Below are 68852 nucleotides of genomic sequence, written 5' to 3' on the forward strand. Positions count from 1 at the left end.
CACCTGCTCCAGAGGCAGGCCTGAGACTCCCAACATTATCCATTCTGCAGACGAAGCAACCGAGGCACAGAAGAGTCTGGAAGCACAGGCCTGAGCCAGATCGGTGGACTGCGGAGCCCACGCTCCCAAATGCTGCCCCTGCCACCTCGGTGGCAGGCTGCGCCAACCTCCCCGTTTGGCAGCCACGGTGGCAGGTTAAAGGAGAGAACAGACGCAGAGCAGGAGGTTAGTAAACCACAGCTACTCCAGGCCTTGGCGCCCCTCTCCCGTCACTCCTCTCCGTGCGCCCCCGATCTCTCCAGCCTTGGGTCAGCCTTAGACCCCAGGCCCGAGTGTCCTAGGAGGGCCGTCTCAGGAAGGCTGCGGAGGACAGACTGCCCCAGCTCTGCCCAGCATTTTAGGGTCTGAGACTTGAACTGAGGGGCCGGCCCCCGAGTAGAAGGGGCTTCGCAGTCCCACAGTGTGCCCCCCTCATCCTCAAATTCCTTCTGCCTCCTGAGTCTTTACTCCCACCACTCTTGGCCTGGGGTAGCCCCTCCCCCAGGGAAGCCGCGTCCCCCTTCAAGAGTCGCTTTTGCCAGAGACCCCCCCTCCTCACTCCCCGTGCTGGGTGTGGAGGCGCCCCTCCCTCCTGCTGGAGGGCCCCTGGCCTATCTTCGGTCACATTACTTTTCCTGTCCGGTTGAAACAAGCGGGTTCAAGTGTTCCTCCGCTCCAGACCACAGCAGACCGTGAGCGACGGAGGGCAGGGTTTGTGGCTTTCCCATCTCCATGTCCCTGCCCCTGGGGCCTGGCCCTCGACAGCCCTTGAATGAACAGCTTCGAACTCAAACTCCATCATGTGAGGCTGAAAACATCTCTATGGCCATGGCAGCTCGGTCTGGCCACCGAGGGTGTCTCGCTCAGTGTCTGCGTGGCCCCAGCGACGGCCCGCAGCCCCCATCTGGGACGCAATGGTGAGGGGCAGGGCCCGGGCGAGCAGGGCTGTGCCTGGGCACAGGTTCCAGAAGACTCCCTGGGCTCCTGGGACCCATCACAGCCTGAGGAGCCTGAGCCCATCCCCCCCCCCCCGCCGGAACCTGAAGAGGCCGTAGATCGAGGTCCGTTTTTGGTCACTTTAATTGTAAAAACCAAGACATTATATAAATAAGACCGCTGTGTAAAATAGGATTCACCCTTCTACTAAAACCCTTCTCCCCATGCTCAAAAAAGAATATAGAAAACCCAGCAGAGATAAGAAGTACAAATCAGCATGTGGTCCCTGATGAGAAGTAGCCGACAGGCAGGACTCCCTGCCGAAACAGGCCTCGTGGGGAGTGCACTCCTGGCCCGGGGGGCCTCGCGAGGCTCAGCGACGCCCACACTCTCTGCCTCGGTTACCAAGTGCGGGGGTGGAGGCCGTACTAAAGGTCCCGGCCTGGCGGCTGGGGAGGGAGGGAGGACAGGGGAAGGCTGCTCGGTCCTCATGCCAAAGCCGGGGACTAGGGAGCTATTGGCCCAACGAGATGCAGTGGTTTGTTCGGCCTGGGGTCAGACTGGGGAAGGGGCTTCTGGGGAGTCACCACTTCTCCAGAGGACAAGGGGAGACGCTGCCAGTGTCCCTTGAGAGGACAGGCTCCTCCTGGGGCCATCTGCCTCCAGCCAATAAAGACCAGGACAGTGGGCAGCTGCCGGCAGTGCTGGGGGTGGACAGGCGGGGGTCCCGGGAGGCAAGGGGAGAGCAGCCCCCAAGAGAGGTGGGGCTGGCATGTCCTGGTGAGAAAAATTCCACCTCCCCGCCCTCCTACCCTGTCCCGCTTCCCACCACTCCCCTGCCTCGAGACCACAGCCTGCTCTCCCCTTCACACACCAGGAGCCTGGGGAAAGAGAGGTCCACACGTGCACACACTGGGCGTGACTCAGAAACTTGCATGAAGGGGCGAAAGGAAAGACCCCAGACTCTCCTCTGAAAAACCAGGAGCTGCCTGGGGCTGCTCCCCATCCCGAGGGGCGAGGGACGGCAGGAAGAGGCCCCGCAGGGGACGGGGACTGGGGGGGGCAGCGTCAGGAGCACTTCCAGACGCACACAGCCAGGGTCCCCCCGAAGTACAGGTAGAGGAGATTCTTCACCTCGTGTGTGATCTCAAACCCAAAGCCCTCGCCGATGACCACGTGCCAGGAGGAGCCGAACTTCTTGTCCATCGTCTCCTTGATCATCTTGGCAGCGCTCTGGAATGAAGAGGACGCTCGTCAGCGGGGGAGACGGGGGGCACGAGTCAATCCCCTCTCTGGGAATCTTGGCAAGGAAGAGCCTGTCGCCCTACTGCTGTTCTCCTTCTCCTGGAACCTTCAGGAAGGGTTTCCACACTGGCCCGCCCTGCCGGGGGCTCTTACACAGGGATGGAAGAACAGACATGACCCCACCTGTCGAGAAGACACTGGGGAGGGAGGGAAGCAGACACCAGTCTGCAGACAGAGCCGGGGGTCCGAGTTCCGGCTCTGCCACTGAGCACTTGTCCCTGGCGTCCACAGCGCCAGGCTGTGCTCAGGACCCCACGCGGGAACGCGCCCGGCAGCACCCCGCAGACTGTACGGGGATCGTCCTCACTGCCAGCTGACAGCTTTTTCAGGGAACAGAGAGGCTTTTCCCTAATGGGCTTGGGGGCTCCTGGAAGGGAAGCTGGGCTGCTTCCCTCCGTTACGGCAACAGCCCCCACGCCTTCCTGCGCTGGCTCTTTCAGAAGCTTCTTTTGAGAAGAAGTCTAGGGAGGGGCAGAGGACCCAGCCTCAGAGGGGGAGCCCCACGTTCAGGTGTGCGCTGAGCACCACGGCGAGCCGGGCGCCTGGCCCCGCCACCTCAGTGCACACGTCCTCACGAGCGCCCAGCGGGGACGGGCATCTGACTCCCCTTACAGACTAGGACACCGGGGCTCAGAGATGAGAAATGGGCATCCAAGGTCAAAGAGCTAGGAAGGGCTGCAGACAGCACTGGGACTGGGGCCTGGTTGGCCCAAAGCACAGCCTCTCATCGGCCAAGGTCTGCCTCCCCATCGGCCACCACGATACTGACTTTCTCACTCATCATCACCCTGATGAATGATGTTCCCACGACAATGCTTATTGGCCGCGTCCCCAGCACCTAGAACAGCGACTGGCAAGGAGATGGCATTTCACATCTTTTCTCAATGGATGAATGGATACATGAATGAATGACTGGCCAGGCCCTGTTCTCCACTGGGGTGGAGCCAAGGGGCAAGCCTATTGGGCGGGCTGCCTGAGGCAGGGCACACAGGCAGGGGCGGCACGGAGAGCCCTCTAGGGCTGGGCGTGACCAGCAGACCAGCACACAGAGACAGCACCAGCCCCTTCCCTTCCTGGCCTTCCTTAGGCTTTGAACGCTTCCAAGGAAGGTGCTAGCCAGCTCCCAGAAGGAGTCTCTGGAGCTGGACTGGGGCCGGGGGCCACTTGATTCACCCATGGGGTCACCAAAGGCACAAGAGGCCACCTGTACCGATGGCAATACCTCGTTGTTGTTGGAGAATTTCTCACAGGCCGTGACACACAGCTCCATGGTCTCCACTCGCATCTCCTCTGGCATGTCCGAGTGCTAGAGACAGGGCAGGGGGACAAACAGAGAGAGGCTTAGCCCGCCACCTGGCCTTCTGGGCTGGCCTCTCTGTCCAAACCTTAAGGCATGGACACTGGGGAGCTGCCCTGGCACAGCCCAGAGAGGGGACCCATCTCCGGACTCGGGGTGTGCAGCTGGGGGTGGGCAGAGGGCATGGAATCCAGTGGAACCAAGCGGGCTCTAACAGCCGGGCCCCCCTGCAAGGGCATGAAGCTTCATCGGCATCGCGTTCCAGCCAGCAGCCACGGGGAAGCAGGCTGGCCCCGGGCAGGAGAGGATGCGACTTACGGAAACAGTTTAGAAGTGGCCCCAGAACACAGCTGGATCTCACCCCAAAATCCTGAAGAGACAGCTTGGCTGCTCTCGATGTCTCCCGCTTTTTCCTGCCTCTGGCTGCTCCTTCTCATCCACTTTGTTGGGTCCCCCCTCCTCCTCCTGATTGCGGGACGGTCCTGGGCTCCATCTCCACTCTCTCTCTTCTCTAGCAGTCTCCTCTCTAGCAGATGCCACCCTGTCCTGTGGACTTGTCTCTCGTCTACATGGGGAGGGTTCCCACATTGTCATTCCCAGCTACAACCTCTTTTTGGGGCTCCAGACTCCTATGTGCAACCGTCTACTTGACAAGCTCACTGAGAAGTCTAAAAGATAACTCGACTACTCTTCCTCCATCTTCCCTCTCTTGGTAATTGACACCATCTTCTCTCCTAAGTTCTGGAAAAAACCAACCCTGGGAGCTATCTTGACTATCGTGTGCCCTTGTACCTGGCACCCAAGGCGTCAGTGAGTTCTACTGCCCTGACCTTCAAGATCTGTCCTGAGTGTGACCACACCCATCTCCACACCACAACCTGGACCCAGCCACCCCCTCATCTCTCTGGGTCCCTGCAGTAGCGTCCTCACTGGTCTCCCCAGTTCCACTCTGGTCCCCGAAAATCCATTCTCCTTACAACAGCTGGAGTGAGGTTTTAAAAACATCAAACAGGTCACATTACTCCTCTGTTTAAAACACCCACTGTTCGCCTTTGCACTCAGGATAGAATTCACATTTGTCACCGCGTCTGTCTGGGTGGCTGGCCTGCCTGTGAGGTCTGGCCTGCTGTCACTCTGGCCCTCACATCCCGCCACCCATCTCGGCACTCCGATCCTTCTGTTCCTCCAAGATGCGGAGCTCAAGCCTACCTTGGGTTTTCTGTGCTCGCCGTTTCCCCTGCTACGAATGTTCTTTCCCAGATATCCTCAAGGCTATCTCCCCAACTTCATTCAAGTCAGAGATCAGAGAACTCTTTCCAGAAGCTAACCTCTCCTCTCTAGCCCCATACACCTGCTTTATTTTTCCTTAGAGCACTAATTACCTGAGTTATGTCCCTTAAGCCTCCCTTTATGTGGCCCAGGCCTCTGTCTTGCTCACTGCTACATCCACAGTGCCTAGAACAGTGCCCAACACGTAGCAGGTGGACTAAGGAAAGACTTGTTGGATGAATGAATGGATGACGAATGAAGCGCTGTCCACTTCCGGACCTCAAGATCTGAGTCTGCCGAGCCCTTCACTTCCTCCCCCTGCAGTCCTGCAGGGAACGAGCTCCTTGCCTCACTCCGAGGCTGGTGAGCCCAGCCAGCCGCCCTGCCTCGCTCCCCTGAGGCTTACCCTGACCAGAGGGAAGGTCTGCAGTCGCTTATAATCAGCCTCCTCTTTCCTCCCTTCCGTTTCTCCCATGATCCTTCCACTGTGACCACTGGAGGGAGAGAGCGGGGCTTTCGGGAGGTGCTGGCCCTGGCAGTAAGACACGCCCGGCAGATTCGGGAAGCAGGTCCTGCCAAATGGGTGGGAGCAGAAAATGTCTTTCCTCTAGGGGTGCTGTAGAAAACAGGAAAAACCAGGAGAAAGAGTTGGCTTTAAACCCATACATCACAAATTAGAAATGTCTCACTGACAATGTGACACCTCCCCGTCTTAACTCCTCCACATCCTTTTCCAAATGGCCAGCAAGTCTGCAGACGGGAGGATGAGTCAACGCGCGCTGCTGGGACCGGTAAGAACACACTGGTATGCTGCTAGAAGCCCACACTGTCATTACCAAGACAAATACTGACTGCGGGCCAGGCCGAGGATGGAGCTGGAGCTCGCAATTAACAGATGCAGCACTCTGCAGGGACACGAGTGCGCGCGGTCCCTACTGCCCCGCACACGTGGTTAGAAAGCTAAATGTCAAGGTCGACAATCCTGGGCTTATGCAAGCAAGTACCTCCTTCCGCAGATCCCTGATGTGCAGAAGGACCGGGAGCAGTGATGCTCCGTGTCCTCCTGGGCGTGCCTGGCTCCCAGCTCAGGCCTCCCTGTCCCGTCTGGCTGGTCCAGAAGGTATAAGGCCTGGGCATTAGTGCTGGTTCTACTGTTCACCAGCAGCATGAACTGGGGCCTCAGATGCCTCACCAGTAACACGGGGGTAGTCACATTTCTCTCTTGGGGGCTGTAAGAGACCAGGTGAGACAATGTGTGCAAAGCAGTTAACACAGGGCCCGGCACGTGGCCACACATATGAGAGAATGTGTGTGCATATGAACACAGAGGTATAAAGCCTAATACGTATGTTTGGATTTTTTTTTTTCTTTCCCAATCTAGTTATGTAATAACAGATGGGACTTTTCCTAAAGAGAGGAGCCTGGATCCTAAATGTCTGGGAGCATTGCTAGAAATCCTGGTGTTTCTCTTCATTTTACAATTCCATTTTTCCTGTAGCTCAAAGCACTTTTCATCTCAGAAGAAGTACTGATCTAGGGCGCCTGGGTGGCTCAGCTGGTGAAGCGTCTGCCTTCGGCTCAGGTCACGATCGCAGGGTCCTGGGATCGGGCCGTGCATCGGGCTCCTGGCTCAGCGCGGCGTCTGCTTCTGCCTCTGCCCCTCCCCCCAGCTCATACTAGCTCTCTCTCAAAAATAAAACAACAACAAGAAGTACTGATCTAGATGTATACAAACCACCGTGCTGTGAACCCTGTTTAACCATCCGCGCTGGACAAACAGCCCGATCATGTTACACCAGCACGTCTCACGGTTCTGAACAGGCTTGTTTTCACGGCACAGCCACCGAAGCCGGAAGATGCCCAGCAGAGTAACTATGGATGACATCTGCTAGATTTCTGGTCCCCAGCACCCCACTGCTGCAGCGACCCCGTGGGGGAGGCCAGCACGAACGGAGGCCTGAAGCCGTTACTCCGTTGGCCCGAGGCCTCAGCGAGAGAGCAGCAGGGCTGGGGTCTGACTCCGGCCCGGTCCCCGATGTGGGCCGTCACAGCGCCGACACCCGGGAGGCGCCCACGAAACCGGCCTCCAGCCAGCCGCCACCACCGGTGCGGCTCCTGTGACCCCAGCCGTGAAGCACACGCTTGCCGTCTGGCCTGTCGGCGACCACTGTTCTGACGCGAATTCAACCCTCGTGCGGCCGGGAGCTGAGCTTTCTGTGTACTTTCCCTGAGCCGTGCCCTCAATTTTCTCCCTCTCTCTGCGGCCTCAGAAGCCGTCCACGCCACCCCATTTGGTGGGCTCCCTCGCACCAGGCTGGACCAACCCCACCACCTGATTTCCCGGGGGACAGACGGCTCCTCTGAGGTCATCAGGCCCGGGCATTTGGAGCACTCGGATATTAGCAATTTTTGGCTCTCCGTGGAAGCCGGCAAACGACCAGGGGCCCCCTCCTTGTACTTTCTGCTCCTGCTTCTTTTTTTTTTAAAGATTTTATTTATTTATTTATTTATTTGACAGAGAGAGAGACAACCAGCGAGAGAGGGAACACAAGCAGGGGGAGTGGGAGAGGAAGAAGCAGGCTCCTAGCGGAGGAGCCTGACGTGGGGCTCGATCCCATAACGCCGGGATCACGCCCTGAGCCGAAGGCAGACGCTTAACCGCTGTGCCACCCAGGCGCCCCTGCTCCTGCTTATTTCACAAAATCCAGTGACTCGTTTGGTCTTTGCTCATTAATGTTAAGGCCCATCTCCAATTGCATCCTGTCCTCCCGGCTTTCACCAAGGCCACGTGCTTGCCACCCCCTCCACGCCATCAAGGTGTGACAGGGGTGGCGGCCGCAGCGATGATCAGAGGCTAAGGGCTTTAAGGTTTGTTCACTTCCCAAGATTTTCAGCTGAAAACGCTGAACCGGGCCTCTTCCACCTCAATATTTCAATTCGATCCAATTCCTCCTCGGGGCTCACCAGTGTTGGCCCGGAGTGGCCTGGAAGCGAATCCAGAGGCGAGCGCGCACACGCTGCTCAGATTCCGTGGATCGAGAACGTGGAATCCTGATGAAACAGGACTCAGGTATTACCAAAGTCTCTTCTTCAGGAACAAAGGGGGAAAAGCCACTGGGGCAGGTATTTTTTGGAGGTGGGGGAGGCAAGGGAACCATGAGGCAGAGAATTTAGGCTTGAATGCCCGTTCTATAACCAAAATGAATTCTGCTCTCTCCCTTGCTTTGTAGCCTTGGGCAAGTAACTGAATCTGAGCCTTGGTTTCCTCCTCTGTGAAATGGGAGAAACCCATCTCCTCCTTCTTAGAGATCCATCGCGAGCACTGATTAGAGGCCCGGGAGCATCTGGAAACGGCAAAGGTCTGCACACTCTTCTCGCCGCGCGGCTCTTACGGCTGCCCTGCCATTAGCCAGGACTTCATCCACATTAGTCAAGCATGTTTATTAAGGACCACAATTGCAAATGGCTTTTCTTAACCACTGCCTGTACTTCTGGGGATCCAAAAGGGATGAGACTTACAGAATAAAAAGGAACAGTTATAGATGATGTGCTTCCAAATACAGAAAGGTAGGAGAATCTTTTATGATGCTGTATCATTATAGTACAGCTAGAGTCATTCAGCCGCGATTTAAGGCCCGGCTGGAAGAACGCTACCAAAAATAGCAGACCCAGAAGCTCTAATAACCGTATCAATCTTCAATGCAAATAAGCGTGTGCCTGACAGCTCCAGGCCAGAAAGAAGTCCCATCAGGCCTAAAAGAGAGCCCTTTAATAATGCAAGTGTGCCCATGGCTAGGGTCCTTGGATCTGCTGGGTACCAGTCCCAGGACGTCCTGGTACACCAGGCCGGTGAGAGCCGTGCCCTCTCTCCGGCCCCCTGTTCTCCTCCCGGACCAAGGGCGCCTCTGCACGCTTTGCCCAGCCTCGCCCATGTCTGCTGCGAGGCTTCTCCCAGGCAACAGGGGGCATGGACAGGGCTCTTCCTGTCATCGCCTTGAGACAGCCAGTGCCCCTGTCCTGCTGTCTGTGCCTTGCTCTTTGGTGACACTGACCTCAGTCGCTGTATATTATTTTGTGTCTGAAGCATTTCGGAAGAATCCTGAAGAGGGCTAGGGGATTTGGGCAGGATGGGGGAGAAATAAAGGATTCTGGGAAATAAGGCCCAAAGTGTCTGCCCGCCCTCTGGGGGTACCCCCAGCCACTCAATGCCCAGAACACTTCTGGCCTGTGGACCTTGGGGTGCCCCCGGTCACCACCACCGGGATCTGAGAGATGGGAGGACACACTCAGAGCAGGACAGGGCGGTGGCTGGGTGTGGGCTCCACAGGCAGGTCCGGATCAACATATCACGTCTCAGACAAGTGTTTCTCTCTCTAAGCCTTAGTTTTCTCACCTGGAAATTGGGATGAAGCACAGACTACCTCACAGTAAATGTCAGCTCTTGTTACTGGTGCACTCGGAGGGGGACCTGCAATGTCTTTCTTCATACGCCAGCTCACGAAACATCTAGACATTCAGCCAAACAAACAAACACTTGCCGAGTTGTCACTCTGCAAACCATGGTACTAGCACGGACGGACGAAAGTCACAAGGCAATTCTGTAGCACAAGCTGGGGCCAGCGCTAGTGGTGTGGGTACACTGGGTTTTCACATTCATTGTCTCGTTTCACCCCACAACAACCTGTGGGGGCAGCATCCACGCCCGTTCTCAGATGAGGCACTTGGGGCTCAGAGAGGTCTGGGGCTGGCCCCAGGGTACACAGCCTGCAATGACGGAGCCCGGATCCAAACCCACACCTCCTCTTCTGATTCCACCTTCTATGCCTTTTCCCCAGTCACAAGCAAGTAGGAGACAGACAGAAACGCAAATAGCTTCAATTCTCAGCATCTCCCAGTCCCGCCACCTGTCCAGGCACACCTCGTGCTTCCAGCCATATCCAGGACACACACTGGTGCACCTCGGTCACCCTCCCGCCTTTCCCGGCCACGTCTACCCTCTGCCTTCTGGCAAACACAGAGCAAAGCTGGCGGGGGGAGGAGAGAGAGCAACCTAAGGGCCCGGGGCCATTCATCCAAGATGGTGGTGAGGTCAGGAAACAACACGGACGATCTGGATTTCACAGACCAGTTTAGAAAGGGGGAAGCAAACACAGGATTGCATTTTTAAATCATGCTAAGCAAGAGCATTAAACGCATCTACTATAAAGGAAGGTTTTAATAGTTACAAGGAGATGGTTGCAGAATAAAGGACAGTCCTCAGAAAAGACAATTACCTTTCACACACGCGCATGTGCACGCGCGCACAAACACACACACACACAAGGGAAGTTGTTGCTGTTGCTCTTGTTTTTAACACTACCCTTATTTTTTCTCATTTTATTGTAGTCCAGTGAGCACTTTTGCTGTGCCTTAGACTAAGGGGAGGGAGGGAAGACAAACGAGGGAGGGGGGAGAGAAAGACATGGAGAGATGAAGACATTTTCTTTATGTGTGACCCGATATAATAAACAATATTGACTCGCATGGTACCCTCTCACCAACATACCCAAATGTGGATGAAATCCCAAACATTTTTGTCAAGATACAAAGTACAGCAAAAAGTCATAACCATCACAGCTATTAGCTCTACACGAGAACAGATGCTTCCCACAGACAGTGGATTACGCAGTTTCCCACCCCCCTTCCCACTCAAGAGAACAGATTTCAACGTAAGAGACTAAGAATGACATTATTACAGAAATAAATTGGAGTTAGCGCTGATTTATTATGTTTTTTATCATTCACGATTGCTAATTACCGGTGCCATCTCACAACCAGTCACGACTTAGCAGTGTGTCGTGAGTCCGATCAATCACCCGAAGCTGAAAGGACCTTATCTACTCTTCTCTAGATGTCCCAGAGTGCAAAGACCAGTGTCTGGCACATGGCAGAAGCCCATCAGATATCTACAGTGTGATTAAATTATATTTCATTTACCCCCTGGGAAGGGAGAGGACGTATCCAATCCGTTCAATATTTATTGAACAATGACCTTGAGCAAGGCCACAGGATGGGTGTCCTACATTCGGGATCTTATTTACTACCCCCCTCCCCGCCAATAACTCTGTTAGACAGACGCTATTATGCCTACTTTTCTGGTGACCATGATGGCTGAGAAAAGGAGTGACTTTCTAACCAGCTAACAAATGGAGGAGCTAGGATTCCCTCAGGTATATAGGACTTCAAGACTATGCTTTTTCAACGACTCCACTATAAGCAAGAGAGTCTCTGCTTCCAAGGAGCTTACAATCTGAAAGACCAACACACATACACAAGGAACCAACTATGGTTCATGGCAGAAAGCAGTACGTGCCACAAGGCAGATGCAGGGCAGAGGGAGGAGAATTCTCGAAGGGGCAGGGTAGGGGACAGCAAGAAAAGCTCGGTGGAAGGGGCAGCATTTGAGTGGGAATCCTGGCAAGTGGACAAGGTGAGGAAGACCCCTCTGCAGAGAGATGAGCAAACACAGTGATCCAAGCAGAAAGCTCAAAGCATTTCCAACGGTCCAGTTTGGCTAGAGGACAGAACCTGGCACAGGAGAAGGGAAAAAGAAGCCTGGGAAAAAATGCTGGGGTTGGGCTGGGAAAGTACAGAAGGGCTCTAACACCTAGGCTTGAGAAGTGGATATTTTTAGTGGGGAACGAGAAGCCCTTTGGAGGTCTCTTGCGAGTTGGTGACATTGCATTGTTTTCAGGCGATTATTCTGGTGGGCTGGGTAAACAGGAAAGACTGGAGGAAGGGACACCAGCTAGGAAGCTAGAGCACTGGCTCAGGGGACAGGCATTAAAGACTTAAAGACTTGAGTCAGGATGGTAGCTCCAAGAATGGAGAAGATGTGAGGTCCTCGAGGAGGCAGAATCAAAGGAACTTGACAACCGCCTGAGTGTGAGGGGCATGGCAGAGGGAGGGAGGATGGCCACGCCACTGAGAAACACAGGGCAAGTCAGGTGGAATGGATGGTCAGGTAAAGAGTTAGGCCAGTTTGATTTTGGAACTACTTTAAGTGGCTGGTGAGACATGCGAATGGAGGTGTCTTGTCAGGAGGAGGTAATCACCAAATCAAGGATCATCGGGTGCAGAAGGGAAGCTATCAGTCCAACCACCACAGCGATACAACTCACGCTACCCTCAGCCCCACCCCAAAGCACCCCTAACCCCTAAAGAAGCCCAGGAGAAAGATCAGAGCAGGAGCTCTGGATCTGAGGGTCACATGAAGAAATGACGGCTGACACTAAGGGTGCTGGTGACACTTCGCAGAGGGGGAGAACGTGGGGAAGTAAGAGACAGAGGAAGTGAAGTAACACATACTAAATCCACACCGGACTGGACTCTTCATACTTCAGTTCCTATTTATCCTCAGAATTCCCCAAGGAGATGCCCTATGGTATCCTGATTTCATATATACTCAGCCGGGAGCCCAGGAGGTTAGATAACTTGCTAAGGTCCTGTAACTGGGAATCCAAACTAGGTTTGCCAAGTTCTTTTCACTACACCCGGCAAGTCCCATGGGTAGCACATCCACAAGGAAGCCTACAGCTGGGTCAAAGAATCACGTCCTAGAACGTCAGAGTCGAAGAGGCCTTAGAGATTATTCAATCCAACTTCTATTTACAGATGGGGGAAACTGAGGCCCAAAGAAGGAACTGACCAGCCTGGAGTCTTAGCACGTCACCGACTGTCCAAGTCAAATAAATGGTCTGGGCCAAGGCGATAGCGACCACCCGTCCAGCCGCGGGAGTGGGAAATTACTCCGCGAAATGTCGGGGGGAATCAAGGTCTTTTGGGGGGGGGGAGGCGTTCGGGTTCGGAAGGATGGGGGACCGCGCAGCAGGGCGGGGCATCAGGTGTCGGGGGGGAAGGAGCAGCCCGCAGAGTCGCCACCGCTAATCTGTCACGGCCGAGTTCGCAGGTCCCCGAAGTGTGGGGTGGGGGTGTGGAGGACCTGGGGCTGGGGACCAGAAGGCAGGAGACTGAGGTGGGGCCTCCGCGGTGGGCGAGGCCCCACCCACCCCGCGACGCCTCTCGGCCCCGCTTCGGGCCGGCCCTCCCCGCCCGGCTGCCCGCCGCGCCCCGGGGCCTCACCTGCTCCCGCGGGGGCCGGAGCCGGGGCCGCAGCTAGTGCACCCCCGCCAGGGTTGTCAAGGAGCGAAACAAGAGTGTCTTAGCAACAACAAGGAAGTCCTGCCCCCTCACCGGACGTTGACGGAAATTTCACTTTTTATTGGTGAATAGAAGTGTCGATCAATATTAAAGGCCCCCTACAACGAAAGGCTTGTACGGAAAGGGGCGTGGCTAGAGGCTAGGGAGGCGGAGCTTCAGTTATAGTCGTCTTAAGTGGGCCTGAGGAGCCGGCGGAGATACAGAAGTTCGCATTTTAGAGGAACAAACTTTGAAGGGCGGTATTACTTTGGGCGCTTCTTTTAGACTTTTGAAATTACAAATGCAATTTGTTGGCGTCCTGACACTAAAATACTACTTCATTAGGCTCTCAGAAGCCTAATAACAACTAGCATTACAAAAACTAGGCTTTGCAAGGAGCATTTCGCCAGATTCTCACAATTTTTCAAGGTAGTGGTATTCGTAACCCCATCTGCACTAAGGTTCAGAGAGGTTAAGAAACGTGTTAAAGAAAAAATCAAGCTAAAACTCCGTGAGATGGAACCAGGGCCTCTTTCCACTGTAGCGCACCGGCCTATGACTTCGTAGTCCATAGGAGACGTTGTACCATCTAATTTAAAGACACAGTTGTCCAGAGCATGCCTTTTCTTACATTTAGGAGGGGAAATTAATCCGAAAGCATTAGTACAACCTGGGAGAAGGGAAAGGCAGGGGGCGGGAGGGGGGGAGAAGAACCTGCAGATTCAATTACTTGATTGGTGGATCAAAGGGTCAGTGGGGTGACTTCATAATTTAAACATTTACTTTATCATGATGGGTATTTCAGGTGAAACCCTACTTGACATTCACCGGCACTTACTGGGAATTCAGCCCTGGCGGGATGCTGGTCATTCAGAGAAGAGTAAGATGAGGACCTTGGTTCCAGAGAAGACACAGTCCAGTGAGGGGACAGCTGTGTCCACAAATAGATAAGAAGACTTTATTCTACCCGTACTCTGGTACAGGGGTGGGCAAGGTGCTGGTTCTCTCCGAGGAAGGAGTAACTAACTCTCAGAGGAAGTGGTACTTGAGTTTGCTGTGGCTAAGATGACTAGTAGGCTAATGAGGGCGGGAGAGCACAGTTCGCTGGGGAACTGCCAGTGACTCCATGAAGCCTGGGTTCAAGGTGAATGTGGTACAGTGGGAGGTGACGGTGAAGAGGGTGGGGTTAAGATGCAGAGGGAAGTAGGGATCACCAGAGTCAGAATGGTTTTGAATGCCAAGTTTAGGGACTTGGGTATTCTCTGGGAGTGTTCCCTGGTGTTCTCTTGGGTGAGAGTGGGGAAAGTAGCTGTTGGAAGTTTCAAGTAGGGCAGAAAGATAGTCAGATCTGAGTCATGGGAAGATCAGTTGGGCGGTGAATATGGTGGAACGCGCTTGGAGTAGGTAGACAGAAGGAGGGCACAGTGGGTTTGGTTTTGAGATTTGGCAGCTTGAGGTGTGCTCGGCCCTTGCCGATTCCCAGATTGCCTTCCTGGTGCATTCTGAAGGTCCACGGAGTGTCTGACTCAGCCTCCAGATTTCCCCAATCCTGTTTGCCAAGTTTCTCCAGGAGATGGAAGTTGGCCTTTGAGGGGGATGAAGCTCTCGCCTCCGCCTCTCATCCAAACTTCTAAAAGGGGTCTACGTTTGCTGTCTTCTATTTCTCACCTCCTATTCAGTCTTCAGCCCACTGCAATCTGGCGTCTACACCCACGCTGCCACCACCGAAATTACCTCTTCCATGGTTACCGGTGACCTCCTGAAGAGCGGAATCCAACAGATCTCTATCTTGCTGGACCGATCCCCTCTGCTGGTGTAAGCCTGTCGACCACACCTGTCTTCGTGAAATTCTCTACTCCAGAAATAGTGCCTGCAGAACTCTTTACAATGGAGATTCTAGGGCCCCGTGGCATCAGAATAGTGAAGGGCAGGAATCTGTATTTGTCACAAGTGCCCCTGGTGCACATTCACAGTTGAGAGTCACTGCTCTATCATCCAGGGCACCTCATTCTCCTGGATCTCCTCAAACCTCTCCTCCTTTCTGGCTCCTTTTTCCTTTGCTCTCTGTGCCCACCTTGACTCTATTTTCTTCTTACCAAGGGTCTCAAATTTCTTCTTACCCTAGGTCACATCCTCACCGGCAAGAGTTTCCCTTGGTCACACTTCCTAGGGTATTTACTGAAATTGAGGGTTGGTGCTTTGGGAATGCCCCTCTGGTGATTCCAAACCCTCCCAGGGAGTTAGGCCACCCCATGCTTATCTTGTTGAGAGTTGCTGCCGTAAGTCTTGTCCTTTGGGGATCTCATCTACTCCCATGGTTCCATTGTCAATGTCCTAGATTCTCATGGCTCTGTGTTTCTCTCTCCAGATTAGGCTTCTCACTGGAGCTCCAGACCTAAATATCCAACTGCTCCTGGCCATCTCCACCAGAATGTCCCCCAAGCCCTTCAAAGTCAATGTGCCCCAAACTGAATCGATCATCTCCCTCACCTTACTCTCCCTGTATCCCCCATCTCAATAAATAGCACCACCTAGTTGCTTCCATCAGAAATCAGAGAATCATGTCCTTCATATCTACTTCCCCCTGCCATCACCCACCTCAAGTCAATCAAAAGCTTCCTGATTCTGACTCCTATGTCTTGATTAGAGCCCCTCTTGGCTATCTTCATGGCACTCCCCATGTGCACAGCACTATGATCCCATCTGTATTATTGCAACAACTTCCTAAAGGGACTCCCTGACTGCAATCTTGCCCTTCTCCAATGCATCCTCCATGTTACAGTCAATGGGATGCTTCTAAACCCCAAATTTCATCACTGCATTGCTCTCTTTAACAACTCCTTCCCTTTCTCCACAGTTCCCCATAACCTGCCAGGTGACATCCAGATGCCATGACCTGCCATTTGAAGCTCCCCTGTGGTGTGGCCCATGAGGCCTCTATCTCTTCTTGCTGCTCCTTCCCTTGTGCTCTGCACCCTACCTACACCAGCTCTCATGGCTCTCCACACCCTCCAAGCTGTTTCTCACCTTGCCTTTGCTCACACATCCTCTTGGCCACATTCTCTCTCTCTGACCGCCCTCCTTTTGACTATATGAGCCCATACACGTTTGGTCTAAGTTGTACACACTGGGATTCCATCACTGGCAACCAGAAGAAACCTCTGTGCTCCCATCTCCTCTGGTTCCTACTCCTGGCATTGCTCTTCTCCATGGTTTAATTCTCTGTCTTCTACTATGAGCTCCTGGAGAGCAAGAACCTTATCCTAGTCATCTCTACAGCCCTGTGTTACACACAGGATCTAGCAGAGAGTAGGTGCTTAGTAAACGTATCATGAATGGATGTATGAGCAAACGAATGAAGTGGATAGGATCTTACCCTACTTCTTCAGACTCAGCTCTTGTCAATCCTCAAGATTCAGCCAGTATTCCAGCTACACCCTTTCGTGTACTGCTCCTGCTGTTTAACATGGCTGGATGCAGACACCCTGGAATCAGTTAGCAATTGGATCAGCTGCAAGTAACAGAGATTGGAAAAATAGTGACTTAAAACAACATGAATTTATTATCTTTTTTTTTTTTAAGTAGGGCGTGAACTCACAACCCTGAAGTCAAGACCTGAGCTGAGATCAAGAGTCATATGCTTAACTGACTGAGCCACCCAGACCCTCCATTAATTTATTACCTGAAGTCTGACATGATGGGTCTCACTGGGCTAAAAGCAAAGTTTTCCCAAAGCTGTGTTCTTCTTGAGGCTATAGATCAGACTGTTCCTTTCCCTTTTCCAACTTCTAGAGACTTTCTGTATTCCTCTGAACCTGGCTCTTCAGCCTCCCTTTCACATCTAAGGAATCTTGTGATTACATTGGGTCCATCCAGATAATCCAGCTTAATCTCCTTATCTTCTGGTTATATGATTAGCAGTCTTAATTCCATCTGCAATCTTATTTCCCCTTGACATGTGATATAACATATTCACAGGTTCTGGGGATCAGGATACAGACATCTTTGGGGGACCATTATTCTACCTCCTGTAGTCAGTTTGGGTAAATTTTCCCCACGTAATTGAAAAGAATATCTACTCTGTAGTTGCTCTGTCAGGTCAAGTTCGTTAATCATTTTGTTCAAATTTTCTATACTCATACTGAATTTTTTGTCTGCTAGCTTTATAAATTATTGAGAGAGGTGTGTGAAACTATCCCACTGCAATTGTGGGTTTGTCAAATTTACCTTCTGGTTTTGTCAGTTTTTACTTTATATATTATGAAGCTGTGTTAATACATGCATCCAAATTTGTAATTATTATATCTTTCTAAGAGATTGACTCTTTATCATCATGAAATGTCCCTTTTATCTCTGGCAATACTTCTTGTCTTAAAGTCTAGTTTGAACTAAGTATAGCTACACCAACTTTCTTTGAATAAGTGTTCACATGGTATATATTTTTCTATCTTTTAAATTCCAACCTGTCGTATAACCAGTTTGACGAGATTAATATTTTTGCTGTAATATTTCCCTTTTAATATTTAAGGTGATTACCCACTTACATTACGTTGAGGTTTAAATCAATCAACTCAGTATTCATTTTCTATTTATTCTACCCTTTTTGTGTTCCTTTTTCTTTCCCTTTTAAGCCTTCTTTTGAATTGTTTTTGTCATTCTATTTCTTCTTCTGTTGAACTTGTAAGTTACATATTCTTTCACAATCCTTTCAGCAGTTACTCCCAGGAAAATGAAATGTCGACCCTAGATGTTTTAAAGTCTAATATAAAATTAATGCTTTTACTATGTTCAGGACACTGCAAGGAAATTAGAACATTTTAACTGCATTTACCTCTTCCCACCTTTTATTCTGTTGTTATCATGAATTTTAAACCTCACAGGAGATCATTGTTATTTTTTTTTTTCCCTTGGCATTCGCTTCGATTTATCCACATGCTTACCCTTTCTGTTGTGAATTTCCATGTTTCTTCCTCTCAGGACCGTTTACCCTTTCCATGATCAATTTCCTTTAGTCTGTCCTCCAGAGAAGCTATGTTGGTAACAAAACCCATTGGTGATGAATACGCTCTGTTTTCTTTGTCTGAAAACATCTTTATGCCATCTTTCTTTTTGAAGAGTTTTCAACGAATAGGGAATTCTGGAATGGTGGTTATTTCAACACATTGAAGCCACCATCACTTTATTGTCCTCCTTTCTCCATTCCTTCTGTTGAGAAGGTAGCTGCTCCTTGGAAGGTAATGCTTCTTTTTTCCTGTGGGACCTTGGAAGATTTTTCTCTTCATCTTTGATTTTGTATCTGTTTCACCATCAAAGTCCTAGTGGTGGTTTTCTTTGCATTTTTCATGCTTGGTGTTCCCTGAGATTCTTAAACCTGTGGCTTCATGTCTTTCAACAGTTTTACTCTCTGCCTTATTTACTCTCTCCCTTTCTGGGGCTCCTTACTTTTTAGACCTTTTCACCATGTCCCTTGTTAATCTTATGTTTTTCCCCTGGTACTTTCTATTCTTTAACCCTCAGTTTTTACTCTCACTCATTTCTTTTGAGATCTCTATTAATAGAGTTCACGATTCCTTCTTCAGGTGTGTCTAACTGCTGTTAGACTTATTTATTGAGCTCAAGAATTCAGTTCATGTATTTTTCAGCTCTGGGATCTTCATTTCATTATTTTTCGTAGTTTATAGTTCTCTGTTGAAATTCTGTTTGTCATCTAAATTCTTAAATATATTAACCGTAATTATTTTCAGGTCTATGTTTCACAACTCCACCATATGGATCTCCTAAAGAGATCTTTTCAAAATTAGACTTTTAATTTTGAGACAATTATAGATTCACATTCTGTTGTAAGAAGTAATACAGAGAGCTCTTATGCATCCTTTCTCCACTTACCACCAATGGTAGCATCCTGCAAAACTATAGGAGAATATCACAATCAGGATATTGACATTGACGCAATCGTATTCAGATTTCCCGTTTTACTTGTACTCGAGTGTGTATGTGTGTATTTAGTTCCGTGCAATTTTATCATATGCGTAGGTCTATTGGCCTTTACGGTTTTTTTCTCTCTTGATTTTTAGTCATTCAGTTTTGTTTCCAGATATGTCTGATGATGCCAAACCTTGTGTAACAAAAATATAATATGAGTTTGGATGATGTTGTTATCCTTCCTCCAGAGAGAATTTACTTTTGCTTTTGGCAAGATGTTGGTGAAAGTGCAGATACCTTAATTCAATCAGTGAATGAGAGGATCGGAAGCTGGGATTCCGTCTTTGGAGGGCTGGAATATTTCCAATTTACCCTACTCTCGGAGTGTAACCATTTGGGGTCTCACTGAAAGTCTGTGTCATTTACCTAGAGCCCCTTATCTTACACTCCAATTTTTAGCTGGAATCCTTACCTCTATTTGTCATACAATTTCTCGAACCTATTAACCAGCTGCTCAGCTACTGCTCTCTGCTCCACTTAGGTATTTGTCGTAAGTGGGCAGGTGCCTCAAGAGGAAAACTGTAGCCCCCAAAGTCAGGCTCACCTCTCTGAACTTCTGTGAATCTCCATGGGATCTGGTTAACTTAACCCTCACCTCTCTTGATGCCTCTCTGGTGCCTGGATGTTTCATACGTGTTTGGTTTTTCGAGCTTTTCTCGGGGAGAATTGATCTGCAACAGAAATCTCTTACATCAGCCTGTTTCTCAAACCAGTGTTTGATATCCCTGAGGGGCTAAGGAGACTCCCAAATCACAGGTCATATAGTGCAGCCTTTGAGTGATTGTTCTGGAGTTAGGTGGGATTAATATCCCAATGTTGCCACTTCCCGGCCGGGGGACCTCGGACAAGCACTTCATCTTTCTGTGCCTGTTTTCTAGCAGTACTTCCCTCCCAGGGTTAAATAAACTAGTATGTGTCAAGTGATCAGAGCAGCAAATGTCTGGCGCATCGTAAGCACTTAATATAGGCCAGTTATTAGTGTTTGGTGAATACATAGTAAGCCCTACTCAGCCAGATGCTGGATACACACTGTGGTGGGAAAGACAAATACAGTCCCTTCTCTCACGGGGCTGACACCCGGGGTGATCCACAATTAAAAGCAAGTAAACAAGATCATTATCAAAGAGAGGTACATGCTGCGGAAAGAATTAAAGAGGACAATAGAGCAGGCGACCCCGATAGGTTTGGGTCCAGGACGAGTCGGTAGGGCTCAATTGCCAATTTCGGGATTGTGGAGGAGAGGACCGAGCGAGTGGCAGAGATTGACCAGGCAGCGACTTAAGGCTGAGGGGCCAGCAAAACATCTGCGATTGTTGCATGACAAGCTGAGACCTGAATGACAGGAAGGAGCATGTCCCATGAGAACTAGGGAAAGGTGACTTCCCGGCTGAGGGAACATATGCAATCTCCCTGGATCTGTCAGGCTTGGGGAACAGAGGGAGGCCTGTGTGTCCAGGAGCATAATGGGAGAAAGGAAGAGAGGTAATCCATGAGACCCGAGAGGCGGGAAGGGGTCAGATCACACAGGGCTTTTTATTTATTTATTTATTTTTTTTAAGATTTTATTTATTTATTCGACAGAGATAGAGACAGCCAGCGAGAGAGGGAACACAAGCAGGGGGAGTGGGAGAGGAAGAAGCAGGCTCATAGTGGAGGAGCCTGATGTGGGGCTCGATCCCGTAACGCCAGGATCACGCCCTGAGCCGAAGGCAGACGCTTAACCGCTGTGCCACCCAGGCGCCCCACACACAGGGCTTTTTAAACCAGGGTGAGGGTGTGGATTGCATTCCAAGTGTACCGGCCCGCTTTGGAGAGTTTTGTGAAGGGGAATGACTTGTGTTGATTGCAACACGTCACTCGGGGGGTTGTATAGGGAATGGATTTTGAGAGAGGCCGTTGCAGGAGTACAACTGAGAGACAGTGGTGGTTTGGACAGAGCGGTAGCAGACGTGGAGAGGAGTGAGCGGGCTGGAGATCGTGTTAGTGGTAGAGTCAGAAGACGGACATGCAAGAGAAAGAGGGAAGTCAATGATAATTCCTGCATTTCTGATTTGAACAACTGGTGGCTCATGAGCCTCTTTATTAAGTGGAAGGCTGGGGTAGAAGTCGAGGGGCATCAGGAGTTTTGGATATATTGATTTTGAGACTCCTATCAGGCAGGGAGTCCTTGGTTGGAATGTCATCAGACGATAGCTAAAGCCAGGCACCTGAATGAGATTTCCTCGGGAGAGTGTCTAATAGAAAGAATAAAGAGACACCGGGGTGTGGCCTGGGCTTCTACAGATTTAGAGGTTGGGGAAATAAGGAGGAATTGCAAAAAATCAGAAAGGAAGGAATTCTGAGAAGGAGCAGCCAGTGAAGTCAAGCAGTGGTTCTCAAAGTACGGTCCAGGGACCAGCGGCCACAGCATCACCTAGCACTTGTTAGAAATGCTGAATGTCAGGCCGCGCCCTGGCCCTGTTGCCTCAGACACGCTCGGGGGTGAGGCCCAGACATCAGTGCTTTGATTGCTCTACAGGCCAAACCAGTGAAATGGGAGGAAAACCAGGGAAAGCTGTGTTTCGAAGGGCAAGAGAAGGAAATCTTAAGAGAAGGAAGGAGTGGTTAACTATGTGTCAGTGCAGCTGGGAGCTCAACTCAGATGAGTACAGAGGCCTGGCCATGAAGTTTCATCATGTGGAAGTCACTGTTGGCCTTGACAAGAGTGATCTCAGTGAGCTGTGGGAACAGTGGCAGAGAGGGAGCTGGAGAAGGAGTGAATGGGAGAGGGAGGACGTGGCAAAGACTGTGGACCCCGTGTGCAGTAAAGGGTTAACTCAGCCAGCTTAGGGTCCTCAAACCCTGCACATTCCAAAGAAAGGACTGGGCCTTGACCAGTGGTTGGTAGATAACTTCTGAGCCCTTCAAATATCCTGCTTGATAAGGGCGTCTTTGTATATCTTGGGCCACATCAGAGAATTTATGTCCACAAAGTGATTTATGGAAAATGCCTGCTTTTTTTTTTCCCCATGCTGTGTCAGTTTGACCTCTGGGTGTGGGGGCTGGAGCCTGAGTAGTTGAGGCTCATGTAGGTGCTGCGTGCCTGCAAGACTGACCCTGAGTACAAACCCTGGACACCGAGGCTCAGGTACGCTTCCCAGGATGATTTTCTGCACAAGTGTTGCACATCCCTGCTGGGAGAATGACCCATGTCCATGACTCCCCCCCGCCCCCGGAAGGGACACCTGGAAGCTCACTCCTGGTCTCTCCTGGACCTTGCCCTAGTGCCTTTTCCCTCTGTATCTGTTTGCCATAACAAACCATAACCATGAGAAGAACAACTTTCTGCAGTCCTTCTAGTGACTCATCAAAGCTGAGCATGGTCCTGGGGACCCTGGCACACCTGCTTTTTCAAGAAGCCTTTTGCAGGGATAGGAGCAGAGAAAGAGAGAGGCTTGGAGGTGTGTAGTGGCTTGGGGTGGGGGGATTTGGTTTGAGGAAATACGAGGGCATCATCGCAAGGCTGTTGGAATGATAAAGGGACAAGGAGAAGTTGGTAACTCGGGAGAGACGTTCTTGAGGAGGGGAGGGGGTTGGGGTCCAGGACACAAGGGCCTCAGGTAGGAGCAGGGACGGTTCTCTCTGTGGAGCAGGAGGGCAGCCGGAGAACGTGCAGGTTTGTAGACAGACGTGGTGAGGCAATGATCATTTTGTGTCCTCATTGGACTGTGGGGTAAGGTTACCCTTGAGGGTGCAGGAAGGGGCTGGAGGCTCTAGGAGGTCTGAGGAGAGGGTCTGATTATTAGTTATTTTAGACATATAGCACACATACAAGGAAAGTGCTAAGATTGCAGGGCAGGCAGAAACGCCTTTGGAGATCTCTGGCCATGAATTTAAAATGAGGGTCAACCCACATCAGAGCCCTGTGCTTTCCTGCATCAGTGTTCTGCTGGGCAGGTGCTGGCACGAAGCAGGTGGATGGCGGAGATTAAACCAGGGCTGGACTTTGCCAGCTGAGTGGGACAGAGGAAGAGAGGGTGTTTGTAAGTAAATCAGTGTGAGAGAAAATAAACGAAGTGTATCTGCCTGCGACTTAATTTTGCTCCGTGGTGAGTAATCAAAAGCAATATTTTAAAACAAGTCTGGATTCATTTTGGAGAAGAAAGCACATGAAGTTTCCGGATAACTCGGTAGACTTCAGATATGGTTTTCCTTTTTTTTAAGTGCTGCTTGCAGCTAGCTATACCCCCTGGTCTTCATGGGGTGAGTTCACTTAGGTGGGAAGTTTGGGAAGCTTTGGCAAGTTCTGGAAGACCTGTCCTACCGGCACGACCCCCTGACCTGCTGGGCCCCCTGGCATTTTCACAGGGGCTGTCTGAGGACACGGTCCAACTATGAGCAGTAAGAGTATTAATGGAGCGGGAGGGTGGAGGCTGTGTCCCTAAGATGGTGTGGACAGGGAGGGCTGGGGACCAGAGCAAGACTTCCCAGGGGTAGTGTGGGTGCTGCAGGGGTGGGGTGGAGGTAGCAGACCCTGACATTGTCAAAGAGTCCAGCCTAGAGGCCAAACACATCAGAGAGGTCCAGGTGGACTGTGGAGCAGGGACAGATTGAAATATAGCAGAGTCCCTCCCTCTCTCCTACCCCGTCTCTCCAGGGCCCAAGGGAGGTGACACTCTGGGGGTCCAGGCAAGTGACTCAGGCAGATTGGGTCTCAGGGAACAATTCAGGGACCTGGTTCCCAGAACTGGGGCACGAGGTGGAGATGGGGTGTTGGGAATGAGGCCAAAACCCAGTTATCAGAACTGGGACACTTTCCATGTGGGACTTGTGTTCTTTACATCCTTCCTGCATAAATTCTGGGGAACGGAGTATGTCTGCGCCTGGGAGCTGGCAGAACGATCAGTCTGAGAAAGTAGTGAGGCTATGGGGCACCAAGGCGGCGCCTCCTCTGTCTTTGCCCTCTGCCCTGGCCCAAGTAGCCATCCCCTTCCTGCCCCACACCCCCAAGCTAGCTCCACCCCTGCAAGAAGAGCCTCAGAGTAAACAGTGTTTATTTTGAACATTCGAATTTACAAAAACAAAAAAAGTAACAAAAACCAGGACACATCTCATACACATACACACATACGCACACATGTTGCATCTCATGTCACTTTATGTACAAAATTGGGCGGGGGGGCAGGTGCACTGATTTCACAGTGTCGACAGCTGGACGTGCTCACTCACTGCTCAGCCTGGGCCCATGAGAGCCCCTTCCCCACCTAGTAGGGGTGAGGTAGGGTTTGGGGTGGCAGGCAGCAGGGACAGAGGGGAAGAGAATGATCCCATCTTTGGAAGGGGATTCCGTCTCCAATCTGCTCAGGGCAAGGTGCTGGGAAATGGAGAGGAACCAGGACCCAGTTCTCGGTGAGGGGTAGGGACCACTGCATTGTGGACAGACAGAAAGCTGAGATCAGGTCTCCGGGTGTCCCGGCTAGGTGGCCCCAAGGGCCACTCACCCTCTCTGGGCCCCAGCATCCTCCTTTATAAATTGAGGCTTGGGCCTCTTGAAGAAACCTTCCTGCCCAAAGCAGTGGTCCTAGGTCATGCGTGATTGTGGCAAGGTAACCTGTCCCCTCGGGATGTTCATTGGGCGTACAACATGCCACAAAGGGGGGGCGAAATCTGGCAGCTAAGAGCTGTGAAGCACCTGGCACAGGGCTTGACCTGAAGCAGAAGTTTGAGAAAGATCATCTACGCCCTCCCTGCCTGGGACTCTTGGGAGACCGTCCAGCTTCCTCTTCCCTTTGAGTTCTACTGAAAACTTTAGCCAGCCGGAGAAGGGCTGAGGTGGTGGGCACACTGCAGAGAACCCTCCCACAGCCTCATCCAAGGGGACCCTGGCCCTGGGGCCAGCCCATCCCGGGCCTCTTCCTCCATCACCAATCCTGCGATTGTAGTGAATGGGGTCAAGACCCCCTTAGGGCAAAACCCATGCTCAAGACCCACTCCACAGAGAGCGGGCATGCCCGTCCCTTTGGTCCTGGCTGTAACCTGCCTTGGTTTGAAGTCTGGACTCCAGCATCTGCCAGCTGGTGGACACTGGGCAGGTTACTTAACCTCTCTGTGCCCCATTCCCTCCCTTGTATCATGGGGCTAAGAACAGTCCCCGCTTACAACTGTGTTGTCAGGATAAATGAGATGATGCCTATGTGGTGCTCAGCACAGTGCCTGATGCTTAAAGATGTAAAAAACAGGCTTCAGAATCATCGTCAGCCAGAGTAGCCCAGGGACACAAGCGAGCGCCATCCTAGCTCCTCTTTCCCCGTCTTCTCGGCTGTGCCCAGGAGCAGCTGGGCAACACCAAAGCTGGAGTCCAAACAGCAGGCGTTCGGCAAAGGTGAGGAACGATCAACAGATGAAGGAGGGGTGGGGACATTGGGGCTTTCACATTCCTGGAATGGAAATGGGCACCCAGGCCACCCACCAATGGCCCAGACTCACAGCCAGAACCTCAATGCCTCTCATTTGTTCCTCTGCTCTCTGGAGGGCTGACCAGGGGGACTCAGCACAGGACCAAGGTCAGATGTCTCATCATCACCACGACAAAGCATAAAGGACTTGGGATGATGCCTCTGGGTGGGCTCGGGTTCTGTCACTTTCCCCCTAGACCCTTTCTTTCCCCCAAAGCCTCCACAAAAACTGCTTCCTTAACACCAGTAACGGAAACCCAATAAAGCCCAGTGTCCCTGGAATCTGGGTTCTGAATTCCACTGTCACCCCAGCAACAACAGATGGCATTAAGAGACGCTTGACCCAGCACTTGGGCTGATGTCATTGGCTGTTACCGGGGCAACCTTGGTGTCAGCAGCTTCTGGCTGAAGCTGCTTCTTCTAGGGGGAGTTGGGCCTGTGGTGCTGAACGGTCTGTCTGAGCTCTTGAAATGGCAACAAGTGTCTGGGGGCTGGAGGCAACAAGTCTTGGAGAAGCCTGCTTGGCAATGGGTCCCACAGCCTGCAGCTCTTGCCTCATGCCTCAGGGTAAGCGGTGGTGGGGAGCAGAGACAGGGATCAGAAATCGAGGAAAAAGGCACCACTACCTGCTCGAGCCAGGTAGTCTGCGGCTGCCCCAACACCTCGTCGGTGACTGGCAGAGGGGACACCTGCTAGTGTGCCTGGGGACCACCCCTCTTCTCCCCCTGCTTCCTGGAGGGCGCTGGATGCCAAGATGTTTGTGTGTTTCATGAAGGAAGATGTTCATGTTGGAAAGCATTCTGACCTCTTTTCAAATGTCCATCCTCCCAGGTGAAGGCCTCATAGGCGGCTGGATGGTGTAGGGGGGAAGAGCACTGAAGAGGGGGTCAGAAGCCCTGGGTTCTAGTCCTGGTTCTGCCACATTGTATTGGTGATCCTGTGTAAGTCACTTGACCTCTCGGAGCTCTTCCTCGTCTATACAAGCAAGAGGTCAGACTGGGCGGCTTTTCTCAGCTTTTACATTCTTCCAATCTCTGGGGGGAGCTGGTGAGGACTTGGTGGTGGGGGGGGAGTTAGAAGCCACCAGCCCTCTCGGATGGGCAAAGGTGCCAGGCTGGGTGGGAATCCAGAAAAGCTGGTTTTTACAATCTGGGCATGAGGTTGGCCTGCCTTGCCCTTTGCCCTTGCCCCGGCTCTCTGGAGGCAGCTGCTGACTGTGACCCAAGCCTAGCCAGGTCCCATCTGCTGCCTACTCTCAGGATCTGCCCCTGGTTCCTAGGCAGCTTCAGGCTTGCCCCAACCTATCCACTTGGAATCGCAGACCACCTCACGTTTGATCTGGAGAGCTCTCCGAAATGACCAAAGCAAGGGCCTCAGCTCACAGATGAGGAAGGCCAAGCCAGAGAGGGCAGGGCCTTACAGAAGGCCACACAGCAGGTGAGCAGCCGGGCTGGCTAGGAACCATGTGCTCCTCCTCATCCAGTGCTCTGCACGCCACTCCATGCTTCTCCCCTCTTTGCCCACTCTGTTTCTTCCTTCTTTCCGCAGAGGCTGCAGGGCCATGCACAGGGTTAGGTAATGTGGCTCTGCTGGAACCTGGGTCCCCTAGGCACATGATTCTGACACAAGCTGCTCCTAGCCCAGGCTGAAGTGGCCCAGGCCCTGTCCTGAGCACAGAGGAGGAGAGGTGACCTGCCAGTTAGCACACATGTGGGGGGGCACAAGGGGTGACTATGGCCTTTTGGCCTCCCAGGGTCTTGGTCCCTCAGGCTGGATCCGGGAAGGGGATGTCCTGGAAATTGAGGTGGGGGTGGGCCAGGCATGGAACCAACATTCAAACCACTGCACACAAAGAAACGAGGAAAGAGGAGGACGAGAGAGGGTGCAGGAGGCTCCATCAAGATCCCATTGTCCTTCACTGGCAACGGGTGGAAAGATGGAGGAGGGGTGAGTCTGAGTCTCCTAGGTCTCTGTCATCCCGTCTCAGCTGGGGGGACAGCTCTAGAGCTTGTTGTGGCCCTGAAGGGGAAGGGGCCAGGCCTGTTAATGGGGGACAGGAGGGCAGACAGCCACGCCTACCACTGAGATTGTGGGCTCTTCCTCCATACACAACCCCGTGGGACATGCTGTTGAGACCAGTGGAATCAGACGTGGTTGATGGGCCAGAGTGGGTGGGGGTAAGAGACAGCTCCAGTATAATGCCCAGAGAGTGGGCAGTGCTGTGGGCATGGCTCCCACCCCCCGCCAGGCTCTGGACTCACCCCAGGCTTGACGTGTTGGCTTGAGCTGCTTATCCCCATCCAAGTGGGGTTAGGGGACAGCCACTGCAGGGCAGGGCATTCTGGAGGTGTGGGTATAGGTGGGGGAAACAGGAGGCATGGCCAGGAGCAGGGCAGGAGGGGAGGCCAGTGTGTGGGTAGGTTGAGGAGGGAATGTGTGCCCCCACCGTAAGGTCCCCAAAATGGCAGGCAAGGGAGGGACCCTGGATGAGGTGGCCCCTCATGCTTTGGCCCTCCCCTTGCAGACATCAAAGGTGGCCTTTTTTGCACCCCCGAAGGCCTCCACCAGCTTGTCTTCCCAGGGGAGGACATTGCCCAGCAGCGGCCCAGTACAGTTGGCAATGCCCAGGACTTGAGCCGGTGTCAGGGCGTGGTCCCACAGGTTAAACTGGGCGATGTCACCCACGAAGGCCTGGGTGGCATCAAACCGGCCACCCAAGGTATCCTGGGCCAAGAGAGGAGCAGAGAAAGGAGAGAGAGAGAGAGAGAGAGAGAGAGAGAGAGAGACATGAAGTGAGCCAGCGGAAAAGACAGGCGGACAGGCTCAATCGGGCCCCAGGTCCTGCTGAAGCCCCGCCCCTAAAGTTCTAGCCCCGCCCCCAAGCTCTAGCCCCGCCCCAAGCTTCCAGCTCAGTCCCCAAAGTCCCAGCCCCTCCGGCAGATCACTGCTCATTCTGAGCTTCAGTTTGCCCATCTGCAGAATGGCTGGGTCACACTGAGTGATCACTGCTGTGCTTCTAGGGTCCCTCTACCTGACCCTTCCTTCTCAGGGGCCCTGGGTGAGTGCGGTATCTACTCAGGCCTCAAGCCCCCATACCACCTTGAGCCTTACCTGCTCCTGGCCCAGGATAAGGATCCCATGAGGCTTGATGGGGTGCCAGGCAGCCAGGTTCTCCCCAGAGCCCTGCAGCTCCCCGTCCTGGTAGGCAGACCACAGGCCATCCCTCGTGGTCCAGGCGATGCAGATGTGATGCCAGCCATCGTCCTTCAGGCTCAGAGGCAGCTGGGCCACCTGGACATAGGTCCCGCAACCCCAGATCAGAGGTGCCCCAAGTCCCAAGGCTGGACCAGTGGGGTGGGGACCAGGAGACCCGTGTTCTTTCCAGGGACCGAGGCAAGGCTTGACCCTCCCCTTCCTCCCAGCCCAGTGTCTTTCTTATCACTTTTTCCTCTTTCCCCACAACTTAACCAGGCAGCTTCTCTCAGATCACAAGGGACTATCCAGAATTGGTTTTCGGGTGTTTCCAGGTCCCTTATTCACCCTCTCACAGGCCTGTAGGGTCATGTGGGGCGGGAGCCACATCTCATGACCTCTGAACACCTCGCATAGTGCCTGGCACACGGCTGGGCTCAAGGAGTACTGGCAGCACTGGACCAAGCCTTGGACTCAGAGGCTGGGCACTGGCGTCCAGCCCTGGCTCTGCCAACCAACCTCTTATGGGACCTCGGGGAGGCTGCTCCTTCCTCCCTGGGGCTCGGGCCTCAGTTCCTCATCAGTCAGGCAAAGGACAGCAAATATGTGGCCACCTCTGCCTCATCTACCCAAGGCGGATATGGCTAATCAATCGTGAACCCAGGCTCAGCCCTGGGATCTTCCCTAAAACAGTGCTCTGGGAAGCCGCTGGTGATTGATTAGCACTGGCCTGTGAGACGAAAGGTACTTGCTGCCTGTGGATTTGGGATGCCCGAAGGGCTCTTTCATCTCCTAAGTTTTGTGAGATCACACTTAAATACAACATTCTCTGAGGCCCACTTAGTGCCAGGCTTGTTCTGGACACTGGGGCTGTGGATCTGGTCCTAGCTATAAATGAGCTGAGTCTGCAGGGGAGGGAAGAACTGCAGGGAGATTATTACAAGGCAAAGTAACAGGGGCCATTTGGGAGGTTCAGAGGAAGAGGCGGGTGTGGGACAGCAGACATGGAATTCAAACACATCTGGAAGGACAATGGATCTGACTGTTCCATTGCAAGTCAAAACAAGGTGGGGGCACAGCAGCAGCAAAGGCTAAGAGGCTGGAATAAAAGGGGAACTGAGTAACCTGTGAAGCTGGAGTTTTCCTGGAATAGGGCTGGTCTGTGCCCTGTCCAGGGTGCTGAATCCTTTCCCCTGAGAGCACAGGGCTGAGCTTGGGCAAGGCCAAGGGTGGCAGCCAGGGGGTGTATGAAGGGAACATGGCAGCAGGATCTAGATATAGTCCAGCTACCCTACTCTTCTTAGGACCCACTGGGCTACAAGAGAAACTCACTGTCCCCTGGGCCCCTCTCCTTCCTCATCCTCCAGGACACCCATGAAAGACGCCACCTGCTGAGCTGGCTTGTGATGGGTGACAGCCACTTCCTACCAGCTCTACGTGGCTGTGGGCTGGTCATGAGTGGGTGTGATATGTGGTGTCTGCATTTCCAGGGGGTCTCAAAAGACCACCATGCTGGCAAATCCCAAAGCAATACGGCAGAGAGAGGAGGATATTGGAGGAAATGAGGATGATAAGACACTCCCTCTTCTCCTGCTCAATCACCATGCCCCTCCCACATTGCTCCCCCATATCCTTGTCCTGACCTGCAGACAGGCCAAGGGAGGGCTGTGGGGCCGGGCGGCCCAGGCATGGGGAAGATGGGTGGTCCAAGGGCAGAACAGTGGAGGGGTTAAGAGAAGGTTCCTGCAGCCCAAGGCCATGAACCACATCACCGCCCCTTCACCAGCTGTGTGACCTGGCCGTATTATTTGCTCTCTCTGAGCCTCAGTTTCTCCATGTGCAAAACAGTGACAATAAGGGTGCCGTGCTTTTGGGAGGGTCAAGGATGATAATGTGAGTGAAGTGCTTATTGGCAGGGGCCTGGAATAATACCAGCTCACATGGATCAAGGCTTGCTAAATGCCAGGCTTGCTCAAAGCCCTTTACATGTATTTAAGTCACTTCTCACCACAACCCCATGAGGTAGAGACTATTATCGTTCCTTCTTAACAGGGAACTGAGGCACAGGAGGGTAAATGACCAGTCTAAGGTCACACAGTGGGTAAGCAGCAGAACCAGGACTTGAATCCAGCATTCAGGCCCGACTGTGGCACCATTCTTCTCTCCAGGTGAGGGGAGGGGCAGAGGGTCTGGCCACAGGGGAGGAGGGGGGAGGAGGAGTCCCCCAGTGCTCCCTCCCTAGGTAGGTCCCTAGACCTCATTTGTTTCTCTTCTTGTCCAGGAGAATGAGCAGGGTCCTGGGACACACACTTCCAGCCCTGCTCCCACAGCTGGGTCACTGGGGAAGCTCCATGGGCCTCCTCTGTAAATGAAAACGCCATCACCGATAGCCTCTCTTGGATACAAGCCTCTCTTCAGCCAGCCCCAGGTCTGGCTTGTCTTTGTATCCCCAGAACCCAGCCTGGCACACGGTAGGCATTTCCCGGGTGGTAAAGCTGCCGAGCAGGGGAATGGAAAGGGCCCACATGCTTGGGACCCAGCCCAGTGCAGGGGCTTCGGGGAGAGTAACCCCACCCCCACTCTCCTCCCACTCTGCCCAGCCCCCACTCACCTTGTCATTGATCAGCAGTTCCATGGGGTCGTGGCCTGCCTCCAGCAGCACAATCTCATTGGCCTGCCCGGGCACCGAGTAGGAGAAGGGCGTGCCCTGGCCACTGCCGCCTGACCTGGAGCGCAGCCACATGCAGACGGTGAAGGCGTAGAGCTCGGGCAGGGCCTTCCGCACACGGGCGTACATGTAGTTGTTGCGGATGGGGATGCTGATCTTGAAGGCGTCTGGGGGGCTGTAGGCCGAGGACCCTGAGGGGGGTGGGCAAGGCAGACATGGTGGGGGTCAGTGGACACTGATGGGGGGAAGGGCAGGCTCTAGGAGGAGGGGTCCTAGTCCGTGGGCATCTGCCACGTGCCAGGTGCCTTCACGGCCCTCTCTACCCTGCCTCTGTGTTGACGGGTGTGGTTAAAGCACAGGGGCTCTGGACCTGAGACGTCCTGAGTTCAAATCCTGCCTCCACACTTTCCGGCCACGTGACTTTCCACAAGTTCAACATCATCTCTCCGCTCCCGGTTTGCTCAGTCAAATGACATAAGTAAGATTTCCTCCCTCCCAGGCTGGTGTGAGGGCCACGGGACACACTACGTAAAGGGCCTGGCCCGTAGTAAAGGCTCAACAAATGTGAGCTGTGGCAATGATCATTTTCCTGAGTTCTTTGCCCATCTATTTAGCAAGCACTATGCAGAGCCCTGTTCTAAGAGCGTTTACACCTGTGATCTCCTTCATTCTTGTGACGACCCTACGAGGTAGCCACTACTATAATCCTCATTTCACAGATGAGGAAGCCTTGGCACAGAGATTAAGTCATCTTCTTAAGGCCACACAGCTGGTCAGTGGCAGAGCTGGCGTATGAACAAGATCCTCTTGGGACACCTTCGTATCCAGGGTGTCTATGGGTGCAGAGTTTCAGGGATTCTATGTCTTGCATATCAGAGGGCTTTCTGCAGGGGTAGACTGGGGATTCACCGCCTCCAAGGGCAGAGGGTAACACCTACGACACCCACCTCTAGGGTAGAAGGTCCCCTTCTCTAGCTGGTTGTTGAGGGCTGGGGTTAAGGGGCTGGGGCTGGGAATGGTGGACTCGGATTCCCAGGTCTTGTTGGGGCAAGGGGTGAAGGCTGATGTGCTCATGTAACATGGTAAGAGAGGAAGGGACTCAGTGCCCTTGAAACCCATTTCATAGATGAGGAAGTTGAGTCCCAAGTAGGGACACATAGCCTAGTTGTCTGCCTCCTCTCTGCTCTGTAGCCTCTGGAGGGGGCATGTCCCCCAATCCCTTAGAAGATGCAGCCCCACTGAGGGGCCGGGGGCAGGACTGAGGAGGGATGAGTTTCACCTTTCTTGTCTCTGTGCTCCAGCCAGGATGCTGGCCCTGAAACCCACCGGGCTGTGCCCCTGCTCTGGCCCCTCCACTCCAAAACTGACTCTCTCCCTCTGCCTTCAACGACTAGCTTGGGATTCACCTCCTTCAGGAAGCCTTTTGGATTTCCTTCTCCTGAACTCAAATCCCACATCTAAGCCAGTGCCCGATAATTGCTCATGATTTCCTCTGGTGTCCCTAACTTGTCTGTAAGCCTCTTGAGGGCGGTCCTCACAAGGTTTCAAAGATGAAAGTTCCCTGAGAGCTCAGGAGTCCAAGATCCCCATATTTCAGGTGAGAAAAACGAGGCCTGGGGAAAGGAAACAAAATTCCAAGCTCACGGAGCAATCCAGTGACAGCTGTGGAGCCAGGAGCCAGGTGTCCTGATGCTCAGACCTGAGCGCTGTCCGTGACAGCACGTTTCTCTGACCCCTGGCAGTGCCAGGCCCAGGTGCTAAGCAAGTAACACAATTCTGATTCACTGAAGGTGTGATTTTGTGGGGTGGTTAAATGCATGGACTTTGGAAAAGTCCAAACCTCAGACCTGGTTTGAGGTCCAGATCCACTACTCACTAGCTGCGTGATGCTGGGCAAGTCACTTGACCTCTCTGAGCCTCATCTGTGAAATGGGGATAATAACAGTACCACCCTCATGTGGTTTGTGAAGCTTAAACCAGCTGATGTGTCAAGTACTTAGGCCACTCCCAGAATGTAAGGGCCAGAAAATGCTAATTGCTAAGAGAAATAATGATATTCCTCAATTATTCTCTCCCTCTTGGGTTTCGCAGCCTCTTCCCCACCCTCCCATCGAGCTTTCGCCTCTGGAGAGCATCAAAACGTTTTCGAGTGAATCCGCCTCCTTGAGGACCCATCTGGGACCCAAGGCCCCGCCTGCCGTGCCCTCTGCAGGGCCCTGGACCCACCATGTTCCAGCTCGGCTACGCGGTCCTGCAGCGCATCCAGCTCCTTCTCCACTTCCTGCCGCTGCCGGTGGCTGCTGTGACTGAGAGCCACGCGCTCCTTCTCCAGGGCCAGCACCTTGGCCAGCAGCTGCCCCTCTAATTCGTCCATCTTGGAGTGCAGGGCGGTGGGCACCGCGGGCGCAGGGGCTGGGGCAGCTGAGAAGTTCACACGGGTTGGGAGCTCCTGCTGCTTACGGGGCAGAGAAAAAGGCATGTGAGGTCACTTGGAGGGCAGAAGGAAAGAGACACAGGGCTCAGAGATGCCTACCACCCCTGTCGAGTGACCCCAGGTGAGCCTCAGTTTCCCCAAAGGCAAAATGGGGATGGCGATACCAAATTCAGGCAACACACGTTCAACAAAAGAGCAGGTCCCTTCCACTGCCAGTGCCTGATGGTAAGCTGAAAGCAGGCTGGTTCTGCCCTCAAGAACATCTCAGCCTATGGTGGGGTGGAGGTGGGGGGCTGGCAGTGGAGAGCCATAGAAGGTCCCCTGGGTGGTTCTCACGTTGCAGCTGGGGTTAAGAGCCACTGAGTCTTTCATAACTGAAAACCTGTCTGCTGATGGGCCCTTGAAGGGGTGGACTGTCTTAGTCTTCACTCCTTCACTCGCCAGGCTTCTCTGAGATGGTGCCAGGCTCTGTGTGGGCACTGGGCAGATGCAGGGGCACAAACCAGGAGCTTCTGGAATAGGGCTTTCATGGTGTGCCTTAGTCAGACAACCCAGGGTTCAAATCCAGCTCCAGAATCAATCTGCTGTGTGACCCTGGGCAAATGCCTCGACCTCTCTGAACCTCTGTTTCCTCACATGCAACGGGACAACTGTACATTTTCAGAAGGGTTGGGGGATGGTCAAGTAGTAAATGCCAAGGAACAGAGCCTGGTTATTGCAATTACTGCCTAGGGCAGAGCAATCCAAGCTGGTCTCTGTCATCTTCATCCTGCCCAAGGTGAGGACGAAGTGTTTAGAGTCCCCTTTTTGCTGTCTTACGACCCCAGTGGGCAGGAGAATTGGGGCAGGGGCACAGGGGGAGGGCCCTCCCCCTCTCCTGCTTGAGGAAGCCTCTTCTGGGATGGAAGAAGGCAGGCGAGGCCACAGGTCCAGATCCTGGGAAGGGGTTGTCTCTGGCAGACATTAATAATTCAGTGAGCTTCTCGGAGCCAGATTAGACCTTGCCCGTCCCCTTGGCTTCCTCCACACTCCCCAAGGGCCCAGGCAGCTCCCGGTCAGTCAGCCCTGGGCCTTGCCTGAAGGCTTAGCCCCGGACCCCAGCTCACTGAATTCTCACGAGCCTTCACTGAGCAAGGAATCGGGGAGCACCTGCTATGGGTTGGGCCCTGCACCAGGTGCCGAAGAGACAGCCGAAGGCAAAACAGAAAACCCAGAGCACAACCTAACATTGCCTGAGTGCCCTGTGCCTCGCAGGGATGGCCCCTTGGCTTGGGGCGAGTACAGGAGACCCCTCCCTAGCCTCACTGGCCCAGCCCTGGCCCTGCTGGTCATTTGCTGAGTGAAACCGGGCAGATTCCTTCGCCTCGAGGTGCTTGTCTTCTAGCCATGTGATGAGGGGATAAGTGGGTGTCCTGCCTCAAAGTGCTGGAGGGAGGGGCAGGGAAGCCAGTGCCTGAGAGAAGCTGTCATGACCTCAGGCGGGGGAGTTGGAGGGACTAACACCCCACCTCGAGAGTGGGAGCAGGGGCGCCAACTTCTCTGCTGTCATTTTGCCTCATTTATAGAATAAGGGCTTGGCACACCCAGCTGGCAGAGCTGTGGTCAGGATTAAATGGTGGTGTGCAGGAGAGGAGCCCAGACCAAACCTGGACCGCGGTGGGCCACATTTAAAAAAAAAAATTTTACTAATTTATTTATTTTGAGAGAGAGAGAGAGAATGAGAGAGAGGGCATGAGTGGGAGGGACAGAGGGAAAGGAAGAGAGAATCTCAAGCAGACTCCCTGCCGAGCATGGAGCCTGACATGGGGCTGGATCCCATGACCCTGAGATGATGACCTGAGCTGAAGCCAAGAGTTGGATGCTTAACCGACTGAGCCACCCAGGTGCCCCCACAGCGGATCACCTTTATCCCCCACCACATAAGAGGGCATAGCTGCCCATCCATGCTTGGACCCCAGGCTGGGGCGCAGGCCAAGTGCGGTGGGTGGGGCATGGACCAATGAGCAGCTCTGTACACCTGGCCCCATCCCTGTTACACTAACCTCTGATACCCTACCTGGAGGCTCCTCCTAACTCCTTGGGTGCTTACGAATCCTAACTCTGGGGCTGCCTAAACACAAAGCCTCAGTTTCCTCTTCTGTGAAATAGGGACAACAGCCCCCCCCCTGCCCGTCCATCCCCAGGACAGATGTAAGGATCAAAGAGTGAAAGTAACAAACCCTCCTGGACTATAAAAGCAGAATGCAAACTGCGAGCCTTGACTACATCAGCCAACGAAGAGCTGGCTACCTCCAGAACCTTCCCTTGGCCACGAAAGCCCATGGAGTGTCAGGGCCAGCCACCCACTGCATTTAAAGCGGCTGAACTTCCAGGAAATCTTGGGTGAGGCAATTAGCTCATAGAGGGCATCCCGTCTCAATGCCAGCGGGGCCATGGCTGGGTCTCCTGGGCTCCAGCACCCTCTCTCCTCAGTTTCCCTCTTTCCATGGTGCCAAGCTTGGCATGAGGGCCACACATCTGAATAAGACAGGGTGCCAGGCCCGTCCTTGGCACTCTACGTGTATTTACTCACCAATCCTCACAGCCGCTCGTTTGGGTTGGTACTCTTAGTGCCCCCATTTCACAGATGGGGGAACTGAGGCAGAAGTCCTTCTGGATTTCCTACAACAATGGGCTGGGGCAAAGCTGACACCTCTGGAACTCTCTAGCAAGGCGGTGTCCTCCGTCAGAGGAGGAACAGGACGTCTAGTGCTATTTACACAGACGCCGTGGCGAGGAGGAGCCGTGCAGGCGGAGGAGGGAGGGCGTGCAAGCTGTTCTTTTGTCGGAGCCACCAGCCCTGCCGGCGGCAGGAAGGCCAGGGAGGAGGTGGGCTCTCCAGATCGTGTGCGGCCCCCTCCCCACCCCGATGTCTGAATCAGAAGAACATGACTCCCCCCACTTTCCCATCTGCTACGGGCGCAGGCTGTGCCGCGTGGGCTCCTGGCTGATGCCAACTGGGCCCCTCGCCCAAGATGGGGGGAGGGACGATGATGCCATCACCCCCACTCAGGTCCCGATGTGGCAGGGAGAGGGGGCTCTGCACCCACAGACTGTTATGCTGGGAGTCTGGGTGGGGTTTGGTGTAAGCATACAGGCCCTGAGCCAGAGCCCGGGGTTCCAGCCCAGCTCAGCGCGAGTGTGCTGGGCTCATTAGCACTCAGTAATAAGAATGCGACAGCGGCAGCTGTCCTCATCCTCACATACCGCCTGCCAGGTCCTGCACCGGGGAAGCCTGTGCGCACATTTCCCAACCCCTCTCAACAATCTGGGCAAGTGAGGAGGCCCACTTTACAGACGAGGGAACTGAGACGGTGAGCTGAAGTTTCAGGAACCCCAGCCCAGGCCCTTCTGGTTCCAGAAGCTGCTCTCATTCTTCCGTCCTTCCCCCACAGTGCGGGTCTCAGTCTGGGCGCAGTGCTGGCTGCCCTGCCCGCCTGGCAGAGCAGCAGAAGAGGCTCCGGTGGTCAGGAAAAGGCTGGGAGGGTGTGGCAGGCTGTCAGACCGTGGTGGGGGGCAGCCTTATAGAGGGACCTGGAGAGGAGGGGACCTGTCTAGGGAGGGTGGCTCGGAGGCTGGGAGGATGTGGGGAGGACCCAACCAGCTCGTCCCCAGGCGGGGTCTGCTCCTGTCCTTTGGGAAGCAGAGGGAAGGTGCTGGACCTCAGCGCACAGCTCACCCCCACCCGGGACAGCACGGGGCCCAGCTCCGAGGGCAGCGGGCAGGGTGGAGAAGAGGCTTCACAGACGCCCTGTGGGTGCGGTCTCCTCACCTCCCCATCTGACCACCCCCAAGTCCAGAGTGAATCTGCTGGGCTCACAGCTGGGTTCCACCTGCCTGGGGACCTTCTGTGCAGCCGTGGTGCCTCAGTTTTCCCAGCACAAAGGGTAGATCAATAATATCTCATCGCATTGTAGTGAGAATTAAGTGAGTTACATAATGCCCTGAGGGTAGAGGGGCCCATGGCGCTCTGTGTCAGTTATTATTACTACTACTTAAATAGCTCCTGAAGACGCCCATCCTTCTCCAACTCCAACCATAAATCTTTTTGTTTAATCATCATATTGAGAGAAAAAGCAAGTTACAGAAGTACAGTTAGATACCATTTGTATAGTCCCCAACTGCCCCCGGCTCCCTTCTCACCCCAAGGCATCCGTACACGCTGTTCCTTCTGCTAAGAACACACTTCCTGCTCCCACTGCATGTCCCCTGGCCAATGTCGGCTCCCCCTCCAGATGGCAGCTTTCCCGACCCCTGATCTAAGATGCTCCAAGGGGAGAGGAAAGAGGGCTTCTGTGGGGGCCTGCAAAATCTTCCTTGCCTCGGTCCCTCCCTCCCGCATCCATCCGAGTGCCCACACAGGCTGTGACCACCGATGTCGTGAGTTCAGGCACAACTCGCCCATCAGACAGGCCAGCGTCATCTCCAGGCTCCCCGGTTCCTAGGTCTGTGGCCCTGGGCAAGCTGTCCAACTCCTGGGACCGTCGGTTTCCTCAACTGTAAAATGGGGATGATAATCGTCTCTGCGTTTTGGAATATAATTAATGACCAAACGAAGGAACATGTGTGAGGACTGGCACACGGTATGTGGCTGATAAATGGGTATAAGCAGGATTCGTGTTCGTGTCTACTGAGGGGCGGGAGGGTACGGAGAGTGGTCATGCTGCGGGGCTGGGCCCTGGAGCCAGCTGCCCAGAGGGAAAGCCCAGCTGCAGGCCCCGGGGCCAGGTTAACCCCTCCTGGCCTCTGTTTCCTCACCTGTGAAATGGGGACAGTAACAGTCCCATGGTTCTTGGGACTCAACAGTAAGGCCCCTAGAACAGGCTGGCACAGAGGGTGCCCTCAGCCCTGCTGCCTCTTCCCGAGCCCCGGGGGCTGTGGCTCCAGGGGTGAGTCAGGCGGGCACTTGCCCCAGGCGGTGCTCTCAGCGGCCAGCTGGGAAGGTGGACTGGGTGCCGGGACAGCATGAGCGCCCTCAGGGAGGCAAGGGCTCTGTGGGGCAGCAGGGGTCAGGGTGAGTCAGGCGGGCCTCTCAGAGGGGCCTTTTCTCTCTGGGAGCCAGCCTAGCAGGCCCCGTGTGTCCATCCACCACCGACTGGGAGCTGTAACCGAAAGCAGACAAATGGGTCTCTGCGCAGTGCGGGGTGTGTGGGGGGGGTTGCCGGGTCAGGGCGCTCAGTGTGTGGTGAGGCGAGGAGAAGGCTCCGAGAGCATCTGTCCATTCACCCTCCCGTGCTTGGAGACCCCAGAGGAAGTGACAAGACTCCCCCAACCCCAGGCCCTCTTGCCTCTCCCTTCAAGTATTCCCTGGTGAGCTGTGGCATTGAGGTGCCACGGAATTCTCTCCGGTCCAGCGTGCCCACAGACTTCTGGGCCCTGGCCAAAAATCTGCAGCAAAGACTGAGGATCCCCCTGCTCCCAGCCCGTTTTTATAGAAAATCCTGGCTGTGAGCTTAGCTCAGCTTCTGCTGTGCTGCGTGACCTCGGGCGAGTTACTCAGCCACACTGAGCCTCAGCTTCCCCTGGAGTCAAATGAGGGGTATGCGGGGGCACATAAGTGCTTCCACTTTGGGTTGGTTGTCTCAGTCCCTGTCCCCAGAGCTCTATGGGGACCATGGGCCCACAATTGTCCTCGGGAAACCTCACCACATTTTCTCTTGGTGAGGAGCTCCTCCCCCTGACCTCTTTTCACCTCCCACAGGCAAGGACTTCACAAAATGGCCAATAAATAGAAGAAAAGGTGCTCCGTATCATGAGTCATCAGAGAGATACAAATTGAAACCACAGCGAGCTCACCACACGCCCACCAGAACGGGGAGGGTTTTAAAAATAAGCCTACCGAGGCTGGCGAGCTTCACACACGGGTGGGCATGTCGACGCTTACTGCCACTTTGGAAAAGTGTTTGGCATCACCTCCTAACGCGAAATAAATGTCTCTCCCAGGACCCAGACACCCACTCGTGGGGACGTAGCCAGGAGAAATGAGGGCTTATCGCCACCAGAAGATGTCACAAGAACGTTCGCGGCAGCCTTATTTGTAATAACGCCAAGCCAGAAACAACCCAAATGTCCAGCCATAGAGGAAGGGTAAGTAAACTTAGGCACATCCATATGTTGAAACACTGCACAGCGTGGAAAAATAACACACCCCTGACACATGCCCCACGAACAAATGTCAGACGCAACATACAACAGAACAGCAGACACAACCGGGTGCGGCTGTCTGAGAACACTTGTATGCGGTTCAGACACGGACAGACCACGTCGACGGTGACGGAAGCCGGGAGAGCGGAACCTCTGGGGAAGAAGGGATCTTAGGGGGCACAAAGGAGCCTTCGGGGGCACGGGAAATGCCCTCTTCTTGATGCGGGTGGTGCTCTTATGCGGGCATCCGCACGTGAATTTTCATTGAGCTGTACACTTAAGATTTGTGTGTTTTTATTTATTTTTATTTATTTATTTTAAAGATTTTATGCATTTATTTGTCAGAGAGCGAGAGTGTGCACAAGCAGGGGGAGCAACAGGCAGAGGGAGAAGCAGGCTCCCTGCTGAGGAAGGAGCGCGACGTGGGACTCGATCCCAGGACCCTGGGATCATGACCTGAGCAGAAGGCAGACGCTTAACCGACTAGGAGCCCAGATCTGTGTGTTTTTATAAGTAAGATATATGAGCTCTTACATATCTGGAATGTAAGATATACCTGAAAAAAAGAAAAAAGAAAAAAAAAGAAAAGAAAAGAAAAGAAAATCCCCCCGGTAAGGCCCTGACATCTGCCCAAGCAGCTCCCGCCAGGCTTGGAAGGGCAGGACGGGTCTCCTCCCTGGGGGGAAGGGCAGCCAGGGATAAGAGGCCACAAGGGTCCAGGTTGACAGGGCAAGAGGGCCCCTCGGGGGTCCTGCCCATCCTTCCCCTATCTGACAGAAGGGGAAGCTAAGGATCAGAGAGAAGAAGGAATTTTCTGAGGTCAAAGCAAGCAGGTGGCAGAGCCGGGGCTTGAAACACCAGGTTTCTTGGTAGAGTAAAGCTGCCACACTGGCAGGAACAGGCGTTCAGGGCTTCGCAGCAGGAGTGCCCCACCCGGAGATGGGGGGAGGCCAGCCACAGGCAGAGGGGCCAGCAGGGTCTGCGGGAGCCTGGCGGCCGCGGAGGTCCCACCTCCTCAAAACAAAAGGCCAGCGGGCAGACTCCCTGCACCCTGCCAGCCCCCTTCACGGCCAAAGCGGCAGGGTGAGGGGGACCAGCCCGCACAGAGCAGAAGCTGCCAGAACGGGCAGCAGTGGAAGAGAAAAGCAAAAGCAAGCAACAGACTTCAGAAAAGGCACCAGGAGATTCTCCACCAGATTTCCCTCAGAAACGGGAGGTCTGGGAGTGGGTGGCTGGGGGCCCGGCCGGGGCCGCGCACACATGCNCCCCCCCCCCCAATTCCAAAGCAGGATGCATTGGCTCAAGACCTCCCAATTTAGAGGCCAAAGGGCCAGGACCGAATTGAGCCCCTCCTTGCTCCCATTTTACAGATAAGAAAACGGAAAAAAAACTGAGGGAGGTGAAGAGCTTAAAATCACAAGAACTCCACTTCGGGCCACCAGCCAGCCTATTTCAAAGAATATTTAGAGCTGACAGGTGTTTCGAGAACATCTGGCCCACCATATCCTTTTATGGAGTGGAAACCAAAGCCAGGGGTGGGGGTGGGGTGGGGTGCCTGGCTCGGGTTCCTCTAGACTCTCTGGCCCTCCACGTCCTGATTCGTGAGATGGGGGCGCAAACAGCCCCCTTCCCAAGGCTGAAGACTGAGAAGCTAATAGATATGAGTTATTGTTAGTTATTATCAGCAAAGCTCCCACGCGAGCCTTCTGATGATATTGCCGGCCAGCAGGACAAGCCTTCGAGGACTGGCCCTCGTCACTCTTGCTCTGGGTGGGAGCTCTGAGGCAGAAATGGCCCAGGGCCACATCCAGCCCCAGGGACACCCCTTGTCTGTCTTTCTCACTTTCCTGAAGGTAGGTGAGGTCTGACTGTTCCAGACGATCTAGAGAAAATGATGGAGCACAAGGAAGGGCTCTGGAGCCAGACACACTGACAGGGTCAAATCCAGGCCCCACTGCTGTGTGACCTTGGGCCAGTTTCTTAACCCCTCTGAATGTTTTTTTTTTTCTTTTGTGAAAGGGGGAATAATTATTGCCTCCCCCATGGAGATTTGATGGGTATTAAATGAGAGCACGTGCAGTGGTCGACACAGAGTAAGTGCAGGGAGTGTGAGCTGTAATCGCTATCAAGTCCAGGGTCCCCCGTGACCGTGCTCAGAGTGTTCCTTACCCCCGTCTTCCCACTCCAAGATGGGGGTAGGCAACCAGCGTGCCAGGCCGGGTTAGGGATGTGGTTTCGGTCAAAGAACTGCTGATTAAATCAATCTTAAAGTTTCATTTTACACATAGATTCAATTACTGCAAAAATGGAACCCTGGAACATGCGTACGTGGCCGGTTGCCATATAAATGGTTCAACCTTTTTGGAGAGTGGTTCTTGGCCACAGCCATGAGAGATCAATATCCTCTGACCCAGTAATACCACTCCTGGGACTCCAGCCTAAAGAAATAATTCAACAGACTTAAAAAGAAAAGAAAAGAAAAAAAAAAACCCGAACAACTATCTGCATGAAATTGATCCTGCAATGAGGATCTAGAAGAAAAATAATTAGGACCAAGCTACATCTCCAGCAGCAAGAGACGATCGGAGGATTGATGGATGACGGAGCAGGAGATGGATTCCAGCGTATCATGGCCATCATTAAAATGGTGATTACCAGCAACCAGTAACCCCGGAACAATGTCTACCTCTAGAGAAAGGACCCAGAGCGGCCGCAAGAATGGGGACAAGGGTGGAATGCAATGCCATTTCTCCTCCCAAAACGCCTTTTGACTTTTTTCAATTAACAGCAACAACAATAACAAAAATAAAAACACAGGAAGGAAGACAATTTCTCCTAAGCCCTCAAACGTGGCTCTCACCTGAGGCCTCAAGGGGAGGCCTGGGCCAGTGTGACCTTCCCTCCCCTTTGGTAGAAGGCCGATGGGGCGAGGGAGGGGGTGATGCAGAGATGTGCCGGGTGGGAACAGGCAGGGATGTGCCCAGGGTTATGGCAGCAGGATTGGGGCTAGGAAAAAGGAAGTGTGTGATCAGGGAGGGCCTCTGGGAGGCGGCGTCCTCAGCGCAGACTCCTAGATGATGAGAATGGATACTCTGAGAGTAATCTGGGCAGAGGCAAAAAGGAACTGGGAGTTGGGCCAGCTCTGAAATGACAGCCTGGGAGCAGGCTGGGGAGTTTGTGCCACAAGGAAGCCCCATAATGGGCTTAAGGAAGATCCCTGGGGCTGCCTGGAGGAAGATGGGTGGAGGGGTGTGCCTGGTAGGTTAAGGCGGATGCTGCAAGCATCCAAGAAATGAGGTTGGCCGGAGGGAGGAGGGCGGGAGAGGAGCTTCTCAGAGCACACCCAAAAAGCAGGTTGGCGGAGGACCTGAGTTCAGGTCGGGACACCATGAGGGCAGGGGGCTGGTGCGCTGTCCAGAGGGAGGTGCTCAGGAAGCAGTGGGATCTACCGGTCTGGAGTTCGGGAGAGAAACCTGGGCTGGACGGAGTTGTTTGGAAAACCACAGTAGAATGGGTGTTGGAAGCCAGAGTGTGGCTGCATTCACCCAGGGAAAGTGAGAGGAGAGCCAGGCGGGGCGCAACCGTTAAAGGAGGAGGACCCCAAAGGGGACACAGAAGCAGAGAGGGAGCAGGAGCAGGTAAGAGATGTCTAGAAGCCAAGGGCACGGAGGTCCATAGGAGGCAATGACGGATGGGGTCAGATGTTGGAGAGGCATTCAGCAAGATAAGGACTGAATCATTCCTGTTCAATTGATCAACCTCGGTGACGTCCCCAGAGCACGTTCAGGGTGCCGTAAAGGGAGAGAGAGGAATGGCAAGAAAACAGACTTTGGGAATCTGGAGGCACCCTTTTGAGGACCTTGGATGAAAAGAGAGGGGAGCACGTAGGCCGTGGCTACAGGAGGCCTGCGGTCCCACTGCGATCAGTAGTCCGACCCCATGACTGGACTGTCGGGGTCCAGACCCCAGCCCCTCCCAAAGGTGCCCCGGCAGCTGGCTCTGGCTGCTGTCAGGCTCAGAAGGCAGACCTGGTGGGCAAGCAGACCCCCGCCTTTCTCCCTCCATGTCCACTGCACTCAGAAAGCAGGAGGGCTCTGTGTAGGGAAGCCAGGTCTCTCCCAACCTGGGAGGCTGATCTGGGGCCAAATCCCAGCCGCCAGGATCCCCGCCTCCCCAACCTCAGCAGGCTAATTGGAGGGGAGCCCACCCTGCCAAATGCACAGGTGCTGGGGGAACAGGTCCAGGGCAAGCCCAGCTCTGCCAGCCCCAGACGTGGGAGGAACCACAGGCGCCATCTGGGTGTGGAGGCAGGGGCTAGGGCAGGCAAGAGGAAGTTTACTGAAAACCAAATCTTTTTTTTTTTTTTAACATGAATAAACTCTTTTTCCTAAAAGGGTATTTTGTTCCCATTTTTATTTCTGGCTACTTAAAAAAATTAGCAATATTGTAGCTTAAAGACAAAAATAGCAGTCACTCACATTGACGGAGCACATCACTGCCAGGCACTGCTCTGGACCATTCGAAAAGACTAACCCACTCAATCTTCCTAACACCCCAACAAGGTAGGCATTATTATTGTCCCCATTTCACAGGTGAGGAAACTGAGGCTCCCCAGCACTGTTGAATTACAGTGTTTCCCTGATTATCTTCCTGCTCTCGGCTCTCTCATCCTAGAAATGCCCCAGAGCGGAAGTAGGAAAAGGGGATGCTGTTGGCCTGGCAGACAAGCCTCCTGGGCTTTCCTCCTGACTCTGCCACTCACCTAAGAGGGGCCCTGAGCCCCCGGTTTCTCACCAGTAAGGTTGGCTGTGATGGCCTGGCTGCGCTCTGACACCCTGTGGGGTGGGTGCTGACAGCAGCACAGACTTTCTGGAGGGCCGCTGGGCCATGGCAATGGCCAACCTTCCCCACAGGCCTTGTCTGTGCTGCGCGCCGGAGGTTGATCTGAGGGAGCCATGAGGAGGGGGAGTCCCTACATTTCCTTCCCTCCAGCCTCTCCTCCCTCTGCCTTTGCCAGCTCCGCTAGGTGGGGGGAGAGGGAGATAAAAGGGGGCTTTGGCCTCTCTCTCCCCCCTCTTTCCACAGACTCAATTTTGTTGTAACCCCTCTCCCTCCCATCTGGAAATCACGGATGGCTGGGGGTGGCCAGTGTCTTGCAGATGTCTGCCCAGCTCCGCCAGGGAGGTAGGGGTCTGGCAGCTTCAAAGAAGAAATGACTGGCCCGGGATCACACCACAGCCAAGAGCAGACCTCCTCCTGTTAGACCCCCTGTGTCTGATCTGAGCCAGGGACGTCCGAAAAAGGTGTGTGGAGGAGGAGGAACCCGGGGGAGGCCCAATTCTCCAGTCAGTCCCCACCCGGAGCTGCTGGCTTCCAGGTACTGGGGGCTGGGCCAGCGCCATCTGAGCTGCGGCCCTCGGGTCCGTGGTCCGAGGATATGGGGATGGGCAGCCCTGAGGGACACCCGGATCTGGCGTATGGGACACTCTGTTCCCTGCTCTTCGGCAGGACAGCAGCTTCCCGAGTCCCTTGGACAGCGCTTCCTATCTCGCTCCCGACCCTGGGCAGCGAGTGGGACTGGGGCTGCTTTGGGGGCGTCTGGAAGAAACAAATGAGACGGACGTTTAACGAGGTCCTAGTACGCTGCGAGCATTTTCACATACCTACATTTTACTAAATCCTCACTACCCGCGGACCCTGTGCCGCCCGTTTCACAGATGCGGAAACTGAGGCTTACCACAGAGGTGCCTGGAGGAAAAGGGGAGGGGAACGGGCCTCTTCCGCGCGCCCCCCGCGCCGGGGTCTCGGTGACGGCGGGCGCCGGCCTCCCCTTTCCACCGCCGGCCGCCCGCCCGCCGCCCCTCCCACGCCCCCGTCGGCGCCCGACGGCTCGCGGCGCTCACCTCGATGCGGTCCAGGCGGTCCCGCAGGGCGCGCACAGCGTCCTCCAACTCGAGGATGAGCGCCGGCGAGTCCCAGGGCCCGTCGGCCATGGCATCGCGGCGGGGCCCGGCGTCCTGGAGGCCGCGCGGCAGGCCGCTCTCGCAGCGGCCCAGCTTGCCGGTGAGCTCGCGGATGGTGTCCTGGTCGGCGCGGATGCGCGCCTCCTGCTGCAGCGCCGTCTGGCGCAGCTGCTCGGCCGTGCTCTGCAGCAGCAGCAGCTCCTCGCGCTCGCCGGCCGCCGCGTCGCCCTGCTCTGCCCCCGACGGGCAGGCGGCCGCCAGCGGCGTGCAGAGGAAGCGGCTGAAGAGGGGCGCGGGCGGCAGCGGGTGCGCGCTGGCCGCCGGCGCCCCGGGCAGCGCTGGGGGCCCGGCCGAGCCGCCCGCGCCGTGCAGCGCGCTCAGACTGCGCTGCGGGCCCGGGGACGCGGCGGCGGCGGCGGCGGCGGCCGAGGCGGCCGAGGCGTTGTCGGCGCCGCCGGGCAGCGCCCGTGCCGGGCTGGCCGCCAGGGGCACGCTGGCGATGATGCAGATGACGGCACCGAGGAACGCCAGCATGCCCGCGGCCAGCAGCACGGCCAGGAACTTCAGCGTGAGGCGGGCGGCGGGGGAGCCCGAGGCCCCCCGGCAGGCGCGGCGGCGGGGTCGGGGCGCGGGGCCCGGGCGCGCGGAGCCGAACGGGGCCGAGCGGGAGCTGGAGCCGGAGCCGGAGCTGTTGCCGCGGCCGCTGCTGCCGCCGCTCTGAGCCCGGGCGGCGCGAGGAGGAGAAGGCGGCGGGCGGCGGGGAGGGGGAGCGGGCGCGGCGGCCCCGCCCCGCCGGCTCCCCCGGGCCGGCCCTGGCCCAGCCCCGCACCCGTTCCGTGCCGGGCGCGGAGGCCCGGGCGCCGCCGAGAGCGTGATCCCGCCGCCCGCACCGCGCCGGGGGTGGGGGTGGGGGCGTCGACCCTGTGGCCCCGCGGCGGGACTCCCGGGGGACCCCCGCCGCACCCGTCCTGTGCTCCGGCCCCCTCCCCCGGAATCGCTGGGTAGGCTGCCTTGATTTAGCTGGCCTGGGCCGAGCTGTGTCCGGTGTTTCCGGCTCAGTGCCGAGCGAGCTACGAGCTCGGGCGCAATTAAGCCTCACGGTGGACACGCTCACCGTGGACATGAGAAGCCGGAGGCCCACCGAGGTCAGGCCGCTGTCCAAGGTCACGCAGCTAGGACGCGTTGGAGCAGCATTTGAGTTCAGGCACTTCTCAAGGGACTCAGGTTGTGGGATGGAGCTGGGGTGGGCGTGGGTAGAAGAAAAGAGGTCAATGTTGGGGGCAGGGGACTGGAGATTTTGAGCCTACCGCCAGCCTGTCACTCCCTACCTCCGGCCTCCTGAAGGAGCAGGGTTTACTCCCCTCCACCCCCATCAAAACAAAAACAAAAATAAAAACAAAAAACCCCAAAAACCAAAAACAAACAAACAAAAAAAAAAAAAAAACAAGAAAACACACACACACACAAAGCAGAAAAACAAAGAAGCAAAAACTTCCTACGATCTCAGAGGGTAGCAGAAGTTCCCCCTCTGAATCCGTAAGGGCAGGAAATGTCAGGGGTCACAGAGAAGACCCCTATCCCCGTCGCAGTCTATATTAGGAAGGCAAAACCCTGCTGGGCATGTGGACCAGGCACTGGAGGGAACCAGAAGGAATGGGAGTGAGCTGTGGTGTGGGGGTGGTTGAGGAGACTTTTACTTTCTCCTTTCAAAAATGTCTATATATATTTTGTTGCAAATTAACTTTGCAATTAAAAACTTAAAAAAAAAAAATCCTACCAACCTCCACAATTCAGGTCCAGCTCTAGTTTTCCACGAGGTGTTTTCTGACCAGCGTGGGTTCCCAGGGCTGGAAGGGCACTGAGAAGGCTAAGGATGTCCGGCTGTTTGCAGAAAAGGGTTGAGGAGAGGGGCTGTGGCTCCTGGGAGTCACTGGCCAAGGCCACACCTGGGTCAATGCTGAGCCTAGGCCACACCCAGGCCTGTCTCCCTTCCTAGCCTGCATTCTTGACTTGAGAGGAAGACACAAACGGCCTCTGAACCACTAGGGCTACCGTGCGGTCTCTGCACAGTGCTGGTGGGGGGGAGAGACCAGAACATTTCTCAGAAGGCCACAGCTCTGGGGACCCTCTTTGACCACTGGGATCTTGCCCTGTGGTCCCTGAGCACATGCTCCTCACGCCCCACCCCTCCCCCAGCCCCAGGATGATGCTCGCCCTGCTCACCAGATCTCTCTGGTGTCAAGGATCATGAGCTACAAAGTGGGAGCCAAGCGAGTGCAAGTTCGACATGATGGACCCCCAGAGCCCTACCGTGGACGTGAGTTAGGGCTCATTGGAGCAGTGACCTGGAAACCCCGCCAGGCGGCACAGCGTGGGGGAAGCCTCTCCCCAGTGGAGAGGTGAGCCAGGCTCTCTGAAGGCAAACTCAGGCAGAAGGGGGCCCATGAAGTCCTGCAGGTGCAGGAGGCACTGCATCTACGCAGTGATCTGTGAAGACGGAAACACACCCCTAACATCCCCAGGAGAAACTGCTGCAGAAAATCCAGGGAAGCGCAGGGGAGGCTGAGAGAAGGGGCTGCTGCCAAGGGCTGCGAAGCCACTGCGGCTTGGGCACCAAATGGTGCCACTTTTATGTGAGCTGCCCCATGAGATTTGGGGACAATTGGATAAATGGGGCCAGAGGCTCCAGTCAAGTCTTGCTTAAACTGGTCTGTTTAGCCCCTAGAATGGCTTTTTAGACCGGTGATAGGAATATGCCACTCTCCTGCTTCTAAGCCCATCAGTGGCTCCCCGCCCCTTACGGAATAAATTCCAAGGAATAAATTCCAAACCCCTTAAGAGGCAGTACCGCCTGGAGGTCAAGGGCACGGATTCTCTTAGAGCCAGAAGGCCTCATTCTCACCCTGCCTGCCCCTGTTACCAGTTGTGCGACATAGTTTGCAAGGAGGGTGAAGTCTCAGGCCTTTCCCAATTCTCGACACCCTCTCTGCACCTCAGTTTTCCAAATTATAAAATGGGGGAACAACAGTAATACTTCTCTTGGTTTGTAAGACTGTTGGTAACCTGGACACTGCTCACCCTTCCAGCCTCCTCTCCTATTCCTCACTGTCCAGAACAATACCGAAGTGTGCGTAATTCCCTAAACGCACCAGAATGTCCCCTCTCTCTGCCTTTGTGCATGCTGCCTGCTGCCCGGAGCCACTGCTCTCCTTCTTCCTTGGCTCATTTCTGTCCCCAACATCCAGCACGGAGCCCCCACCCAGAGCAGCTTCTTGGTAAATGTTTGCAGAGCTAGTTCCCCCAGCACTGGCTGCTGCCGGAGGCAGAGGGGGGGAGGCTAGGACAGGGAGGTCCTGAAACCCATTTCTCCGGGGCTGTGGGAGAGACTGCCCCCCCAATCCTAATGCAGAATCCCTCCAGAGATGGCCAGAAACGGATTCTCAGGGGAACTCCCCTCAGACTTGAATTGTCCCCACATTTTCCCTCTTAAGTCTCGTGCCTCTAGGCTTTTTATTTCTTCACTTATATTCCATCCTTAGGGTAAGGGAATTCTGCCCTAAATGAACAAGTATAGTTATTCATTCAAAATATATGTTTTGAGACCGACATTATACCAGGCATAATGCCAGGCACTGGGGAGAGCTGGAAATAAGACAAACTCACAGCTTATATTCTAGTGGGGAGGCAAGCAGTAAACAAATGAATAATTAAGTAAATGAGTTAATTTATAATAGTCATGAGGACTACAAAGAAAATTTAAAAAGTAATATTATAGAAAGTTCTAGGCGGGTGTGTGTGTGTGTGTGTGTGTGTGTGTGTGTGTGTGTGTTGGGGGAGGGATTTGGGAGATGGACATTATTTATAAGGTTGTCAGAAAGACATTCCATGAAAAGGCATGGAGGAAACTTGAATGCATGTGACGAGGTGAAATTAGCCAGTGTGAAAAGGCCACATGCTGTATGATTCCACCTATATGACATTCTGGAGAAGTAGAAACTGTAAGGGCTGTAGAAAGATCCATGGTTGCCAGGGGTTATGGGGGAGGAAGGAATGAATCGACGGAGCATAGAGGATGTTTACAGCAGGGAGACTCTTCTCCAGGATTACCATCATGGTGGGTACGTATCATTATACATTTATCCAAACCCATAGAATGCACAACACCCAGAGTGAAGCCCAATGTAAGTTATGGCCTTGGGGTGACAATGATGTGTCAGGTAGGTTCCTTCATGGCAACAGATGTATCACTCTGGTGGGGGACGTTGATAGTGGGGAAGCCTATGCATGTGTGGGGCAGGGGGTGTATGGGAAATCTTTGTATCTTCTGCTCAATATTTCTATGAAGCTAAGATGGGTCTAATGAACGAACGAACAAACAGAAGTTGGGGTGACTCCAGAAAGCAAGGTAGCTGGAGAGTGTCTGCTAACTGCAGCAGGTGCAACCCCGCGGCAGACTCGTTCTTGAAGGGGGACGGAGCAGTGCCCCTCCGTGGCTGCCACAGCCCACCCCTTGCGCTGTGAAGATCCACTTCCCCACACAGGTCAGGAAGCAGCTCCTCCACGCCCCCACCCCCACCCCCACCCCGGGACTCTCTTCCCAAGGGGACGAGGGGACGTTTAGAAGTGGGGGTCAATCGGATGAACCAGAGCTTCTATCCCTACAGTTGGTCTCAGGGCCCCAAGAGGCATCCACTGCTTCCGCCCTCCACTGCCCACCGTAAACCCCCCTTGCCCTCTTACTACTTCTGCTGAGAAAAGGTGGGATGAATATTCTTTCCTTCCCCTAAACTAGTGAAGTCCATGGTATGACGCATCTGCTCAATAAATGTTTACAGAAACCGAGATAGGTTTTTTCCAAGTAGGGGAGGAAGGAAGGACGAGTGGGTAGGGAAAAACTTCAGGCTACGGCAAAGTCACGTCTCAAAGAATGGGAGAACCTGCTAGTTTGGCACCTCGAAGTTTCTGTCTGCCACAGGCACGTGGCGGACTCAGACCTTGAACTTGGGGCTTCAGGTGACCAACTCATTTCGGTTTAGCATGGCAAGTCCTGTGTCCTGGGAAACCTCTCAGTCCTGGGAAGGCAGGCTAGTTGGTCACCCTAACTATCTCCAAATCACACTCCCCCCGCCCAGGTACCGGTATGTAATGGGTATGGAACAGCACACAGCTCTCCCTTGTCCTGCCTTCCTTAGCCCCTGTGCCTCCCTTCCCCTTTCCCTGTCTCCTGCAAGGCCGTGAGCCCCTCCGGGGCAGGGAGCAGCTGCGTCCTCCTCATTTCTGTGTCTCTGTGTCTCTGAGTATCTTGTGGATACTCCAAGCTCCCAGCGAAGGCGGACAATTCCTCTTGGGGTGTGTTTGTGAGTTAAAGAGCTTCCTTTCCCTGGGGAGTGGGGAAGCCAGGGCTGGGGGACAAAGAGAGCTGTCAGTGTCCATCCTGGACATCTCCATCCTGAGGGAGGATGGACTGTCAGCCAGGGATGGACTGTCCCAGAACCAGAGCCGCCTCAGTCTCTCCTCGTCTGTGAAGTGGGGTCCTGGTATCTACCACATAATGAGAACGGGATAAGAGCACATGAGATGTGTGTAAAATCCCCCAGGAACTCGGAGGCAAGGCGCATTTCTCCCCAGGTTGTTTTGCATGTCTAGGGCACAGCACAGTGCCTAGCACTTAGTAAATGCCCAAAACATGCTATTCCTTCCTGATTTATTGCTAGCTCATATTAGGTGTCCAGTAAAGGTTAATTTCCTTTTCTACTTTTTTAAAAAGATTTTATTTATTTATTTGTTAGAGAGAGAGCAAGCCCAAGCAGGGGGAGCGGCAGAGGGAGAGGGAGAAACAGATTCCCTGCTAAGCAAGGAGCCCAATGTGGGACTCGATCCCAGGACTCTGCGATCATGACCTGAGCTGAAGGCAGACGCTTAACCGACTGAGCCACCCAGGCGCCCCCCTTTTTTACTTCTTCACCTTTATTCCCCAAGTGCCTACAGTGCCTTCCTCCAAAGGCATGCTGTCCGTTCTTGGCTCCCTTCCCACCTCCTTCCCGAACAGAGTGGGGGATCATTCAGACTAAGGCTCATATGCGTGTTCAATCAACATACTCCAGCCTGGCACCTTCCAAGGGGAAGCAGGGCTCAGAAATGTTTGCCTATTACAGCAGATTCCCTGACTAGGAGCCCGACCAGAGAGGAGGGGCCGAAACCAGGGAGGAGGGAGCTTTCTTCTCTGGGGAAGCCCAGAGATTTCCATCCAGGGTTCCTGCTTCCCTGGAAGCAGCAAAAGGAGCCAACCCACCTCTCAGGCTCAGGCAGGAAGCAAGGACATCTGTTCCCAGCTCAGGAGGGGCCGAGAACCAAGGAGGAAACGGGTGTCCTCCTTGCAGGGGGCCTGGTAGTTGGCGGGAAGGTGTATGCCTGCAGCCAGACCCCGCCAAGAAAGACCAGGACGAGTGGCCGGCCAGTGAGGCAGTGTCCTCTTTCTGTGGCTGTCGGGGGCCGGGGTGCTCTCACTGTCTCGCCATCATCCCGCCAGCCCCGGGGCTCAGTCCATTCCTCCTCCCCACACTTGTTACTCTGTAACTCACCACGGCAACCCCAGAGCTCCGCATTAGAACCTTCCCTGTTTCACAGATTAAGAACTGAAACTCAGGGGCGCCTAGGTGGCTCAGTCGTTAAGCGTCTGCCTTCGGCTCAGGGGGTGATCCCGGAGTCCTGGGATCGAGCCCCACATCGGGCTCCCTGCTCCGCTTCTTCCTCTCCGGCTCCCCCTGCCTGTGTTCCCTCTCTCGCTGGCTGTCTCTCTCTCTGTCAAATAAATAAATAAAATCTTAAAAAAAAAAAAAAAGAACTGAGATGTAGAGAGGTTCTGTCCTTTGCCCAGGGCCCCATGGTCAGGGCAGGTACAGCTGGGATTCGAACATGGAGGTTTTCAGACTCCACATTGCATGTTCTCGCTCTCAGAGTCGATCAGATCCTGACCAATGAGGAAACAGCCAAGTACTGTTTTCTGGGAGCCTCACGCCACCTGGGGCTCAGTCCACCTCCTTCTCCAGGCCCTCCCCTGACCTTAGGAGCCTGTCTAAACCCAGGAGCCACTGTGGCCCGCCCCCGCCCTCACCCAGGGGTCCCGGCACCTGTTTCTGTTGCACTGACCTGTGACTTGTGTTTTCCCCGTGACCCTGAGAACTTCTGGAGGTCCGGCACCGCGTCTTTCGTATCTGGGTCACTGGCACCCAGGGTGAGCTCCAGGTGTGTCTACATCACCCACGATGGAACCTAAGGGCCAATGGCCATTTCTCCAGCTCCTCTAGGAAAGGCAGTTTTCTGATGACCCCCACAGTTCTGCAGACACTGCACTGCAAGGCAGGGAAGCCAAGTTTTCGGGCTCCAGGAGCATCCCTTTCTTAATCCATAGACCGGGTATGGGCAGACCTTGCGGTCTACGGAGATGATGGCAGGCCTGTGAAAGATAACAGGTCTCCTTATGAAGGAGGCTCAGGGACAGGCAGACACTGAGGAGTCAGAGCCGAGGTTTGTGATGGGGTTAGAGGCAAGGGGGGCCCTGGGACCTCACTGATGAGCAATCATGTGTATCCAGCGAAGAACCAAGGGTATCTGGCAGCTACTCCTCAAATACCATGGGCTTCCTGATCTAGCTCGGGGGACCCACGGTGATCCCTAGAGGAAGTGGGGGGCAGGTTGGGGAGACTCTCCCAGAGGCTGGAAGAAGGGACCATGCAGGAGAACAGGGTACCGTGGGCGGTCCTGCTGGCTGGACCCCTGCTCCCGCCCACTGAGCCTGCCAGCCCTCTTCTTGGCCCGCCTCGGGATGGGTCTGGGCTTGGGTCTCTCGCCTCTGAAGTTTGCCTGCCACCAGCATTAGCTGCAGCCGCTAGCAAATCGTACCCACGCACAATTTATTTTTTCAGACACAGGGAGGGAAAGGGACTTTCCCGAGATTACACAGCAAGGAGGAAGCATTTGATGATAATGACGAGGTGGTCCTTGCTCTGTTCCTAAGCGCGTGATACGTAATCATCCAAAGCCTCACAAAACCCCAATGGAACCGGCATGCTGCTACCACCATCCCCACGGTACAGCTCGTAGTGCTGAAGCACAGAAAAGTCAAGCAACTGGTTCCAGGTCGCTCAGCTGCCAAGGCGAGGAGCTGTGGTTCAGACCCAGACATTCAAGTTCATGACCACTAGGCTATACAGACTTTCTAGGTGGAAGCACGGTGCAGGGAAGGCCGTTCTGGCAGGCCTGAGCCTGATGGACTGGGACAGAGGTTAAGGGTAGGGCAGGAACAGCAGAAGGGAGGAAAGAGGGCCTGTTTGGAAGCTGAAGCAGTGAACAGACCCAGAATGAGCTTGCTTGCTTGGCAGACTGCTGGCAGAAGTAATTTTACTCTTTCCCAGTGGCTGCCTTGTCCACCCGTTCTGTTGACCCCACCTTTCCCACTCTTGGATGAAATCTCAGGCATATCTCATAACTTTTCCAGTCACTCTTGGGTTTTACCTAATTTTTTAGATACTAAAATAGTCTAGTCTAGCAGCAAAGCTTTAAGCTCTATTCAAAGCTTCTCCTTTCCCTCAAGTCTGCCTTACACTCAAAGACCTGTATAATGAGGAAGGAGGCACTCTTTCTCATTAGAGGTATTTCTGTGGGTTCTTCAGAGACACCCCCCCCCATCACTAGGGATCTCTCACCAGTTTCTACCTGGGCAAAGCCTCCTTGAGCTGGCTGGGCTTACAGCCCCCTTCAGCACCTGCCTTCCGGGGTCCAACCCAACATGAGTCCTTCTGATAGGATCTCATGCCCCTTCCCTGCTTCACCCCCCGCCCCCACACACCAACCCTCTTGGGGCAGGTCCTAATTCAAAATGACCTCAAACCAGCCACATTCTGCAAGGTTCTCTCTCCGGCCCTGGGAAACACACTTGTATCCTGGCCCCCAAAGGTTGGGAGGGCAGGCTGTTCCCAAAGCAGCTTGGTCCTTGCCCCACAGAAGCAAAGAAGCCTAGCCAGCCTCTCCCTTTCGTCGCTCACCCTCAGAATTCCAGGGGACACAGTCTTGGGTTTTCTGCAGCCCCCTCACTCAGCCTGAGGTTGGGGAGCATTGCCAACTGTCTCTAAAGAGAGGCGCCTCTCACACCCCCTCCCTCCCACTTAGCCACACAGCCTCGGAGGGCTGAGGGACCAGGAGCACTTCTGGCCCAGCCCCTTTGAAAGTCTGTGCTTTGGAACGGGGGATACTTAGTACCCGTTGTCCTCAGTTCTGGGGGTCTGGACTGGAGTGGGCAGCAGGGGGCTGGAGAGGAAGGGAGGGACTGGAGTGGCATTTCCATTCAGGGGTCCCTCCAGCACAGACGCTGGTGACAGGCCAGGAAGGGATGAGTCAGAGACGAGGCGCAGGGTTCAGACCCCACCAGTGGAAGACAGTGAGTCACGCAGCCCGTGGGGACCAATTTGCAGTCCAGAGGCTGGTTTGGAACATGGAGTCTGAGGGTGTCCCGTGGGGGTGGAGCAGAGGGGTTGAAAGCATGGGCTTTGAAGTTAGGGCATTTGGGTTTCAATTCCAGCTCCATGACTTACCAAGAGTACCTCCCGGGGCAGATGACTCAGTCTCTCTTGCGTTTCCCTGGGTGCACCATGGGAGCCTTAAGCCAGAGTGAAACTCTAGGGTGCAGCTCAAAGCCGGGCTCATGGGGCCCTCAGCAGGGTTCCCTGCAATCCCATGAGGAAGGGAGAATTGCTCTCATCTCCCATTTTACAGATGGGCAAACTGAGGCACAGTGGAGCTGAGCAACATGCTGTGCAGACCCACACAGTCAGGCTGCCCAGTCCACTCGCTGGGCCCTCACCTACCCCTGCTACAGCGGAGGACGCTGGCCCAGCGGGAAGGACGACCGCACGGGGTCAAATCCCACCTCTACCGCATAGGAATTCATGAGCTGTTACTTCACCTTTCCGGACCACAGTGCCCTCATTTCTATATGGTGGGTACTGAGCTCTCTGGGTCGTGAGGATTTAATTAGTTAATCCTTGTAAAGTCTGCTCTGTCCGTGTTAGGTGTCCCTCTTAGAGCCATTCTGGGTTGGAAGGATAATTAGAGGAATCCCCTCTCCTCCATTTTACAGAAGAGACGTGAAAGCCGAGAGAGAGTGGTTGACAGGCCTGAGATCACAAAGTGGCAGAGTGGGGACTTATCCACTGTTTCTCAGCTATGCTGAAGCTGTTACACAGGACGAGGGCATCGAGAATTGGTGAGCAGACCCCTGGAGCCCCCGGACCGGAAGTGAGAGGAATGGGCAAGTGTGGACACGTGGGTCTGCAAGATGTCTCCTCTTACCCACGCCATGCTCGAATGAAACCCTTTTGCCCCCATCACCTCAGGCCTCCGGAGGAACCCCGCCAAGCAGGGACTCCCGGCTTCCACGACAGCTGAGGAGCACGAGGGCTGGAGAGGGGAAGGGACCCGACCACCTGAACCTAGACAAGGGTCTCTTTCTGGTGACAGGGCTGTGGAAGGCAGGCAGGCAGAGGAGGGGTGAGTATGGGCAAGCAGGTTGGGGCTGATGAGAACAGAAAGCCTCCACCAGGACACTTTGACATGGAAACTATGCTGCCGGTGCCTGTGGGGATTGTCAAGGGAGCCCGAGAGAAGACGGTCACTTTAATGAGTCCCCATGGGGGACAGTCTACAATTGCCTTTTCCAAAGTGTGTCCTGCTGCCTTCCTCACAGATGGGAGTATTGGAGCCTTAACAGAGAACCCCTAGGGACCTCCAAATCCACCTCAAAAGAGGGCGTTGCTCGTGCTGGGATTTCACACCATGAGATGAGGCGGGCAGAAGTCTGGCAGGGGGGCCTGTCTTTATGTCACAGCACCAAGAACCCTGCCACCTGCTTTGTCCCATTTCCATTGGTCCATCGTGGCTCTGCATCGATGTTTCCCTCTGGTTCCTAAAGGCTGATCGCTACCAGCTCTCATTTAAATGGAAGCTCATGTCTTTGTCACACTCCGAGCTCAGCCTTTGGAAGAGGCAGAGAAGACTTTGGTCTTCTGCTCTAATGAAGGTCCTATTCCGTCTAGAGGGACGACGGGGGACCTGTTCCCATCCAGCTCCAACTCCAGTTGGCTGTGCCCGTCCTGTGTGTTGGCCATGTATTCACATTTTCACATTCATCTTGAGTCTCATGGCTTTACAGAGATTTCAGAAGTTTGGGGAGGGAGCGTGATGCCGGGGAACGAGAGATGTGGGTTACTGTTCAAGGATAGGAGGCTTGGTTTCTCAGTTCTCCTTCAGCTATTGATTTTTCATTTAATTATACATGAACTGTGATGACAATTTCTTGAAGTTTATTGGGGTTTGCTTTATAGCATGCCACGTGATGTACGCGGTAACGCCTGCAAATCTTCAGTGTGTGCCTGAAAATGACGTGTCAGGTGCAGGAGTGCGTACCTGCTGTTTGTCCTTCTGCTGTGTGCCTCTGTGGCTTGCTTCTTTGTATGTCTTGTAATTTTGGATTGCAAGCTCATGTTAACAAGGGTTTTATCCATGAGTATCCCATTGGTCTCTTACTGTGGGAATGTCCTCCAGAGAGGCTTGCATTTACTATTGTCACATGCTCTGTGGGGGTCATGCAGCACCCCCCCCCCCATACATTTGCTTTGTATGTTAACTAGCAGACCTGGCAGTTCTGGGACCATGTGGGTAATGCAAATTCAAACCTCAGATTTGTGCTAGGGAAGGTCTGGAGTCGTGATTTCTCAAGAGAGACTTCATTTTTGTTTTTCCAACCAGAGCCAAAAATGAGACGTCTCTCGACAACTTTTTTTTTTTTTAACCATTTGTCTTTTCACTGAAGATACGCTTTGTTCAGGTGTCTTGGTTTCAGACCTCTTTTGGCAAGGGCTCAAGGCCTTGTCTCCCAACCGTATACAGATATAGCATCCAAGCTCCTTGGTTACCAAGATCAGCAAAGGCCAACACCTCCCCACACCTGTCCCTGTGTCACCCGCAGACCCACACTGCAGGGCAAAGGATTGGCATCTGCTTATCACTCTGATGCTGGCTTCCTCTTTGTTTATGGTCCCTGGGGATTTCTTTACAATCCTGGAGGGTCGCTGGGTATTTAACAGAACGTCTGTTTTACTTTAGTATCTCTAGGCATGGTGTAGTATCCCCTCAGAAAGTTCCATCCACCGTGCCCAAGACCTGGGTTCCACTCCTTCAGCCTCTGAGTGACGCTGGTAAGCCCCCGCCCCCCCAAACCGCTTGTCTGACTCACTGTCCCCAGCCACCTGCCCTACAACCTCACTCAGATGAAAGGCGTGAGATTTTTTGGTGGGTGGCAGGCAGGGGCTGGATATCCCCGTGGCCTCCGGAGCAAAACACCTGAGTCCCTAGTGATCCTTCCAGGGTGTCTGGTGACATCTCAGAGCTGAGGTGCACTTGGGGACAAAGGCTCTGCAACAAAGGGACAGATTTCTCTAGCAGTGCCTGGGTGAGCGGAACGTGCTGCTCCCAGCCTCACCCCTACAGCTGATTCACACCCAAGGTGTCCCAAACTGCACTCACCCCGCTCCCAAGCTGACTCCTCCACCAGGCTCCCCGGCCCGCCCGTGAGCAGCACCAACACCCGCTCCTTTGCCCACCAGACACCGGGAGGTTTTCAGAGGCTCCCGCTTGCAAGCACTGCATTCCAGTCACAAAATCTTCGATATTCCAAATATCTCTCAACTCTGACCACTTCCTGCCATCCCGCTGCCTCCGCTGTGCCCGGCTCTCATTACCGCTCACCAGGGCTACTTCCTCCTCCATTCCTCCTGTGACGAGCAGGTGCTCAGAATGCATGGTTGGGGGGGGGGGCTCACCCACCGCCCTTGCAGCCCCCCCCACACACACACATGGATCAGGCATCCCTGCGCTCTCTGAGCCAGAGCCCTCTTTGAAGTGCAAACTGTCAGAAGCCAGCAGCCTGAACAAAGGTGCAGAATGGGCCCGGAGGCCTGTGATCTGGCTCGAGGGGGGCTTGCCCTTTGGAGGCAACCATGCTGAGCCCCCCTTTTCACTTCAGCTAGAGCTTGATAGGGACAGAAAAACCACAGCACTTACAGCTTTTAAAAAATGACGGAGTAATTGTGCCAGCTTGTCCTTCTGGGCCACCCCAACCCCCATCCTTCCCTCTTCCCAGCCCTGAGCTTCACCCCGGGACTGACCCGAACCCCTGGCGAGGCCCAGGAACAGGAGGTGAGGATGGGGGCTGGGTCAGCTACTACCTGGCAGATGAACCCTGTGACGCTAGCAGTGACCTGAACACGTTTCAGACAGGGCATCGTGCCCTCCGAGCCGAGTCCGTGGCCCTGCCCGGCCCTCGAAACAGACCCTCCAATGTCCTTAAGACACAGTCGTGGCCACACTCGCTCACGGGCGACCAAGACACAGAGCTCACTGCTTAGCGATGGCATGCCCTGTGACAAGGGGCAGTACTGACTCTCAATCTCTGAACGCACCGGCCTCCCAAGGGCGGCCAATCCCAGGAAGCGGGGGCTTGGGGGCGAGAGCTGAGCCTGGAGAGCGGCCCCTCCACCACTGAGAACTGCCACTTCAGGCAAAGGAATCGATTACTTTAACCAAGTCTCCCCCGTGACACAGCTCCTCACTTTGGGTTTCCCTGGGCGCTGGGGAGGGGGTGCGTGGTGTGGAGGTGGGCAGGGGGAGAGAGGGGGATGAAGGGAGATAGTAAAGTGCTCACTGGGGCTTGGCCTGTGGTGGGTGCACGGAGCTCATGGCTGCTTTCTCCGTCAGTATGCATGAAGGATTTTTGGACAACAGAACACTGAACCTGGCGAGATGACCAGGGGGAGTGTGGAGAGGGGTAGTTTGGAGTAGGTGCCGTGGAGGAGGGCCAGCTCTGACTTCACAGCGGGACTCCCCGCCCTCGCCGACCTTCCCACCTAACTGCCAGGACCAGGGGCAGACAGGGACATACTCCCATTTTGTCCTGCTGGCCCAGGACCAGTTGGATGAGTTGTCCTGGGGTCCCAGGTCCGCTGCTCAGCTACTCCCTGGCCTCACTGACCCCATCAGTACGGGCGTGACAATTGGAGAAAAGATGAATGGAGGGCCTAGAGTGTGTCAGGCGCTAGGCTGTGAGCTGTGGGTAGCGTGGGATGATATGGCCCTGGAGGGACAAGGCCATGGGTCAGTGCCCAAGAGGCACTGTAGGCCATGGGAGGCCCCTGGAGAGGACACGAGGAGAGTGAGAGGGGCCGGCACCCCCTGCAGCCTGCCAGGTGGAGGACATGGACATGATCCTCAGGGCAATGGGCTCCTGCCCCCTGTGGCACTGGCGTGGAAGAGGCAGGGGTAAAGCAGGCAAGAACGGAGCCTGGCAGACCAATCAGGACGGGTGGGGGTGCGCAGGGTGGGGGGACATCCGAGAGGGGAGACACCGGGAATTTCATGATCCGGGGGTGGGGGTGCTGGGGAAGGGGAGGATTTGGGGGCACACCTGCTCAAGGCCTGGCAAACGGGTGGCCACGGCTGCGCAAAGGCGTGGCTTGAGAGCAGAGCAGCGGACCCTTGAGGAAGGTATAGGCTTGCCCGGGGTTGCAGCTTTTGAAGCCACGAGGGTGCCCTATGTGGGGAGAGGGCTCCTCCTGGCTGCTCGTCTCATCAGAGAAGGCACCTGAGCGCCCGGAGAATGGCCTGCTCTCCCAGGCTCTGTGGCAAGAAACTTGTTAGGGACCCAGCCCCACGGGCCCCCTCCTCGGTGGCCACTGTGATCCCAAGTGGGGAGTGGGCAGTGGCGGGACCTCCCCCATCCCAGGCGCCCGCCTGCCTGGCAGCACCTCGGTCTTACCTGGGTAGGGGTCCTCACCTCCTGCTCAGCCCACTTATAGGCTGCCAGGTGGGGGGAGACCAGGAGGTGGCGAGCTTGGAATCGGGCCACAGTCACAGCCACAGCCACAGCGGGAGGGACAGGCCACACCCCCCTCCTCACACAGGCACAGCCTGAAGAAATGAGACAGACACGTCCCCACCCCAGGGGCTAGACCTTAGCTTCGGAATGTGACAATTTATTTGGGGGGCAAAAGAGGCTTTCCACTCCCCCTTCCTGGCATTGATACAACATTGAAGAGCAGCAGAACTAAACGTACAAGACGAGAGTAATCGGCACAAACCCCCCTCCCCCGGCCCGGAAACAACCAAATCCAGAACAACAGAACCAAAACCCACACCCAAAACACGCCGTCTTCTCCACCCGCAGCCTCTGGGAGGGGGCAGGTGGCCTGGGGGACCCACCCCCACGCTGGGGCGGCATCTCCACTCCTGGTCTCCTGCCAACCCAACTCGGTCCCTCTCTTTCACCACTGGAGGCAAAGTTTAGCCAGCTGGGAGCTGGATGGTTGAACCACAGACAAAGGCAACACTTCATTTTTAAAATGAGAAAGAGAAAAAACAGACAGCGCCCCTCCCCAAATATAGAGCTATATACGTATATTTTATATATATAGAATTCATTCGTGCACAATTCATTAAATGAGCTTTTCAAAAATTAAAAAAATTATAAGATACATTTCTTTAGGCCTTTGTGTTTTTAAATTAAAACGAACAAAACGTGTCCATCTGCACCCCACCCAATAGCGGGGGTTCGGCCCCAGAACTCTTCGTTCCTTCTACCTTGGCCTCTTGCGAGGGGTCCCCTGTTAGACCACCAGCCCCGTTTGCCTAGCTGAAGCTCTGCATACAGTAGGCACTCACTCACTGTTGGAGTGGGGTATCGACTCCTTCAAGGCAGGGCAGGGGGACCCCACGGGCCTGGGGCGTGGGGTCTTCAGTCCCCATCAGCCTGTCCCCCTATTTCGGCATCTTGGTGACTGTCAGCAAGACGGAGTCAGGTTAGGGAGACCCACTCCTGGGGTGTTAGCCCCTAAACTCCTTTCTGAATCTGAGCGGAGACGCAGACTGAAAAAAACGAAAACCTCTAAACACTTTCCTTTTCTTTTTAAAAGTGATTCCTTAAACCATACAAGCCCCCCAAGGCTGCCGCTAGTGCATGGGAGCCCAAAAGTGGAACTGACCATGTGGGGCTCCACTGTCCGGCATGGGCCAAGTGCAAAAACAAAACAAAAACCCCAAAACACCCAACCCAACCAACCAATAAAACCCCAATAGGTGGGAATGGCAGTGCGTCCGCTTGGGTCCCCACGGAGGCTAAAAGGGCTGGTGATAGACCAGCACCCCTGACCTAACAGGTTCCTCCTCCGGGCTGATCCCTCACCCAGGACTGCCTGGCAAGGGGGTGGGGGGGAGCCCGCCAGCTCTGCAGCAGCTGCAGCATCCGGGGTCCCCACCTGACGGGGCTTTCCCCAAAACGCCAGAGCAGCTAGGCTCTTCACCCCAGCGAAGCAGCTTTGCATCCCGGAGCCCCAGTTTTCTGGTCTTTTCCACGGGGTGATCCCTCCCACTCTGCCTACCTCGCACTGAGGTTGGACCTCAATCATCGCTTCTTTCCAGAGCAGGGGAAGGATGGAGCTGATTTTGCCCCAGAACCCTTGGCAGGGCAGGAATGAGAGGGGGCTGCGGGAGGCTAGAGGCCCCGGCGCCAGCGACCTCGGCCAGCACTGAGTCCTCAACAGCCGTCTGGACACCAGCAGTGCTTAACGAAGAGGCCTTGAGCCCAATACACCCATTTCACAGAAGGGCACACTGAGGGTCAGAGAGGAGAATGAGACAGGGAGGTGTCCCAACTTCCCACCTCCAACTGGAGACACCAGACCTCACCTGTTTCCTATGACACGTGGGTGGGGAGGGGGTGGCATTAAGGGGAGGTGACAGAGGCCCCCACCGCTACTGAATATGGGAGATCGGGCTTTGGGGGTATTTCACATATAAAAATAAAGCAAACCAGAATGCAACTTCTGCTTGGTAATTAGGCAAACGGAAAAGCAGCAAGGGGAGAGGAAGGGCCAGTAGGAGGCTGATTCGTGCAAGAGTGGGGGTGGGGTTGTGGGTCCCCACTCAGAGCCACCCTGGGAGAGAGGTAAGGAAGGCTCCACTTGCTCTCGACCCTGTGCCCACCTGGGCCTCCCAGGGGAGGTGCCCACCTCGAAGCAGTGTGCATGCGTGCCTCTGCGTGTGCTGAGATGGGGTGGGGCCACGTGGCTGAGGGTCAGGGCAGCAACACCTGTGGAAAGAGAAGGGGCAGGCATGCCCTTCTCCCCACGGTTACCTCCAATCCCTTAGGGTCACCACCTAAGATTCTCCCAGAGTCTACAGCTCCTGTCTTCCTGAAGCCTGTACCCCTGACCTGGCCAGGGAAGCTCAGGGGTGTCATGGTCTTTGGGGTGATGGGGAGGGAGGGACCAGATGACCCGACAAGCTGGCAAACAAGCAGAAGAGAGCAAGAAACCCAGCTGTATCTACTCACCGGCCTTCCTGGACAAAGTCACCGAGGGCACACCAGTGGGACTCCCGCTGACCCCCCCACCCTCCCCCCAAACTCAGTCCCATTAGCCTGGCCCCTGCAGCTCTCGCTAGTTCCATGGGGACCAGCGGTCAGCCTTCCCTTTGAAGGAGGGTAGGTGTGGGGTCTAGGCCCAGGACAGGAGGGAGGCCACCCCCTGCGTCAGGCCGAGGAGAGCGAGCGAGCAGTCGGCCAGACCCCAGGGACCCGCGGCCAGGCCCAGGCCTCCACCCCCATTCCCAACATCGCCACCTCACCTGTGCAATCATTGCGGTACTAGTTTTTCTTTAAATATCTCTTTCTCTCCCCCCCCCTCCCGTTCCCACCCGACCCCATAGGAATCCCACAATATTTTTTTCTATTTCTTTTTTCTTTTTTTCCTCTTTTTTTGTTTTTTGTTTTTTTGCAAAACTAATTCTTTCACTTTCCTGTCATAAAATCACCTCTGAAAACACAACTTCTTTACAAAAAAGTCACGAATGACACGGACTCTCAGGAAAACACATTTCTATGGTCTCTGGAAAACACCTGTAACTGGCACCCCAGGCGGCCACTCACCTGGGGTGTGGGGTCGGGGGGGACATCCCCTCTAAGGACAGAGGAGAAATACCAGCCCTTATTTGGGGGGAAGCCAATTGGCACTTGGACGGCCACAGAGCCAACACAAAGGGCAGGGTGGGGAGGGGTCTAGGAGTGCCAGCCCCCCAAACCCTGTGAGGGCCCTTGTTCCACATCCTGGGGTGGGGAGGGGCAGGGGCCATGCCGTGGCCCCTGGCAAGGAGATTTGGAAGAACCGAGTCCTCCCATACTTCGGACAAAGGCATTTGTTACCTAACGGGATTCCCTTTCTGCCTCCTCCTCCCTTTTGCCATCACGCTTCTGAGTTGAGACCCCTCTTGCTGCACACGCCAGGAAGCTCCCTCGAGCCATGCTCAGGACCCTGCCCCCCAGGCCAGGCTGAGACCTGGGGCTGGCCAGGTGGGTGCCTCCCACAGCGCCCCAGAGCCCGGGTCCCACATACGCTCCCTCCCCTGGAGAACACAGGCCCCCTCTTTGGTCACCCCCTTTGGCCTGCCCTTCCCCCCCCAATCCAGTGCCCGGCCTAAAGCTGGGGCCCTGGTCTCTGCCACTGGCATGGACACCTCAGCTCCCTGGCAACAGAGAGAAGGAAAGCTGCCCTGGGCGCCGGGGCCCCCCACTGCTTCGAGCAGGCTGCACTCTGAGAAAAGCCTCAGTGGTCAGAAGCAAGGGCGGGGGGCCGGAGAGGCAGGAGCCCCCGGGGAGTGGTTTCCAGGCTTCCTCCTTCCCCGAGATGCAGGGGAGGAAGGAAGGGGAAGGCCGGGGTGGGGGTCTCCCTTCTCCACCTCAGTCCCCACCATGCCATGCCTGCAGCAAAGGCCTGGCTGGTTAGGCGGACTGCCCAGAAGGGTGTGGGGGCACGCACCCCAGCACAGCTGGGCCGGGGAGGGGGGACTGGCCTGGGGGCTCCACGCCAAACTCCTCGGACCCGCACCAGTCAGGGCAAGGAAAGGGCGGGCCTTCGACAACCCCGTTCTGAGGAAGCCTCAGAGCTGCCTGGAAAGCCCGGGGCCCGTGCACATCGGGTTCGTGCACAAACACGCCGTGGGGCAGCAGGTGCGCGTGCCAGCTGGAAGTTTCCACAGCAGGTTCTTGTAGCACCTTTGGTCAAGAACTGAAGGGCCCTTCAGATGCTGGGAGGCCGGGGCAGGGTGAGCCAGCCACTCCCACCTCTGAGATGGGCAGGCGGAAGGAGCCTAAAGGGTCCTGCCCGGGTGGGTCCAGAAGTGGGTGGGAAGACCCAGGCCTCTGGCTCCGCTCCCGCTGCCCTCACCGATGTGGAGGGAGGGGCCGAGGCCGGCCTCACCTCAACCTCCGACTGGGCTTCACCATCCCTGGCCCTCCTGCCCAGGCATCCAGGGGAAGGAAAGGGACAGCGCCCCCGCTGGGAGGGGGTCTCCTAAGGGGCCCCGCAGCTGCCGGGTTAGCACCGAGAAATCAGATGCTGTGTGTGAGAGCTGGAAGCAAGCTGGGGAGAGACAGAGTGGGATGCGGAGGCGGCAGCTGAACCCCAGGTTCGGGGGCTCCCCGGGAGCCCCCCAGCAGGCCCCACCATGCACGGGCAGGGAGGGTGCCCAGGGACAAGAGGGAGGACTTGCAAGTGCCCTCACCCCACCCCAGCCCTAACCCGTTCCAGGACCGCTGCTCCCACCGGGCTTCAGGGGGCTCCAACCGGCCAGCCCCATCCCGGGATCCACACCGAGCCCCTTGAAACAAGCAAAGCACAGGCAGAGGTGTCCGGGGGCGGGGGTGGGGGCGGGAGCAAGAGTATGACTTCGGGCAGGAGGGCCCCCCCAAGCCCCCCTCCTTGATGGAGCCCCCTCACTTGCTCACCCCACTGCTGCCACCACCCCCAGTGGCACCTGCGACCCCCGTAGCCACCTTCTCGAAATCCTCAGGGTTGCAGAATTCCTTGATAGTGACTGTCAGAAGGTTGCTGGTGACATCGGTGACCACCACATTGGAGCAGGGTGACATCTCGGGACGCCAGTCCCCAGCTTCGGGCTCGGAGGCTGCGCCGGCAGGCTCAGGGGCCGGCGGCGGCGCCTGGCCCGAGGCAGCAGGGACGTCGGGAGGCACCCGCTTGCCGGTGGCCGTGGCCTCAGGAGGGATGGACAGGTCGAGCACTTCCGGCTCCTGCCAGTCGGGAGCGGCTGGGCTCACGGTCTCAGGGAGCAGCTTGGGGGGCGCGTCATCGGGGTCGGAGGAGGACTGCGGCGCCGGCGAGGGGCAGCCGGAGGAGCTGGAGCTGCGGGCGTCGTAGGGGGCAGCGGGGGCGGCCAGGAGCAGCCCGGGGCCCGGGGAGGCCGCCACGTCCGCCTTGCCCGCCGGCGGCGGAGGCAGAGGGCCGGCCGGGGGCTTGTTGTAGAGCGCGAAGGCGCCGAACTTCATGTGGCGGATCTGCGAGCGCAGGATGCTCTCGCTGAACTTCTTGCTCTTGCCGATGACGCGGTTCCTCGAGGGGACCTTGGGGCGCGGGAGCGCTCCAGCCCCCTGCCCGGCGCCGCCCCCGCCCGCACCCTTGTCGATGACCTTGAGGTTGAGGATGATGCGGTTCCGCTTGGGCTCCCGGGGCTTCACCTTGCGGTTGATGATGCGCACCGTCTCGGAGAAAGGCGAGATGGGGGGGCGCAGGCCGGGGCTGCCGCCCTGGGGGTCTGGGCGGGGCAGGGGGCGGCGGGACATGCGGTGGCAGCGGCGGATGTCCTTCTTGAGCCGGTGCACGGCGGCGCTGGAGTGCAGCTTGGGCGACGAGGCGCTGGCGCTTGGCTTGACTGAGAAGTGCACGTCGCTGATGCGGAGGGCCTCGGCCTGGGCCCGCGCCTGCGGGGCGGAGGGGGCGGTGAGCGGAGGCTGGGCTGCCCCTGCGCCAGCGCCCACAAGCCCCGTCTCATCAGACCATCCTGAGAGCACCTCGGAGAATCCGCGGCGCTCCCAACCCGGTCTTAGAGATGAAGGAAAACGGACTCGGGCAGGGGAAGCCAAGTGCGCGGGTCTGAGGGCAGGTGGAGCCCTGGACCCAGCGGGACTCCAGGACCCACTACTTTTGACGGCTGCAGGCCCCTGAGACAGCTGCCCTGGCTGACCCAGAGGAGTGTCAGCAATCAGGACGCTGCATGGGAAGAACGACCCTTTGCTCAGAAGCCCCTGACCAACTCTGCTCTGTGAAGGAGCCCAGCCTAGCCTGGCACTCCTCCACGGACCAATTCTTGGTGACAGAAGGAAGAGGGAGGCCCCTCCCTGCTCCACCCCACACCCCAGCGCCACTGACCTACTTGCAGGGTCCCAAAGGCTCTGTGCTCTCTGCTTCTAACAGGCTGCGCCTCCAGCTTGGACTTGCCTCCCTGGCTGACCGTCACCTCTGGGACAGCCCCTTGGCACTCTCAGCCCCTCCTGTATGCGCCCAGCCCCCTCCACTTCCCCTCTTGGGTCTGATTCATGTCTGCCCAGGATCTGGCCCAAGGCCTGGGGCTGAGCAAATCAGTGCCAACAGATTCCAAAGCCAGCACCTAAAGCCTAGGCTGGAATCCACCCCAGGAAGACAAGGGTCTGGGGGGGATGGACCACGAGGTGGGACCAACTTCATCTCTGTGCCAGGATGGCCTGGGTGGGGGGAGTGCAGGGTGTTGAGCAGGCCTGTGGGCAGCCAGGAACTGTCCCAGGCTCCCTGCAGCAGCTCACCTGCCACTCATGGAAAATAAGGGGTGTGGCAGGGCCCTCAGACACCCCGAGTTGAGAGCAGGGGACTCATAAGGCCATACAAACCGTCCTCCACGACCAGTCCTTCCTTCACTACCTAAGGACTAGAGTCACAAGCCAGCTGCTCGGAACTACGACTACAAACACACACGGCCTCTCCCCCACCGGCTGCCCTCCCTGGAGACGACGCGGGATGGGCAGTGAGGATGTTGGGTGATTCAATGTAATAAAGGACGGATGGGGCCTACAGGAGCACAGTTTGGGGGCACAGGCCTGTCTCAGAGGATGAAGCCTTAGTAGGAGGGAGCCCTGGTCCTTTTGGAGCCAATGACGCTCGAGGCAGCTACAGAGGCTCTGGTGGCCTGCCGCAGGGGTGCCCCTAAGACCAACAGGGGAGGCAGAGAGCCCAGCGCTGAAAGGATCAGTGGTCAAGGGACTAAAAGCAAAGGGTGACCTGTCATCGACAGACATCATGGTGTCTGCCTCAAGCCGGGTGGGAGACAGTGGTGGCTGAGGGGGAGGCCACATTCCCACAGTCAGTCTATGAGCTCCCCGAGAGCGGGATGGTGGTCTGGGGTCTCTCCACGCCCCACCCCCCCAGCACTAGACACTTAACGGGTCCCTGGGAGGTAGCCTGTGTGCCCCTAAGACAAAACTAGGTTGTATCTGACCACAATCCCCCGAAGGGGTGTTTGGGGACTCACTTGCTGAATTAGCAAGATCTTTAGAAGGTGGTAGAAACATACTTTTAACGCTACCTGGCCCTCCTGACCCCGCTGGGAGGGGGTCTCCTGGGGCTGCTTGGCCAACAGTCCCTCCGAGCACTAGGTAGCAGCACCCATGGCCCAGGGTGCCCCGTGCCAGGGCTCCTTGCTCCTCCCGGGCCCCGGCCGGTGGAGCCAGGGCCTGAATCCCTCACGTCCCTTCTCAGACAAGGGCAGGAGAGAACCAGCCTCTCCTCGGCATGGCAAGCAGGGCCTTCTGCAGGGTCACCCCCAAGAGAGCTTGGGGGAATCTCCACTCTTTCTGATCCCTCCCAGGGGGTTGGCGTTCATGCCAGACCTCTGTCTTCATGGCTCTGCCCAAGTCCAGGGGTGAGGGTCCCTGAGGAGGGGCAAAAGTGGGAAACCTCAGAGCTGGGATGAAACTCTGGCTTGGTGGGCCATCACACACCGTCAGGTTCTACACGCTACCTGCTCACCGCTACGTCTGGCCCATAGC

The 68852-nt window shown here is 55.3% G+C and overlaps 3 protein-coding genes across 4 annotated transcripts in view; all 3 read right to left on the bottom strand.

The window, feature by feature from the left end:
• Positions 1–1101: 1101 nt before the first annotated feature.
• On the bottom strand, positions 1102–13079 carry DNAL4 (dynein axonemal light chain 4). Of its 2 annotated transcripts, XM_008705550.2 has the most exons (5): positions 12968–13079; positions 5253–5462; positions 3503–3586; positions 2110–2208; positions 1102–1424 (listed from the first exon to the last, which is right to left on the bottom strand). In XM_008705550.2, exons 2-5 carry the CDS (start codon positions 5319–5321, stop codon positions 1404–1406), a joined length of 273 nt encoding a protein of 90 aa, XP_008703772.1. In that variant the 5' UTR covers positions 5322–5462; positions 12968–13079; the 3' UTR covers positions 1102–1403. The 2 variants fall into 2 exon arrangements, with proteins under 2 accessions (XP_008703772.1, XP_008703771.1); XM_008705549.2 differs by having other exon boundaries at positions 1102–2208.
• Positions 13080–27814: 14735 nt separating this feature from the next.
• Positions 27815–58735, bottom strand: NPTXR (neuronal pentraxin receptor). Its single transcript, XM_040637087.1, has 7 exons — positions 58629–58735; positions 46710–47052; positions 45821–46597; positions 33527–33752; positions 31244–31491; positions 28552–28731; positions 27815–28164 (listed from the first exon to the last, which is right to left on the bottom strand). Exons 1-7 carry the CDS (start codon positions 58733–58735, stop codon positions 27940–27942), a joined length of 2106 nt encoding a protein of 701 aa, XP_040493021.1. The 3' UTR covers positions 27815–27939.
• A 2207-nt stretch (positions 58736–60942) lies between these two features.
• The window catches only part of CBX6 (chromobox 6), a 10887-nt gene continuing 2977 nt past the window's right edge, over positions 60943–68852 (bottom strand). The window contains exon 5 of the mRNA XM_040637550.1: positions 60943–66755. Within this exon, the coding sequence (XP_040493484.1) occupies positions 65754–66755 (1002 nt within the window). The 3' untranslated portion in view covers positions 60943–65753. The remainder of the gene's footprint in view (positions 66756–68852) is intronic.

This window comes from Ursus maritimus, unplaced genomic scaffold, assembly GCF_017311325.1.
Source record: "Ursus maritimus isolate PB19 unplaced genomic scaffold, ASM1731132v1 scaffold_21, whole genome shotgun sequence".
Taxonomy (NCBI): domain Eukaryota; kingdom Metazoa; phylum Chordata; class Mammalia; order Carnivora; family Ursidae; genus Ursus; species Ursus maritimus.

Coding starts and splice junctions, on each gene's coding strand:
- DNAL4 (XM_008705549.2), bottom strand. CDS start 5,321: ATGGGAGAAACGGAAGGGAGGAAAGAGGAGGCTGATTATAAGCGACTG. Junction 3,587..5,252: donor AGACCTTCCCTCTGGTCAGG/GTAAGCCTCAGG, acceptor CCCTGTCTCTAG/CACTCGGACATGCCAGAGGA. Junction 2,209..3,502: donor AATTCTCCAACAACAACGAG/GTATTGCCATCG, acceptor TCTTCATTCCAG/AGCGCTGCCAAGATGATCAA.
- NPTXR (XM_040637087.1), bottom strand. CDS start 58,735: ATGCATTCTGAGCACCTGCTCGTCACAGGAGGAATGGAGGAGGAAGTA. Junction 47,053..58,628: donor CAGCGGGATGGCAGGAAGTG/GTCAGAGTTGAG, acceptor AACGCGTCCTAG/CTGCGTGACCTTGGACAGCG. Junction 46,598..46,709: donor CCGCGCCCGGCACGGAACGG/GTGCGGGGCTGG, acceptor GCCCGGGCTCAG/AGCGGCGGCAGCAGCGGCCG.